Source organism: Protopterus annectens, chromosome 10.part0, assembly GCF_019279795.1.
Source record: "Protopterus annectens isolate FY-2018-M chromosome 10.part0, PAN1.0, whole genome shotgun sequence".
Classification (NCBI taxonomy): domain Eukaryota; kingdom Metazoa; phylum Chordata; order Ceratodontiformes; family Protopteridae; genus Protopterus; species Protopterus annectens.
Window position 1 is genome coordinate 1,528,985,842 of NC_056744.1, and position 72,089 is coordinate 1,529,057,930.

Here is a 72,089-nt window from a genome sequence, read left to right on the forward strand (position 1 = left end):
CAGACTAGGGCATTACATACCATACCTCTCAACTTCTTAGCATATGAAATCTGGACAAAGCCTAAAATAATGGGGGGGCAAAGGCCCCAAAATAGGGACATATTTTAAATATTGCTCTAATAGACTTGGAAAGTTGCTAAAATAACATTTGCCTTAGCATGTATTTTTCTAAAGAAAATGAAGTCTGAAATTCAAATGTATGACATTATTTACTTATTTCAATTCACAGTGATTTGCCAGAAAACCACAAATGTTGAAGAATAGGCCAAAAATATGAATCAAAATCAGGACATTCTGCAAAAATCTGGACAGTTGTGAGGTACACATACCCCTCAATGTTTTAGTGCAAGAGATCCAGAAAAAGCCTGAAATAATGGGGCTACAACGGCCCAAAAAAGGGATACATTTTAAATATTACTCTTTTTAACTTAAAAAGTTGCTAGAATAACAGTATTTGTGTTAGCATACATTTTCTGAAGGATATGAAGTCTGAAACTCATATATATATATATATATATATATATATATATATATATATATGTCATTATTTACTGAATTCAGTCCTCCATGATTTGCCAGAAAACCACAAATTTTATGAGAAACAGACCAAAACTATGAGGCAAAATCTGGACAGTTGAGAGGTAAACAAACCCCCCACACACACACGCGCACACACACACACACACACACACACACACACACACACACACAACACACAACACACACACACACACACACACACACACACACACACACACACACACACACACACACACACACACACACACACACACACACACACACACACACACACACACACACACATATATACATGCACACATACTTTATATCTCATACAAACAGAATGGAAAGCCTGAATTACATACACATACATACATATGCACACACACTTTCTCTCTCATACAGAAACAAACTGAACCACTAGTTTAAACTATATATATATATATATATATATATATATATATATATATATATATATATACCACACACACACACACACACACTCAATTACCTTCTCTATCAATAGAATGGCTATTTTAAATTCCACGCTCAAATGCGGAATATGTTTACATCTGTGTTGGTGTGTGTGTGATGCACACATGATTCTCCTTAAAGAAAAGATGATACCACTGCAGAGTGAGTATTTTTTTTCTTTTTAAATTGTTGAAGCAAGCTGCAAAACTGGGAGGGTGCTCGCCCCCTTGCCCTATGATTCCATCACCCTTGCTTGGGCATGCTGGCATATGAATTTTTGTTCTGTTTCAGGAGTATTTGAAGAGAGTGCCATTGTATGCAGTCATGGGAATAATTTAATCTTACTTGCACTGCTATGTGCACTAGGCTTTACTAGAGGTGTGTGTGGGGTGTGAGAAACAATGCTTTTAGATGTTTTGATGGATCAAGAGTTAATGCACATTTTTGAATGCAATGGTTTTAATTAAATTTGGCAGTTGATGATGTGACAGGAATATGTATACAAATAAGTTGAAAAAGATCCCTAGAATTGTGGTGTTACGTCACACTTTCAGTTAGCATTTAGCCATAATGTATGTTCTCAGCCTGCAAAGCGGGATGGCCTTGAAAAATAAAAGAAAGACCTCAAACCTTTCCTAGATATCAGAAAAAATACTCTGGGCTGCCCTGTACAAAAATAATATGATACACTGTATAGAATCAGTCCACCCCCCCCCCACACACACACACACATTCATTTTCTCCAAAAATGGGTAATATGGTTAATACAGTTATTATTATTATTATTATTATTATTAATCTGCAATCAAACACACATGCATATTATTCCCCTCTGTATTTAGCCTGACCTTACACAAAAAGATTACTAAACAGTTAATGTTTTAAGCACAAAGTATTTTTAGGCTTGCTTAGGCTTTCAGTGCAATAGCCTGGGCCTCCCCAATGAGGCTGTCTTCAGTATGTGAGAAGTGCTGTTGTAGCTCATGAGAGTAATTACCAGGTTACCTCAGCAAAAGAGTAAGGCAGAATCTGTAAAACGTGAAGCAGGAGCATCCTGGCTATCCCAGTGGCCTATAGGGATGAAGCCCTGACTACAGCCTAGGTAACCTCAGTTCAATTAGCAGCTCAGGCAGATGATGGCACTGGCAGGGAGGATAGGCATGTCTATTCTAAGGGGGAAAGACCTTGCTAGCACAGGCAGACTGTTCTTCAAGCCCAGGTGGAAGCCAGGACATGGAGTAATTACTAGGGTGGACAAGTGGGAGAGTCAAGGATGGGTGGATGCCATTGTTCTCAACTGGCCACTTTTTATGCTTCATTCAAGCCTCCAAGAAGAAGTCATAGTGGAGAAGGTAGGTCCTACAAAAAAAAAAAATAGGCCCGATATACACGACAGTGTATATGATGCTGCTGCATTCAAGTTCTGCTCTACCACCCAAACCAATAGTTCCACATACCCTTCTTACCCTGCTCGTGGCAGTCTCTGCTGAAAGAATACCAGACTGACACTTGTAATACTTCAGTTTCTCTTTCCTTTGTCAAGGCATTCCCATCAAAAGGTGGGAGTAGAGCCAGGAGTAGGGGATGGGAGATAAGCTAAGCAGTGATAGTCAGTTGGGGCACACAAAAGGACAAAAGAAAGGTGCAGCAGGAGCTTACACATGCTAATTAGTCTCAAAGTAAAGCACTGTATCTGTTTTGCAATGTCATATTGTCAACACACAATAAAGAGTAGCAAACTGTTGCTGCAACTTGACCATGTATAGTTTCTGTTCTCATGGTTGCCAGGCAATTAAAATTATGTAACAACCAGTTGAATGCCTAACTGTGGAGTTAAGTCTAAGCAATTTACTAGTATTTCTTAAATATATGAATTTGCATGAAATGGGCTTAGAAAAAAAATCAGTCAAGCTAGTTACTTAAAGGTATGTTTAAAACATTTTTCACTGTACACCTAAGTAACATATTCCCTCCCAAAATGAATGCAGTTTTGAAAAAATCATACAATTTTGAAAGGGCAATAACAAATGTTGGTTTTACACTAAACTGATGTTACTACACATAGAGACTTGTAAAATCATGAGTCCACACATCAGGCTGACAGCTTGGTAATGTTTTTCAGATTCACATCCAAATGTGCTATTACTCAGATATTCAAACAATGTAGTCACAGCAAGGAAAATAACTGCCATGACGATGCTGGCTTTACTGGTTCAGAACAGAACTTTAGAAGCTAGAAGCAGAGGTCCATATGTACAGGAGAACATGTAGGTAAGTCTGAAGTTAAGTAAACAAAATACAGATACAGGAGTTATAAAAATCTGGAACAAACAGAGACATTTATTTTTCAGAAAGAAAGATGTAGAGATACTGAACAAGGAGGAAACCACATGGACAGGAAGAAACATGAAAACATGAAATAAGGAGGGCATTTCCAGTTTCCAATGAATAATTTCTGCAACCTCTGGCATGTTCCCCTGTAACTTCCTTTTTTTTTTATTTGGTTTAAAAACTATAAATAAAGAAATCAATTATAAAACAAACAACTATTTTCATAGGTCCACAACTGATCGATACATCAAAGTTACAAATCAACAACAAATAATATGTTTCAAGCAAGTCTTTAAGTTTAAGCCAATAACTATATGAATGCACAATCTAACCCAAGAATTCCATAAATCTGTGACAAATATTTATTCCTCATTGCATCATTATTTATATTAATCAAGAATTCCAATAATCTGGGGAACAATTTCTTATCGAGGCCAAATATCTTATTTTTCTCTGTGTTCACAAAGTCTCTAAATATTTATAAAATTAACCAATTCTCAGAATCCTGACTGCATCTGGACCTTAAAATTTCAACAGCATATACATCAACATCTTTCAAGAAATGATGCTTACCTTGTAATTTCAAAACCAGCATCCTTCCGAAGTCATGAGTTTCCAGTTACTTGTATATGCAATTGGAAACATAGAAAATATTAAGTCTTTAATACAATGGTTACAAAATGTGAACGTTTGGAAAGAGGAAGTGATGCCATTTAAATAGGGAATTCGAGAAGAGGGTGCAATACTAGTTACACAAAAATATTTTAATAACCAGATAAAACTATTAGTTACCATTTGTCTGTGACTGGCTGTGATATAGTTATTATTTACTAATAATATTTGTTTATTATTTACTAATATTTCTTGATATATGTTTCTACCTTGAATCATAAGATGAATCCATCCACAACACTATAACTTTTATAATTGCTGAAACAGCATACAATTGAATATCAGTGAATCCTTTTGCACCATTATCCAAACCATTTCTGTGCCACTCAAAGGAAACTCTCAGTTTATTATGATCCCCAAAAATGTAAGTAGAATATTATTTATCTTCTTCATCAATTTTTGTTTGGTGGAGATAGTACTAAAGATAGTAAGACAAAGAATATTTAAGGGAGAATTAGCATCTTAATAAGCACCAGTTGTACTTCCATGGCAAAGAAGAATTTGTTTCAATTTTTGACTAAACTTAACATTTTATCAGCAACCTGTTGAAAGTTTGTTTGTATCACTTCCTTACTCCTAGACATAATGGTTACACCAAAGTATTTCATTTGAATGTCATTCTAATTGAAGTTAGAATATTTTTGTATGAATTTTTATTTTTTTAATTAAGTAATACTGTACTTATTTTATTATGATTACATTTTAAGTTTGAGTTTAAAGGGATTAGAAAGCAAAGAGCCTATTGTAACATAAGCACAATAGTTGTTGTAATACTTAGAAATTAATGCAATTAGCTCAGGTGAGAAATTATACATGTTGAGTGTTTTAAACAGGTACAACCAATTAACTGAGTCAAGAGACTTATCTAAACTGAGACTAATGATAGAAAGTTATTTTTTGTTTTCATTTCTATAGTCTATTAATGTATGTATTCTTATTATAGTATGCTGTACTTGTCTTTTTAAAATAAACCCATTGTTAATTAGTTTAGGTATAAGTAGATTAATTCTATTAGCTATAATGGACATGAACATCTTATAGTCCATATTTAAAAGTTAAACGGGTCTGTATGATGAACACTTTGTAGGATCCTTATCTTGTTTTAAAAGAGGTGATATATGGGAATATTTCCATGATGGCAGACTTCAGCAGTTGTTTTTATTTTTCTATTGACCTTATCTAATATTTTAACTGCGTCATCCAGTAGCATTTTATATAGTTCTGGTATAGGACCATCTAAGCACAGCACCTTAGTATGTGTTAACTTTTTCATTTGATCTTTTATTTCTGTTAAAGTGAATGGTCTATCATTTTTATTTGTTTACTTTTTAATTTATTATTAAAAAATTTCCCTCAGAAAAGTTTCAACTATATTATCATTAGCTAGGTTATTTGTATTATTATTTATATTTTCATAAAATATTTTAAAGCCCTTGAATACCTTTAATATCTATTCTACTTTTTAAATTATTTATATGTGCTATAATATTCTTTGATATGATTTAGTTTATTCATTTTTTTTATCTAAGTTTATGCAAGCTTAAAGGGTTTACTGAAAATGCTCAAAGTTTATGATTTTTCAGGTTTTTTGAAATTTTATGATTTAGAATTTCAACATATTTCGTATTTAAGTTTTTAAGTTAAGACTGACTAATAATGTCATTTGATTTTCGATTTAACTTTAGTGCATCTATTTCGGTCTGTAGTGTATTCCGTTCTTTGTCCCGTTCTCTTATTTTACTAATATACCAACTTGTAATGCTTCCATTTATATAAGCGTTTAGTAAATCCCACAGCACAATGTCAGTTACTTTACCAATCACATTTATTTCTAGAAAATGTCTGATCTCTTTAACATACTAATCCTTGAAGCCTTTTATTTTAATAATGTACTCTGGCAATCTCCTGTGATATATTAGATTGTCATCTTTTAAAATAGTATTAAAGATTGTAGCATTATGGTCGAGTGATGGACATAAAACTATTAAAACTTTTCTGATATGTGATAGATTGTTTGAGACAAAATTTGTATCAATATTTGTTTGTGTTCCATATCTGTATGAATAATGGATAAATTGAAGTGAGTTTATTTTCCTTAGCTCATACATATCCTTTAAATTCATTAGATTTACAAAATTTGTTAAGTGTTTGATTAAAGGTGTGATTCTCAGCTTTCTATCTGCAGTGGAATCTTTGTCTGATAAAAATACAAATAAAATCACCAACTATTATGACTTCACCTTTCATGTAATAGGCTATAGTGTCTAAGTCATTTTTTGCATCTTTAGCTCCAACTCCTGAAACCAGTGTTTACCAGTGTATGTAGTTTTCTCATCTACTCGGTGAAAAAAATGGCTAACCATTTTTATCAGCATAGGTATATTTTACTGTAGGTATTACTAGTGAGTTCTTCTATAAAATGAGGGTGCCTCTTCTTTTAGCTTGAAAGCTAGAATCTGCTAAAACCAAATAATTCTTTAAACATTTATTTACATATTTATTAAGTAAATGTGTTTAGTGTAGAAATACTCTTTGAGCTTTATGTAATTGCAATTATTTGAACAGACTCACTCTCTTTACTGCATTATTCAATTCATTAATATTAATAGATATGCATTTAAAATAAGATTTATATAAGAAAAAATACAGGTATAATGAAATTGCATTTATGTACAGAACTTATTGTATACTTTATATAGAACAATATAAAATATTCAGCTATGGACAAATCTTTTGAAACAAATAAAAAAATCCGTAATGATATAACCCTAAAACATTCTACCATGGAATAACATATTCCTATTTTGTATAAAAAGATTAACAAATGTACCTCTCAAACTCTGCATTAGATTGACAAAGCTTAGCTCATGCTTCTGATTCATATTAATGTGTCTCAGTTTTAGTATGTATCATCTTAAAAAAAGACCATCAGTGAGTTATGAATAACAAAAGTTAAACAGGTGTTAAGAATCTTCATTATTAGTTGACCAGTTGCTATTTTCATATTTATTAATTTATAGGTCAGATGATTTTATATTTTTCTGTTTTATTTATTAGGTGTAAAGTTTTTCATAGGATCATAACTTCATAAATTAGTATCAGGCTAATTATCCTTGTGGGACATTCGAAGCCCAGCAAATTTCCCCATGTTTGAATCAAACACTGCACCTCGTGCCTATAAGGTGAACACCTTAACAGCTATGCCAACCTCTCACCCTTGTAGCCATGTTTATATTCTTTCACTATATACACATTTACTTATTCTGATCTCTTTGTATTTCTGTTTGTATACTATGTCTTGTATTATTACTATATTCCTAGTTTTCATATTTTAGCTATAATCCTAGTGTAGTGTGTCATAACACAGAACATTTATAATCTAGTACTACTGTTAAAATGAGTCTTGCTTTTTCCTTAAATGTTATGTCTAATAGTATCTGAACAAACATCTCAAAAAACTTCCCTTTTAAGATCCAAACTTTCCATAATAAATTGTTTTGAGATACTAAGTTTTGTTATCATTAAAATAGACAATAACAGAAAAAACACAATCCTACATTTTTTATCGGAAGTATCATTCTATAGGCTAGTATATAAACTATCCTTTTTGTATACCGCAGGCATTCAGAACTATTTAATAAACTGACAGTGGTTTAGAATGCAATTCACTGTTTTTGCTTACTATCTAACTTGTATTCATTAACATCTTAGCATATGATTCAAAATAGTATGAGTATTTACTTTTGGAAAGGAAGAAGTAACCTGGACAGTTCTTAGAATTTTAGAACTCCTGCAGCATCACAAAAGTGCTCAGGATTCTAATTAAACTGCTTCAAGCTGGTCCTCCTGACAAGGGCTTGGAAATGAACAGTTTATCAGCTACAGTTCACACAAAAACATTCATGAGTGAATCCAATCCAACTTTGCTTTATATATCAATCCATCAAACCCTTCAAAACCACTAAAAAAAAAAACATTTCAAAGTATAACTACTAAATAATATTGTATTTAAAGAAATCCATCACTTCTGAAACTTTTTTACACCAGTAGAGACAACAACCTACTACAAATGTACCACTTCAAAAGACATTCTTTAAGACTTTATCAGATAACGTTCCTTAACAAAAAAAAAAAACAACTTTCTGAATACTATTTAATATTGGTTGTCCTCAGACGCCATATTTTCCTTTTTCTCCCTACAAATATCCTTCTTTCTAGCATTCCCTAATTCTGTTTGTATACAACATGCATATAAACATTAGACAGAAAGAAAGACAGAAGTCCAACTCATCAGTTATGAAAACCATATAAAAATACTCACAAAAATAATGCATTATGAAACAGGCAAATAATTTTTACCTTCAGCAGTTTATAAGGTAAATAAACATTGCCTGACATGAACATCCTATTGCATTAAATGATGCAGAAGCAAACTGACACAACTCAAAACAATACAGGTTAGTTTCTAAAATATTACCAGCAGTTTGACTCAAATCCATCCCCACAAGTCTTAGGAGCAATAGGGACAATTAGTCATGATAAGAAACCTCAAAAGATAAATAAACATTGCCTGACATGAATATCCTGTTGCAGTGATAGAAATGCAAACAATTATTCAGGAAAAGAAATCTCACAGTAACCAAATCAAGGCAAACACCTGGAAGCAATTCTTCCGTCCTACTCCCCGCAAAGGTAACCACCATGAAAACTTCTCCAAAGCTAACTTTGGGCTCCTAAAAACAGAGATAGCTAACTTCACAGCACCCATGCAAATGGAGAATAGTTGCATGACCGCCAAATCATACACCAATGCACTGTATGAACACGTACACAAATGCATGGATCTCGCCATACCAAATAGAACCAAGACACTCTCTTCCAAAAAAAGGAAGCCAATCTGGTGGTCCCCTGCCATAAACAAACTCTACAACAGAAGGAGGAAAGTGATACTGAATAAGGTGAAGTCCCAAGACTGGAAAAACTTCCTTATCAGCCTTAACAAAAAGTTGAGATCCCTCATCAAACCCTCTAAAGCTAGCTATGAAAACAGAATTGCAGAAAATAGTAAAGACAACCACAAGGCCTTCTATAATTATGTAAAGAATCTCCATGGCAACACCCGTATTTTGCTCTTAGCTACTGCACAATGGTATGTCCTATACTGAGCCAACAGATACTGCCAATATACTGCCAGACAAATTCAATGCCAGCTTTAACCCTCTCCCCCCCCAAACGACCAATCACAATACCAGTAGATTGCCAGGCACCCAGTATTACTGCTGCACAGGTTAAAACAGCACTGTCCAAGGCCAAGAATACAGCTTTTATGGGACCTGACAATATCCCTGGCTGTGTTCTACATGAACTACAGACTGGCACCTCACCCGTGTGCCCTATTCACAGCCTCACTTCAGGCTTTGTCCCTACCAAATGGCGAACTGCTACAGTCATCCCTCTCTACAAAGGAGGAGTGACTACAGACCCCGGGAACTATCGACCCATTAGCCTGACAAGTCTGATATCCAAAACTTTGAAACGCATCATCATTGACATAATAAACAAGGATATAGGGAATCTCCAAACTCTGGATCCCACACAGTTTGGTTTTGTGAAGGGTAGATCATGCCTGTTCAACTTGGTCAACTTCTTTGAGTCAGTCACCAGAGCTGTGGATGAAGACAAGGTGGTTCATACAGCCTACCTTGATCTGGCCAAGGTCTTTGATACCATTCTCCACTCAGGAACCATAGAAAAACTCACTAAGCTAGGCATCAATCCCTATATTACTAGGTGGGTTGCACACTGGCGCACAGATAGAACCCACAGTGTGAAAGTAGCTGACTCCAAGTCAGACTGCTGACCAGTCATGAGTGGAGTTCCACAGGGATCAGTCCTGAGCCCTCTCCTGTTTGGTATCTACTTCTCAGAAGTCCAGGCCAACACAAAGGGACTCTGTCTGACAAAGTTCACAGACAATTGCAAGTTGGGAGCCATTATTAACTCCTCAAGTGATGTTGACATCCTACAGAAAGGCCTCACTGAGACCAATGACTGGTGTCAGAACCATGGCCTTAAGCTCAATGCCAATAAATGTGTCATCATTCCCTTTGGGAAAAACCCAGTTCCCATGAATTACCACATCGATGGTAGTCCACTGAACACAGAAGGGGTTATAAGAGACCTGGGAACACAGGTTAACAGCAACCTCTCTTTTGACCACCACATTGCCACTGTGGTCAGAACATGCTTCTGTGTGACACATCTCATTACTAAGGGTTTTGCATCCACGAAGAAATAGGTCACTGTCTCCCTCTACTCTTCCTTCATTAGGCCAGTCATTGAGTACAATGTCCTATTTAGCATGTACCTCACTAGACACCTGCAACAACTGGAGAGGTCACAAAAGTACCTCACAAACATGATCCTAGGCCTTAAACACTTGTTCTATATGGACAGACTCAAAAAGCTCCAACTATTCTGTCTTATATTGTCTACTTAGAGGTGATCTCTGCTTGGCTTACAAAGCCATGTCTGACCCAGCTCTGTTAGAAATGCTACATCTAAAGAAATCCCAATCCCTCTGCACCACATGCTCCAGAGACCTCAACCTCATTACCATAGCCAACAGAACGTGCTGGAGAGACAGGTTCATAACACAGAGACTGCCCATGCTATGGAATAGACTTCCCATACATGTCAAACAGAGCACCTGAAATCTTGATGAGTGGATAAGAAATAAAAAATTCACCCCGGGATCACTCCATTGGCTCTACTCGACAGAGGCACTGGGAACTAAGGTCGGGTGGCAAGATAACAGGGTAATCCTATGGATTAGGCTTGTAAAGGCTCCAGGGCCATTAGCCTAGTACATACCTATGAACATAGGAACTATGAACCTAGTATGGCCATTTGTTTTGTGTTAATATGAGCTCATGAATATGTAAAGCTATGTTTTATTCGTACATGAGGTTACAACAACTGACATATTTCCCCTGTAACCATACTTATTTAATTTTCATTAGGTCTGCTTTATACAAGTAAGACATTTTTTAAACATTGTTATTAACTTCACAAATTTTGAAAAAATGCCTTTGTTACATATACAGTCATATAAAAGAATACAAACTATTGCAAACATTTCTCATTAGTTTCATGCATTATATATACATGCTTTCTTTTTTTTTAATGATTATCATTCAGTCCAGCATTACATACATTTCACAGGTCCTGTCTCCCCTTAAATTTTACTCCTCCTCATCCTGAACATTATCTTTCATGGAATTTCCCATAAATTCCATTTATTCCTATGTCATTTGCTACTTCCCTTTTATAAACATTCTACTCCTTGCTTTAAGCTGCGTTCAGAATTTCATCCTTATTCTTTATGTAAGCAGCTGAATTCATCTATCAGACGCAGTTACTTTGCAACACAGATAAAGACTTTAATGCCAATTAGCAGGCTTTTGTCCCACTGAATCTGCCCATATCTCTCAACTGTACAGATTTTCCCAGAATGTCCAGATTTTTGCCTCATATTTTTGGACCATTTTTCATAAAATTGTGGGGGTTTTTTTGGCAAAGTATTGGCAAAAATTATAGTCAGAAAATAATGACCAACATTTGAGTTTCGCACTTAATACTCTTCAGAAAATTCATGCTAACTAAAAACCTGCTATACTATCAACTTTCTAAGTTTGTAAGAGCAATATTTAAAATTGTCCATATTTTTGGGCCTTTGTCCCCCCATAATTTATGGTTCTGTCCGCATTTCTTGCTCTAAGAGGTTGAGAAGTATGAATCTGCCTAATACCATTGACATTTAAAAGCACGTTATATTCTTTGCCCCTTCCCTCACCAGAACCGTCATTTGTTTGCTCTTTTCATAGCTTCATGTGTACTTACTAGGCTATTAATCTGCAGGGAGCTTAATAACCCTAGTCTTGCATTTCCATATCTTTTAACCCTTATATTTTGCATATGAATAACCTAGGGACAGGCTGAACAAGGATATGTTGGGGCAGTTACACTTCCTATATCCATAAGGTGCAGGGGTGCTAAACCTGGGGGTGAATTTGCTGTTACTCATCCATTCTTTCAAATTATGTTTCAATAGAGCAAAGTGCTTTGCTTTATGTGGGGTAGAAGATGGTTACATAAAGTGATATTCTCTGTGACACATACTTAACCCTCCAACGTCTCCTGTTTTATTTTGCAAAGTGATTGAGATCACATGAGCTAGTGTTTATGATACTTTTGGCTTGTGGATATGTAATAGGTCTGACAGAAGAGGGTTTAAAGCACTATATGTGTGACAGATGTCACCTTTCAGTAACCTGTATGACACTGAGAAGAGGGACAATGGTTTGAGATGGTCTACACAGTCTTTACAATTTGGGTCCTTGATATTTTTTTTTTTTAGTGACAAAGTACTGTGGTTATTCCAGTTGTATCAAGTGTTTGGACAGGTACATATTAAAAGGGACATTATACTCAATGAATGGCCTAATGAGTGCCGAGTACAGTGGAACGATTGCATCCCTGGACCTAGATGCAATATCTTAAGATGTAAGCTGTGCAATGAAAAAGGACTTCTTTACAACAGTGGAAACATGGTCATCAAATGACAGTTTATTGATGACATAGGTTCCCAGATCCCTAACTATGTGATCAATTTTTAGGTGTGTGTTATCAACGTAATAGTTAACAAAGGGAGTCATGTTGCTGAAAAATACACTTCTTAGCATTCAGATTTAGTCTATGGGTTTGACACTAACTATTTGCTTCAGACAGTCCATATAGGAGAACATTGGTGTCCTCTAAGAAGTTTATGATGGCCTTGAGTCTGAAGTCATCTGCAGACTTGGTCAGCCACAATCGTTTTAACATTATCTTTGAAATCTGATAAGTAAATGCCAAAGAAGAATGGTCAAAGGGCTAAACACTGGGACACACAGCTAGTGACGGGTTTTTTGGAGGAGGTACAACCAACTGCCCTCACTTTCTGGGTTCTGTTTGTGACCCAGTGTGCTATCCAACAAGTTACATAGCAATTAACATTTAGGTAGGAGAGCTTATTCCTTGATTCCTGAGTGTGGGATGGTGTCAAACTCCTTTGCAAGGTTACGTATGCGATGTCCATGGTTTTGTCCTTCTCCATTGTTTCAACAACTTTTTCAAAGAGGTCAACTAGGTTAAGTAGGCAAGACCTGCCCTTGATTTATAATTACCCAGGTCTGTTGAAGCCCCACCTTTATACAAGGGAATGACTGTTACTGTAATCCATTCATCTGGCATGAAGCCATGTTTTGAGTCTGATATTGAACAACATCTGTAAAGGAGTGAAACAAGTCATGTTTTAGGCTAACACATAAGTAACCTGGTATGTTTTCTTCCCCATAGATGTAATGTTCCTGAAATTAGGCAATACCTTAAGAACTTGTTCTTGGGAGATTTGAAGGTGGGGAGTAAATGTGGGTATGTAATCTGAGAATACTGGAGGGGAAAGGGAGGTGAACTTTCATCTTAAATTATCAGCTAGGAGATTGGCTATGTCCTCTAGGTCTGAGTATGTGATATTTACTATGAGTTCTGCACAAATCTAGGCATTGCTTCTGAGGATGCTAACATAATTATATTTGGCTTTGGTTGACTGATCAGGATCCAGAGTTCTGTGTTTAGTTTAGCAGGAGGGTTTTTGTAATCTTTAATGTTAGATTTATTTTTGCGTGAAATTATTTATTTATTTATTATAGAGGTTGTTTATATTTGGGTTCTACCCTTTTTTTTATTTGGTGTTGTATTTATTTCTGAGGGGGGTGTTCTATGCAGCTATTTGCATGTGCATATAATTTAGCATTGAAGGATTCCACATAAGCAGTGTGAGGTCATCAAGATGGGTGGAGTTTTTGAGTTTTGCCAGGTCATCACTCAGTTTTAGACTAGCCTTTGCATAATCTCTGAATAATGAGGTATTAGAAGATGCTTCACACTTCAGTCTTATGATGAATGTGGTTGATTGGTGGTCTTATTTGGCCAGGGAGGAAGTTACAGCTGTTGGAGTGCAAAGCTGCCCAAAGTTGGTAAGGACCAAGTCCAGAATTTTATTGCCCTAGTTGGAGTGCACACTAACTGGTCCAGGGAGTTTGCACTGATGAAGTTCAGAAATCTCTGGATGTGCATGTTTGAGGATGTATATTCTTTCACATTATGGAGTGGGTGGTTGAAATCACCTAGAGAATGCTATTCAACTTAATACACGGGGCTCTATACTAGTTAGGTAAAAGCTGTGGGGTGATGTGGGGGCATAGAGGGGGTCCTATAGTTAGCTATGATATGATAAGGAGTTTTCTTAATAGCAAGCAGGACATGGAAGAGTTCCAGGTCATTACCTTGTGTAACAATTCTGGAGATGAAGTCTTCTTTTAAGAATACAGAGACACCACTGCCTTTAATGGCTTTGTTTAATGCAGTAGGCATGAATGTGTGATAGGAGTTGAAACAATGCACTGATGAAGTGCTTTTAATGGTCTTCAACCAGGTTTCTGTAATGATACATATAAATCAATGTTTTCCACGGAAAGGAATGGTTCCTTATAATAACTGTTCCATCAGAGTTTGTTTTTGAAAGTGCTTGCAAGTGCTTTATACTACATTTTTTAATAAATTAATTCCCCTTTGTTAGAAAAAAACTTCAGACCTTCCCAGTACCCCTTTATATATATTGTCTTACACAGCTGTTGCAGGTTTTCTGGTGTGGTATGCTTTGGTGCGGTTCTGAATTGGAGATATTCCTGAACAGATATGTTTTGTGCTTGATAATATATATACACCTTTATTTACAATGCCATCTGCATGCATTTCAAAACCTGGTCTTTCTAATAATAAATGCAGTGCTTCATTGCCAGACTCATGGCTTCTACTGTTTGCTTGCTGCTAACATCATAGATGGTGCTACATTTATGGTAATTCTAATCCACTTACCTCAGAGCGATAAATCTTCCACTTGTGAACAGAACAGACCAGTCTCAAAACTCCTGTCTCAAACATAGGAATAATAGGACATTTAAGGCAACTAAGACATGCAATTTACATCTTGCCAGTACCCCTCTTCAGATGACCACTCTCCTCTCAAAGAGGGTGAGGCCAGTTAAGTTTCGAGTGAATTGTGAATACCAATACAATTATCCAGATCACATTTGAAGGACAATAGTGTAGCATACTGTTTAATGTGCAGATGAAGTCTGCTTCAGAGGTGGGGAAGACACTGTGTGGTGTACATATTTCTCCACCATGTTTTATTTATCAGTTAGTGAAGATGTAGCTCCCTGGTTTTGGTACTGGTGGGGATCATTTGATTTTAGAAGATATAAGAGATCCAGGATGACTGGGACCTTGATGTCATGTGCAGTAGCAAAAGGTCATAATCTGGAAGTAATAGGTAAAAAGTTACAAGGAGCAGCTTAACAGCTCTGGGTGCAGCTGCATATAACAGTTCATAGCAAATGTAAATTAGGCAGTGCAAGCACAGTAACACTGTAAACAGCTGAAAAAGCTGAAACATGTACCCTGGCCAATTGAAAATTACACTTTTCAAAGTTCTACAGCAATCAGAGGGCGAGAAATGGCTTGGTTCTCTCTTTCTCTCTGCACTTACTAGAATAAACCAGAAGCATTTCTTAGCTTAGATTACTAAAATGCACAAAAACTATACATTAATGACATTAAGCTCAATACAAAATGAAAAAACACTTATCCTGGATGTTGTGGGGCTTGGTATTCAATAAATCTAGTAGAAATAGAAAACAATCCAATAGGAACAGGTCAAAATCAAGAGTGTAAAAGACCAGCATGTAGCTGCTTATAGCAAATGAGTGTAATGAGATCTCTGAAAAGATTGTTTTTCTCCAGATGATGAATTATGTCAGCCAGAACAGGTTTCATTCAACCTTCCAGCACAGAATACTAACACCACACTGCCAGCCTTGTGGTCAGTGATGGGCACAGTGCTTACTAATACTAATAATTTATCTTAAGGCAGCTTTGCTGTAGCAGGTTATTGTCTTTTCCTTTGTAAAGTATCTGAAACTCAATGAACTCACTGCTCTCTAACATGGTCTCAAAGTTACCTTAGTAATTATACAAGAAGGGTCTTAATTAACAACCCCCCCATTCACTAACAAACCTGAAGCAGAAGTTCAGCATGTCCTTGTGGATCAGAAATTGGGTCACACTCCCCCCTTTTTAGTAAACAAGCTCTGTACCAATACCAGTAAGTGAAAGGCTGGTATTTATGCTGATGATATGGTAACACCTGAAGGCAGCAGTCACATTATTACAATACAGGTCGTGCTTTACAATGTTTTTGATTAAACCTGAGATTGTGTTCATTTATCACAAACTATTATTAACTCTGCTGACACCAGCTCATTTGTTTTGTGACCATGTAGTACCCCAAATCAACCAGAATTACTGACCTTGAACCTTTACATCAGTCTCTTGAGTAGTGACATATGTTTCTTATAACCTAGTTAGCCTCATCTTTGTCCATCTCTTTTCATAATGATCAAGTCACAGCAATGTCATCTCTGCGATTACCTTACTACTCATGCTGGAAGCCAGAGCATCTATAGCCAGAAATGTTTTGCTGTACAAGACAGATTGCACATTGCTTCTTTATGGTTTAAGAGGGTTCCAATCCAAAATAAGTACTTGCAGGTTGTAGTAAACAGGACTCAGAGCTCTGTGAGCCTTTCTAGTAATGCAAAGTTAGCCTGTGTTAGACTAAAGGTTAACAAATGGGTGGAAATTGCCTGAAGAGTTTACCTTTTTCTCTTGTCCTTAATATCTAACCTTTTCATGATAAACATAGCCATAGCTGTTCATAAAGACTGAAGAATTATTATCAAACTCTTGGAGTAAGGGGAAGTAACATTGTTACTAAAACTGTGAATACAGGATTTGAAGAGGCCGCTGGTGCTTTGTACAAAAATAATTGTTGCTAGATGAATGAAAGTGTATAGATACATGAATAGATAGATCCAAGCATCCATCCACAGTCCCTTTTTCCCATTTTGCACATGGAGTTGTGGTGTCACTTCAGAAATTACAATAATCTAGAGCGAAAGTTTACACCTCTGTGTGGCTAGTTCTGCCATGGTAGCTCTTCCACACCACACACTCTCACTCCCACCTCACACCTACATCCAATTTAGAATGTGTAGTTCACCTTCTCCATGTCTTTGGAATGAGGGAGGAAACTCCCACATACACAAAGATGACATGCAGAATCCAGACAGAAGGCACCCCATCAGATAATTGAACCAGGGAACTTCTTGCTGCGAGAAAACAATGCTATCCACTATGCCACTGGGCCGGTGTAAATATATGATTAGATTGATATAGATATGTATTTATGTGTTTGAGTGTTTATATATATATATATATATATATATAAATATATATACCTACTCTTTTTGATAATTGCTGTGAAACCTTTTACATCCACCTCAGCTGCCACCAGTTCAGGCAAATGGGACCGGAGTTTAACTTTTCATCCAAAGGATGAAACACTCAGGAGTGAAGCATCTACTTATGCCACACTGCAGTGTCAGTCTTGGAAAATTAATCCAACTACCTGGAGTGGGAATAGAATCCACAGCCTTTTGACCTTGCAGCACCAAAGGTGGGTGTGACATCTACTGAGTGACTGAAACTGCATACTCATTTTTTTTTTAAACAAACATATGTCATGTGATAATGAATCAGTAAATCAAAATAACTTCCTTTAAATATAAGGTAAAACATTTAACCATGCTGTGAACTCCCCAGATAAAACTGTAAGTATGTGCTCCAAATTTTGGCCATTTGTTTTATATTGTCAGAGTTAGTGTTCCACATTTTGGTGATGGAAGGTTGAAAGCTATTTTGAGTTGCAATAGATTGTACTCTATGATTTTGAGAGTGGCAAGATGAAATACATTCCTGATTATTTATTTTATTTATTAATTTAATTGCAAACAGACATCTGAGGTTTAGACATTCATATAAGTGATTGTAATTGTAAGTGCAGGGGGGGATTGTGGTGGTTGCACTGTGTTCCTGAAAGGAGCAAGCTGGTATACATTTTTGAGCAATTATTTATGCTTTTGTTCATTTGAATGCAAGCAGACATCTGATGCATAGGTGTTCATAAAAATGGCTGCAGCTGTGGTTTTGTTTGTGTTTGTGAGTGTGTTTATGTGTGTATGTGTGTGTGGATGTTATGTACAGAAGGATCTTGGAATGGGTTGCATTTTATGGCTTTAACAACAGCAATCTCAAATACATTATTGGACCATTCTTTATGCAGTTCATTGGTTCATCTCATCACAAGCAGATATCTGAAATGTAAACACTGATACAAGAGGCTTTTCCTGTGGTCACATGTGTATGGGTGTGAGTGCGTGTATTTGTGCCTGTGCATGTGTGTTTGTGGATGTATGCGGATATGCAGACAGGGTGTTGCAGTTGTTTACACTGTATGCTTTGGAAAGCAGCAATCTGAAATACATGTATGGGACATATATTTATATATTGTATCTATTTGTTTGCAAGTAAGAAAGCATCAGAGGTGAACACATTCATATATGTGGCTGATATTATGGCTGCATCTATGTATGCATGCATTTGTGTGTGGAGAGTGATTGCAGTGGGTTCATCTTTGTTTCTGACAATAGTAAACTGATATAAATATTGGGTAATTATTTATATATTGTGTTCATTTACAGCACAAGCAGACATCTGAGGAGTATGAATTCATACAAGTGGCTGTAAATGTGTTCACATGTGTATGTGTGCATGGGAGGTTCATTGGAGGTAGGAATAAAAATAATTTAGCCAATTATTAATATTTTATTACAATCTGATGTTTGAATTTTACACCATCAACACACTGGTTATAATACCTTGGTACAAAGATTCTCTGTGAATGAAAGTGGCTGATTCTACTGTGATTTTCTGAAGTTAAGCAGTCATAATTCTGATTTTGAAGTACTAAAATGTATTTGCATGAAACACAATAGAAGACTTTCTGTTATGATCATTGTTGTGAACCAGTATTGAAATACAACACTGTGCCCATTTTATCACAAAGACATCTGAGGTATATGCTTCCAACAAAGCTATTATAATTACTAAGCATGGGGACTCTCTATGCATGAATGTGATTGAGGCTGCTTCCATTTTCCTAAGTTAAATAGTCATTACTCTGGCTTTTTAAGACTGATCTATGTTTGCATAAAACAAGTTGGAATACTTTACTGTGGCTACTGTTTGTTATGACAAAATTATAATACATTACTGTGGCCATTATTTTATTAAGTGCAGTCAGACAGCTGAGGTTCGCACAATTAAGAAACTGGGTATAATTTCTATGCAAAGGTTATGTCTGGAAATTACAGTGATTGGCATGGCTGTCATTTCACTGAGATTTGCACAGTTAAGAAACTGGGTATAATTTCTGGGCACAGGTTCTGTTTGGAAATTGCAATGATTGGCCCAGCTGTAATTTGATCAAGTTAGACAGTAATGGGTGTTTTTGTAAAACTAATTGGAACACTTTGCCATCGTCTCTGTTTGGATGGAAGTGATTTGAAAAATTATTATAGTGGCCATTATTTTTATCACAATTAGGCATCTAAAGTATTTAAAGTCAAAAAATTGCCTGTAAGTTCTGGGTACAAGGGACTGTCTGATGATCAAAGTGACTGATTCACCTGCATGTTGCTTGAAAAAATCGTCAAAGTTCTGGCCTTTGCAGGACTAATGTGTATTTTTTCAAGTAATTGGAATACTTTACTGTGGTTACTGCTTCTATTAAAATAATTTGAAAGTCATTCCTGTGCCAATTATTTATTATCACAATCAGACATCTGAGTTATGTGCAGTTAAAAAGTGGCTATAATTGCTGAGTATGGGGAGTATCTGCAGAATAAACTGACTCACCTGGCTGTCATTTGCTCAAGGTAAGCAGTCATTATTCTGGCTTTGCTGGACTAATGTGTATATATAAGAAGCAGGATAGAATATGTTATTCTGCTTGCTATTTTGTGAAATAAAGTTGAAATGCTACACTATATCCATCATTTTTATCTTAGTCAAACATCTGAGGTATATATAATTAGCAAAGTGGCTATAATTGCTGGATACTGGGAATGCCCCTGTACAAAAAAATACTGAACCTGCTGTGGGGATCAAGTTAAACAGTCATTAATTTGTCTTTGCAGAACTAGTGAGTATTTGTGTGAAGCAAGCTGGAATACATCATTGTGCCCATTTTTAAACACTGACATCTGAGTTAACACAGTTAATAAAGTGATTGTTTGTGATGGATGCAGGGACTGATGAAAATGACTGTGAATGTTGGGGGTGTTGAACTCTATCTAGAAGTAACAAGTTGAGATAATTTATTTCAATTTCCATTACAGGTGAACATCAACATTGTACCTAGAATAAATAGAGTTTCAAGTATAGAAAACTTCTGGAAGAACCTCTTGTTGATCAGGAATGAATGCAGGAATGGTTAAGGAGAGGCAAATTCAAACCAAGAGATGAAAGGTTAATATTGGTGGCCCAAGATAGTGGGCTACATGCCTGGTTTATAAAGTCCATTGAACATGTGGGAGAAACAGACAAATATAGGTTTTGTAAACCTGAATTGGAAGCAGTCACACACCTCGTTGCTGTTTGCAACATACTAATGGCAGAAGGACTGTATGCTGACAGGCATAATAATGTAGCAAGACTGTTGCACTGGGGATTGTGCAAGCATTATGGCATTGAAGTGGCTGAAAAACACTGGAAATGACCCACAAAGTATTCTAGAAAATGATTGAGTTTATATCACATGGGATCAGCCATTACCAACAGTTCAAATGATAAATGCTAGAAAACTGGATATAGTGGTCCAAGAAAAGAAGACAAAAGTAGCATTGATCATTGAAATCACCACAAACAGTGACTACAGTGTGTTGTGTACAGAGAGAGACACAAAGTCATTTGTAGGCAGAAACGAGAGCAATGTGGAAGAAAGATACCCAGACAGTTCCAATAGTAGTAGGAGCAATGGGTCGTATAAAAAGAATCTACAATTGTATTTAGATATGTTACCAATCCATGTAACCTCATATGAATTGCAGAAGGAGTCATTACTGGACACATTGTGAGTGCTGCGAAGAGTACTTTTGGCTGACATCAAAGATTGAAACAAAACTAATTTCATGAAATGTAATTGTACTTTGACTTAGGAATGGGTCCATTCCATCATAGTATTGGAAACCCAAAATATTTGGAGAAATTAAAAAGAGATACCTAGAAATGGCTACATTTGTTGGTCTGTGCAGGATATGTCTGAGAGCAATGCATCACTGACACAATGGCACTGCTTATAGCAGTGTTATCTGACAATGGTTGGTATTCTGATTGACTTCTTGACTGTAGTCTCTTCTATCTGGAGTCCGCATGTCCATCTGTTTCTGTGTGCATTTTATTTAAATTGCCTGCCTTCTTCCAAATGCCACAGTGATTCCATAGCTGAGCTGTCATTTTTCTAATTTGTCTGTAGCTAAACAATGTAGTGTATGTGTATGTGTATGTGTGAAAATGTCATTTTTATCTGTGGATGCACACAGTAATGGAGGCACATAAATACCTCTTCTGGCTATTAATAAAAAAATAACAGTTAGCAAGTAATTACCTTTCAAACATGAAGCATAAAATTCATCACAGAATATTTAGATGCTCAGAGCTTTTGGGTGCCCCCAGAACCTTTAGCTATATAAGCGGACATTGATTCAGGCTTAGTAGGAGCTCCATCTTCAACCTCTACCTGAGCACCATTTAGTCTAAAACTAGTCCTGTTCAGAAATGCACATAGAAGGTCATTATAGCTTGTGTTGAGCTGATGACAATGTTTTCATTATTTCCTCATCTTTTTGGGAGACAGACCTCAGAGATGTATATAGAAGGTCATAATAATTTGTCTAGGGATAGTGCATATCTAGTATCAAGAAGGTGAAATACATTACTGTGATATATTTTTTACACGCAGTCAACCATTACACGTATATATGGGTGGCTATATTTTGTGGATATTTGCAAGGAAGGATGCTGTTTCTATATGTCTGACAGAAACAAGATAAGTTATATTGCTGTGGCCATTTGTACTTTCATTTTCATCTCAGTCTAACAACAAAGGGATACACAGAAGGTGACTGACTTTTAACAGTGTATGAGAGAGGAGACATGCTGTTTATATGTATGATAGCAACAGCTTGAAATATATGTCTGTGATAATATGTTCTTTCATTTTCATTCGTGTCTAACACCAGAGATTTACACAGAAAAGTAGTATCCTTTCTATGGGGTAGGGAAGCGGATACTATTGCCAGATATAATTTATAACCTTTAACTACCTCTTTAATAACATATCCCACCATACAGGCATCCAAGGAACTCCATGACAAAACTGAACTGGATTGCATAGCTAGGCTTGTAAAGACCCTGGTGGTCATTAGCCTAGTATAAAGCTATGAACTATGTGTCCTCAAATGATTTGTCTTCTCTTCTTGTAGGGAACTTCTATGTAGTCAGCTTTGAGCATTAACATTTGGGATAGCTTATTTCTTATATGAAAGAAAAAAATAAATTGAATTTCTTTCTTTACCCATGATTTTTGTTCAGGTTATCATTGGACCAAAAAATTGGATAAAAGTTCTAAAATACATCTCAAAAAATCAAGAACATGACTTCTGAGAGCATAGCTGCCCCCAGACCCTCAGCTTAATTCATTTTCTTCTTTTACACTTATTGTAGTGTGATCCTAGCTAGTTGAGGTGTGTAAAAATTAGAGGAAAAGCCTAAAGTGTAGCACAAACTGAAAAAAACAAGAAATAAGTAATCTAGGTGGCTTGTGTAGGGAGGTCAGGATGGAGGGAAATCAGGGCACTGGGGATGTGAAGGGACCAGTGTGTAGAAGGGGGCATCACAGAGTCCTTTATTTAGGGTTTCCTTTCATGGGTGACCCTAGCTGTTTGGTCAGTAGTAAATTATTTTTGACCTGCTGCAATACAGTTCTGCCATATGCCAGTTACTCCACATATTAATTTGCTTCCTGCAACCTCACATACTATGAAGTCAACAGCCACCACTGCTGGTACAATAATAAATTTCTGTTTACATCTGATGCCATATAATATTTAAATATTGTCACGATGATTATAAATGACATGGCACAAAGTACTTGCTACTAGCTTCCATGAGCTTTCTTTTAGACCTGAATAGTGGTTTGAATACAGACCACATGACATACATGCTTGTGTGAGAGGCTGCAGATGTAAAACTCAAGGAAGTACACCCCATATGATACATGATTATCTACCTCAGAATTTGACAAATTGGATAGAACAAATGCAGTTTTAATGGCATGATGGCACTTTCTCAAAGAACTTTTCTCTGTATTCCAAAAGCTGCTGAAACTTACTCATCAAAATGCTTCAGTTATAGAGTTCCAAAAGCCAAAGACATAATTGAAAAAGCATAAAGATAATCAAATTGTTAATTTATATTCACACTCTGCGGTTGGCTGATATTGTGGCCTTGTCAGTACATGGCATCAGTTACAGGTCATGTATATCCCCTTTTTGCAGAGAATGTATGACCTTCAAATGAGAATATAAAGTACTGAAGTGGGTGTGGTGAGGCATAGAGCATTCAGCCAGGCTTAACCCAGAGCAGTAGTGTGATTTCTTTATTCTTCCTATTCAAGTTTATGGGACTGAAAATGTGGCTCCTCACTGAGTAGGTTTCAGCAGTTTGGGATGTGAAAACTATTACATCTGGATCCAGTTTTAATTCAGCATTTAGCATTCAGATCTGCACTGGGAGGGGGTGATGTCCAGGTAAGAAATGATATGTTATGATGTCCAGTTAGGAAACGATATGGTATAGAACAGTAGCCTCATTGTTTTGTTTGGTTCAACAGTTTACCTCAGTGAAAGTGAGATTGTGACATTAAACAAACCTGAGGCATAACTCTTTATCTGGCTCAGAAAGCAAAGTTAACATAACTTCCTCTGATAGATGATATACAAGTACTTTGTTATTATACTGAGTACAACAGACAGTTATATTTAAAAAGTTGGGTTTCGGTTTGCACGGATACCTTGTGCATTTATTGTGAGCAGAATTCAGGGAGTTGCTAAACTGTTGTGTACCACAGTCCAAAACATCTTGGTCTGATGCTGTTGCCCATAGCTGTGCAATGCAGCTCCATGACCAGGTTCTTACTTCCTGTGGTACTCTGTGCAAATACACACCCAATGGAATCATGATATAAACATGAATAACATCAATTTTATCTTAGAGAATGGGTGATCCGTAGATCGCATCCTGAATGGAGAACAAACATTCTCCAGCAGGGTACTAATGTAGAAGTAAAGCCTGCTGCAAATGAGTCTGACATTTCCTGGCAGCATATCAAGCCTCCATGGAGCTCGGACAGAAAAAAAAATAATGACCACCATTATTTCATGCTCGTTAAACAGCTTTTCTGTTGTACAGTGAGTGTAAAAAAAAAAATTAAAAGAAAAAAAGTATCTGTGTTTGTGTTTATATCTGTTGGTGTCAGTGGCGGCTGGTGACTTCAAATCAAAGGGGGGCTGCAGGAGACAGCTGAATGGGTGGGGTCAATGGGAAGGGGTGTGGCCATCTAGAAAGGGGAGGAGCTATGCTCAAATCCACAAAAACTAACTTTAATTAAATACGCTGCCCTGGGTGGCAAACCATAATTATGAGAGTCCAATCAAGACAAAAATAAGTGTAGAAGAATAAAAATATTTCAATGCATTGGTTGCATGACAGCTTACTTAATATCTAGATGGAAACAAAAGGTTGTGAGGCATGAAAAAATAAATTACTTTTTAAATACATTACTGGAATGCCAGTCAAAATCAAGTATAAGAAAAACCAGAAGCATTCAACTCAAACCACTTCTCCTTGCACTGCAGTTCTAATTATAATTTATATTCAGCTTTATTAAAGTACCAAGTAACATGCTGAAAGTAGAAATCTCTGTGATGCCCCCACTTGTAAAAATGTTTCTTATCCAAAAAAGACCTGCTGCCTGACAACTACCTACTTGTTTCATGGGGAAAACATGATCAAAGTAAAAAATGAAAAGCAAACAAGAAACACGCTCAATATACATTGCTTAAAGGATTACTGTACAGGTTATGGACCACACATGATTGGCATTCTGTTTAGTTTACAGGTAAAGTCTGTAGAGATGACTGGAAGTCTCCAACAAGTGTAATGAGCTTTTTAAAATAATAGAATCCTGTCCTTGAATACCCAAGGCTTATACATTATCTAGTCAAGTATTCTCTGCATGGCAACAACAGAAAGGCTTTCAATGTTGGCAATTCTTTAACAGTATGCTTATTAAAGCTTACTTGCATCTTACGATCTCAGACAAGCTTACCTTATGGTCATTAAAGCATTGCTACTTAAATACAGAGCAACAGTCACTTTCTGAGTAATAAGCATAAATCTGAGTAATAAGCATAAATCAATAGTACAAAAATATGACAGAAACCAGACCGTTCTGCAAAATCAAGGACAGATGAAAAGCCACTGTAGTACTTGTGTCTACCTTGGATGGGGGGGGACACTGCACATTTACACTGCATAACTACTCCTTGCCTTGCTTGGACACATCCAGAGTCACTACATGGGGGAGTGGGATGCAACAAGTATGTCACAATTTGAAATGTCTCTGGCTGACTGAGCCCTGACACATTTGTCATACCTCTCAACCTCAGAGCAAGAAATCTGGACAAAGCCATACACAGAAGTGGGACAAAGGCCCAAAAATAAGGACAATTTTAAATATTGCTCTAATAAACTTAGAAAGATAATAGAATAGGTCTTGCATTAGTATGAATTTTCTGAAGGGTATAAGATCTGAAACTCAAATGTCTGTCATTATTTTCTAACTGGTCTGTAGTGATTTGTCACTAATTTGCCAAAAACACAATTTTATGAAAAATGGACCAAAAATGTGATACAAAAATATAAAATAGCCACACAATACAGCTGGGAACCTGTCAAAGAAGGGACACTTTAATATTAGTACTGCTAACTTGAGCAGCTGACAAAATAAAAGAATCTACATGCATTTCAAGTAATCTATAACTTTTTATTACAGTTATTTCAATTGTAAACCCTCCATGTTTTCTTCCAAAATTGCTATTTGAGGGATTATTAGGGGAAGAGCAACATTTTGAGCCAAAATCAGAGACAGTTGAGAGGTTGGCTATTCCTAATTATATAAATCAATCTGTTAATGTATTAAATCTGAACAAGGCCAAATATATTGGGGAACATATAAACAAACAGTACTAAAATTGCTCTTGTATAAATTGAGACAGTTGATAGAATAACAGTTCTTACTTTAGCATGCATTTTTCTGAAGGTTATGAAGTCTGAAAGTCAGTGTATCATTTAGTGACTTAATTCCTAAATGATTTGCCAGAATACTACAAATTTTATGAAGAATAAACCAAAAGCAAAAATCTGTTCATTCTTTGAAAATCTGGACAGTTGGGAGGTATAGTTCAGCTGGGCCTGTCTGAGTTTAATGCCCTTCCCCCCTGGCAAAATCATGGTTGAATGGAGCCTCTGCAGCCATTCCAATGAACCATTACTTGGCTATTTCACTCCATTTGCCATAAACACTAATGTGCATACTGCTTTACTTCTATGATGAGTTGGACTTCATTTGAAAGTTTTGTATTTTACAGCACAAACACTAAGTCATCTGCTAAACAAAGCAATGTAGTCTCACAATGAAAACTTAGCATTAAAATTTCTCTGCCCTTGAAACTCACATTCATTGAAACAGCATTGAAACCCACATTCAAAGAAAATACATTTGCCAGTGGCAGATTAATTTTGGGCTGTTTTCAAATCATAGACCCCTTACATATGAAACATACATGTGCTCTTTGATACACCTTCCTCATTGTACTAAATTATATTCCTTGTACAATACAGTACAGTTGTTAGAGGTCGTTTTAAATTTGTTTTGAACATTTTTCCAGTAAGCAATGAAACAAAACGCATGCACCCATAATGGCAAAACTGCCCAGTTCAGAACATTTATCACAAAAGTCTACTCAGACTTCCACAGTCCACCATTATCAGTAAATATGCACAATTCTACAGTCCACCATTATCAGTAAATATGCACAGTTCTACAGTCCATTATCAGTAAATATGCACAATTCTACAGTACATTATCAGTAAATATGCACAATCTCTGAAGAAGTAAAAGTCATCTAAATAATTCCACATTAAAGAAATATGTAACTAATGAAAAGGTTGCTGCTAGAAAACACCTTTATATTTCATGGTTTCATCGAAAAATAAAGTGCCTGTTGCCCCTCAGGAATAAATTGCCTATATTACATTAAAAAATGATAAGCTAGTAATATTGCAAGAGGAAATGGATGGCAAACTGATAACAGACTCATAGTTAGTATCTTCACCAAGGAGAACATTCTCAGTACATTGCTTGTATAATCTTGGAAAGTTGCTAGAATAAAATGCTGTTACCACCATACATTTTACTGCCAAGGTCCCTGTGCAAAACAGTCAGAGCAACATACCACTAAATCAGCTGCTTTGTAAAAGAGGAAGACTGAAACTTAAATGGCTATCATTTAGTGAATTCAGTTCTCACCATAGCTGTCAACCTCTTAGTACAAAACACCTGGACAAACCCAGTAATGAGGGAATACAGCCCTCAAACATATTCAGTGAAGTCAGTTCTTGCCATAGCTGTCAACCTTTGCACAAAAAACCTGGATGAAGCCAATAATGGGGGATTACAGTCCCAAAAATAGGGACAAATTTCAAATATTCATCTTATAAACTTAGAAAATTGCTAGAATAAAAGGTTGTGTTACTATGTATTTTCTGAAGAACATGAAGTCTGAAATTCAAATGCCTGTCAATTTCACTGCTGACAGAACAAAAACAATTTTCATCAGAGACCCAGGTTGAAATACTGCAGACACGTCTTTGTAAAATGACAGGGCACCAGAGCAAATCCACACAACCACAGGGAGGAGATGCAGACTCCACACAGAAGGCACCCCAGCCAAGAATCAAACCAGAAAACCTATAGCTGTGAGGCAACAATACTACCACTGCACCATCAAATATGCAAGGAGTTAAACATTCAGAAACCTGAAGTCTGAAATTCAAATGCCTGTCAATTTTATTTAACATTTGTTAATCAGGACAGTCTGACTTGGAACAAAAAAAATTTTTAGCAGATGCCCAGGAAGAAATAATGCAGACATGTCTTTGTAACATGGCAGGACACAAAAGCAAACCCACACAAACACAGGGAGAAGATACAGACCCCACAAAGAAGGCACCCCAGCCAAGAATCAAACCTGAGAACCTGCAGCTGTGAAGCAACAATGCTACCACTGCACCATCAAAACCAAGCATTGCAACATTTACAAACCACAGATATTATGCGGAACAGATCAGATCAAATATGAGGCAAAAATCTGCATTTTTTTTTTTTATGGGTGGGTGTAGGGAATTCAGGTCTTTAACACCTGCATACAAGGTACAGGGTTCAAGCGAGGTATTCCCTACCACACACACTTGTAGTAGCAAACCACAAAACTAAATATACTGCCGAACTGTCATTATGTGAGTCCAGTCAAGACAAAATGAAGTGTAGAAAAACAAGCAACAGACTTCACCAGTGAAAGCCAGCAGCCATACAAATTAACAATGCAGAACACAATTGTTATTAGGGCATTGTAGACCATGCTAGAGTACAAATATATTTCTCCTCCTAAGATTAAAATCACTATGAAAGCTCAACAGCACTTTAAGCACAAACAGTGTATTCCATGTGCTGACACTAAAGCATTAAATATAGTGCCCTATGAACAGAACTGTTAGGTTATGTAGAAACAGCGAACCTAAACAAGCAACAGACTTCACCAGTGAAAGCCAGCAGCCATACAAATTAACAATGCAGAACACAATTGTTATTAGGACATTGTAGACCATGCTAGAGTACACATATATTTCTCCTCCTAAGATTAAAATCACTATGAAAGCTCAACAGCACTTTATGCACAAACAGTGTATTCCATGTGCTGACACTAAAGCATTAAATATAGTGCCCTATGAACAGAACTGTTAGGTTATGTAGACCAACAACATCTCAAAGCATGCATTACATAAAAAGTTTTTAAAGACAAGATTACAATGTGGCAGTCCAAAAACAGGGTCTGGCACAAATCATGGAAAACAACCAAAATACAATGCCATTCAGAGTATGATAAATTTACATGCTCCATAGAAATTAAAGTTCATATAGCATAACATAAATAACCAGACTTGGCATTTGGACTCCAAATCCGACCTTAACTACTGTTATCCAAACATTTGCGGTTGAACTTAACAGCTGCCCATTTTATTTACTGTTCTTATAGATTCATAGCCACCAATATGAATGTAAGAAATCATGCAATGAGTATTCACTTTTATTTACGATCTAAAACTGAAAGAATTGTTGTTTCATTCTTATGAAATATGCCTCTTAGGTAAAGAAGGAGCATCTGCCAGCATACATACTCACAAATAAGAATAAAATTGCCTTACCTACACAAAAACCTTGGCATGCCTGACATCTGGCTTAATATATAAGATTCCTACTGGTATAAATCTGTATAATCTGGGAATGTAATCTCACCTGTTAATTGTTGCAGTATTCATTGGTCTCATTAGTGAATTTACAGAATTTGCAGTTCAAACAGGAAAAAATGCCATAAGTATTCTTAAAAGGAAGGTCATTATAGCACTGTAATCTCTTCAGTTTTTCTTATTATTGTATCTATATTTCCTTGCCGTTTAGCTTACCCTTAGTTTACCCTTCCTACTTACTTGGTATACTTCTTTTCTGCACCTTCACTCTGTTCTTTTTCTTCTAACTTCTTTCTTCTTTCTTCTTCTTTTACTACTTCTTTCTTCAGTTCTTCTTCTGTTCTTCACTTCAGCAAAATATAAAAAAAAAAATAAAAATCCAATGGCAAATTTAAATCAACATTAAATCCTTCCTGTGTGTGACTGACTCAGTCACTCACGATCGAATCAACCCACAACTGACTTACTGTTTGATTCTCTTTTCCCAGCACATAAAGCCCGGAAGACAGCGACAACCAATCAGCAGCATTTGCCCAGCAATTCCATGTCTATGCGGTTTGTGTCTCAACCGCATAGACGTTCTGGGCATCACAATGATGCCTTCTTTCGCCCCCGGCTGCAATCAAAACATTGCAGCAAGAAAAAAACGCTGTAAATTTAAAGTTTTAAGGACAGATTTAATTTTTTTTTTAAATTAAAATAAACTAAGTACTCAGCTGTCTAGCTGAGGGTCCAGCAGCCCGATGCCCGCCCCTGTGTATGTGCGCATGTGAGTGAAAGCTAGAGCAACTGAGCTGTTAATTTACACTCATTAGTCAGCACTTTTGCTGTTTAGCAAATTTAAAAAAACAGAACAGTGTGTGTGTGTGTGTGTGTGTGTGTGTGTGTGTGTGTGTGTGTGTGTTTGTGTGTGTGTGTGTGTGTGTGTGTGTGTGTGTGTGTGTGTGTGTGTGTGTGTATGTATGTATGTCTATGAATGTGTTTATGTTGCTGTCTGCATGTGCAAGTAAATGTGTGCATGAAGGTAGAAGAGACTGTGTGTGTGTGTATGTATGTATATGTGAAAGCAGAAGAGACTATGTATGTGTGTATGAGAGAGAGAGAGAGAGAGAGAGAGACAGAGAGAGAAGGAACAGTGATATTGATCAAGCTATTTGACACTTGCTAAGCAGCACTTTTGTTGTTTAGCAAGTGTAAAGTAAAAAAGAAAAGAAAATAAAGTGTCTTTATGTCTGTGAGAGTGTGTGCATTTATGAAAGCAGAAGAGACTGTGTGTGTGTGTGTGTGTGTGTGTGTGTGTGTGTGTGTGTGTGTGTGTGTGCGTGTGTGTGTGTGTGTGTGTGTGTGTGTGTGTGAGTGACAGTGAAGAATGAGGGATCCCTTATTCGGGCACATTTTTGTGCGGTGCAACTGTAGATTTCCAGCAGCAGCAGCAGCTTTAACAAGAAGAGGGACTGAGAATTGCAAAGTAGACTTTTCATTTTGATCAATTTTGGGAAGGAAGGAAAACAGAAACCACCATGCCACAGAAAACAAAATCCACTGTATAGGGTCTGTGTTCAGCTTCCCAATTAACAAACACAAGTCAGTAAGTAAGTGCTAATAATTGAGCAAACCAGCAGAACGTTGCAGCTTCTGTTGTCCTTTGTGGGTCTGATGCTCCTCATCTTGATGGAAGTTAGCATATTGGACGGGCATCAAACCCACATAAAGCATTCTTTCATCAGCTCTGCCTGATGTGATGGTATTCACTGGTTAGCTGACCACTATGTAATGGAATTATTGCCGTGTTCATGATTTATTCTGTGGCGTATTTACTAAATCCGCATTTGTATTCCTACGCATCCTTTTACAGATTACTAGTCTCCCCCTATATGCAAGAAGCTTGTGATGCCTGCATATGCCCACACAAACACACACACACACACACACACACACACACACACACACACACACACACACACACACACACACACACACACAAAACAACTTATCACTAGTCGCTACAACACCAATCAATCCTGCTGTACTTAAATTAAAATTCTGATGTACAAACAACAGATCAAAACTGCACTCTGGTTTAAAGTCCATCTGACATTTTGTAGTTATACTACTGGAACTAATACAGGGCAGGGGTGCAAGGAAGTTACAGCTTTGGGGTGGCAAAGTTATGTACATTTTTCAAACTTGTGAATAACTTTCATTTCCTGATTTTCATAAGAATGAAGTCAGCATGTATTTCTGAAAAAAAAGTCTGAAACTCAAATTTATGTCATCATTTAGATATATCAATCTCTAATAAATGGCAACAAACCAAAATTTTAGGAAAAAGGAACCAAAAAAAAAAAATCACAGTAAATGTCTGGAAGTTTTTAATGTGTTATATTTTGGATGTAAATGCTTCCTCCAACACCATTAACATATATAACAGTAAGTTTGAAACATTAGGCAAAGGAACATTTTACATCAAAAATATATATAAAAATATAGTACTTAAAAATAAGTAAGTAAAATACAACAATTTTACAGAAAACCCAGTCTCTAAGCACAGTAATGCCTGACAGGATGTGAGTTAATGTGTAATTAATGCACTTCCAGGGGGTTAGAGGCATACACCCTCTCAGACGTTATTGCTTGCATATACAGCTACTTACTCAATTTTTAATATATACCAGTACAAAAAAATGAAAAGTACATATATATATAGATACACATAGATAAATATATAAATGTGTGTATGCATAAATATATATATATATATATATATATATATATATATATATATATATATGTATATGTGTATGTATGTACATACACACACACACACACACACACACACACACACACACACACACACACACATATATATGGGTCTACTGCTTTTAGTCGAATTACATTTGGTCAAAAATGATTTCAGGCAGCCCACTTCACTGAAAGCTCATTTGATTGAAAGCTCATTTGGTCAAACTCCATTTGGTCAAAAATGGAATATAGCCCCTGCACCACTGCAGTGCAACCCTGGAGTGAGAATATAAAGTTGGGGAGTGTGAGGGTGTAGCCCTCCACATTTTGCAACAATTTTTTACTGATGTTACATGTTTCAGTGTAATTTTAATGGATACACACACATATATATATATATAATAGTGCATACACTGCAATTATGTGGGGGGGGCAATGCCCCCACACCCACCAATGTTACTTTATTTTCTCACTCCAGGGTTGCACTGCAGTGGGGCAGGGGCTATGTTCGATTTTCAACCAAATGGGTTTTCAGTGAAATACATTTTCTGTGAAGTGGGCTGCCTGACGACCAAATGTAATTCGACTAAAAGTAGTAGACCTATATATATATATATATATATATATATATATATATATATATATATATATATATATATATATATATATATATACTCACCATGATACGCATCAAAATATAGCATGGTTTATCATGGATTATCATATTAAAATGTAGCTTTTGCAGACTATATAGTTAACCTAGGCATTTTATTCCAAAACATAAGATTACACCTATTACACCTATTATATACTGTAACAAATAGTAGGCAGACAATATGATGTTTAAGGGTCAGATTGCAACATCTGAAGGCTTTGCTTCCTTCGGCCATTTCAAGTTTTGCAGACAATCCTTCTGAATAAAACTTCACTGATATTTCACAAATGATTCATCAGCATTTTCTGCTGAGAACAGTATTTCTTAAACATGTATATAATTTAGCATGTTATAAAATCATTGCAATTATTTGCTTACTTATTTTTTACATACCTTTGGAGTTTTCTGTTCTTGAAGAATGGCTTAGCTCAACTCACATTCACACCAAGGTTAGATAATGAGTGAAACTCCTAAAATCCTGCAAAAACTGCCCTGTGTTGTTCATTTTCACTTTCATGTTCTCAGAAGGTGTGTTACCAACTGCTAAGCTATGTAAACCACTTGGCCACTGTTACCTTAGGTGTTAGAAAATGCAAAACATTACACTACTCAACATAATCAACAATGTAAGTAGTGTGGCTTAGATATTGACTGCTTTGTTTTGTAAATATACATCAACATCTGATATGGAAACCAGCACTTTTGCTGCTGCTGTGTGCATTATATTTGTCTTGCCAGCTTTCTGGTGCCAGTAAAGTTACACAATTTAAAAACACTATGCAATTTGTTTGCTTATTTTAGAGACTATTTTAACTTGTTTTTCTTTCCTGTCTTCATGAAATCAGGAGGATTTTGTCCATGCTTTATCATATTTACCCTGCTGTGCTGAGATGTCTATACTGTAATTCAGTTTCAGCTGTTAGTTCAAAGGAAATCAAAATCTAAACCAACTGTATTTGAAATACTTAATATCGTAAAAGAGAGAAAAAAATAGAAGCGAGATCTTTAGAAAAGAAAAGGAGCAAATTACACAGAAATAATTAGAATTTGTAGGAAAAATACATGTAGAATAATGTTCAAGAGGAGGACAGAGGTTTAAGGGTAGTTGGGAATTGAAAAATGTATGTAATGTCCTGAAAGACAGTTCTTATAAAGAAAGAAATCTTGTGCAATGCATTATGTTTGGAAGTGGCAAAAACTGCTAACATTGTTTATTTTCTTTTCTATTAATATATGCCAAATGTGGTGGTCAAACAAAAATAAACTGTGCTATAGAAAACACTGCTTAGTCTCAAGTTGCAGCATTGCTGAGTTTATTGCAGCTCACTGAATCAGGCTTGAGCAAGTCTATACTTATTCACTGTCTGATTATCTGCTTTACCCAGCTCAAGGTCATGGGGTAGAAAGGAACCTATCCTGGCAGATAATGTAGGCAAGGCTGAGAAATTTATTCCAGGCAAGATGCCTACACTCACTTATGCATGATATTTGCACATACAGGCAGATGGAGGATAATCAGAAACATCTGTGGCATATATTTAGGATGTATGCGGAAACCAGATCACTCAGTGAAAAGCCAAAAAGACATAAGGGTGCTGAGCAAGCTCCACACAGTAGGCATTGCCATAGAGAAAAAAACTAGAAAAGCAAGTGCTGTGAGGCAGCAATGCTAAAAACTAGTACAGTGTGTGAAGTCCCCACTCTGGGCCAGTAATCAAGGAGCCTGAATCCTCACCACTGACACTGGAGAGGAATGTTCACTTGGAATAGAAATGGACACACTCAGTATTCCCAGATGCAGACCTCTCTGCATCAAGCACAGTTTCTCTTAAGAGTATACAGGGAGCACACTCCACCCAGGGTCTGGATTTCTCTATATCTATCTCTCCCCCAGGTCCCCAGTAAGGCTGTCTATCAGCACAGCTGTGTTTAACAGCCTCTCTGTGAAACCATTGCTTTGTGTTCCTGCCCCAAGTACCCGACACACACACACACACACACACACACACACACACACACACACACACACACACACACACACACACACACTCTTTGAGATTCGATCTTCTCACATACACAAACACCTGGGAAAGGCTGGCACAGATTACCCAATCTACCAACTTTACCAGATTTTCCAGTAATTTCACAGTCACCAGTCAGTTACTATAAGGCTCTTAAAAGGGTACCCAGTTATACTGACTGAAGTTAATATTAACATAAATGGCAGTGTTGACCAAACAGCCAGGTTTCAAGAGTAGGCACAGTCATCACCAAATAAATATATGCAAATACTCTCAAAACATAAATATTTTTCTAAAGGACCAGTCACAATGAAAAGTTTAAATATATTTAATAATAAATAATAAAATAACAAGAAAATACTAAATAACTATTTACAGTAAACACCAGAGTTTCAGCACGGGGAATACTAAAAATAACACCAATGGAAAGTCTCACACAGTTATAGAAAAACAACATTTAGTTAGTCTCACTATACATTCCGGATTGACTAAAAGAAGTACTGTTCCTACTTACTGAATAGAGCAAGGCAAGAAGGATGAGTGGTCCTGGTTGTCAGATCCAAGACAGAATACAGGATGCTGCTGAGACTTCAGTCCCCTGTAATATTAAAATATTATTTATGTACAGAATGAGATCACATACATCTGGTCATCTGACTCGGTTTCCCATGCTATCACCAACACTAGAAGCTGCCAGAGTTTAGCACCTATATGCTACAATACACACAGAGCATTGCTAAGATGTGTTGCAGCTGCTGGAAATCATAAAACCATAAAACCATTCCACTCTTCCTACAGGAGCTATAACCTATTCTCTAACACATACATTGTATCTCTGTATCCCTTCAAAACTGTGGGATAACATATTTATGGCTTAACCCCTAAAGTAATTTAATTTCAAGAATATCTTTCAAAGTCAGGTGGCTTAATCTCTTACATTTATGGCTTAACCCCTAAAGTAATTTAATTTCAAGAATATCTTTCAAAGTCAGGTGGCTTAATCTCTTCTCTCCTAGTAGATGCTTTTAATTCATTTACAATAATACATGTACAAGTATTTTTCTTCCAGCAGAGCACACTGTTGATACATTTTAACACAAGCAAACCTCACTAATACATTTTGAGCACAAGCATCTGTACAAATCAGTTTGATATACAAATGGCATATACTTATTTATAAAATTCCAGGTAGCTGTGCTGGCATATGTTACAAATCCACTGCCCTACTTCTCCTGGCATGCCTAGCAGTACCTCCTATTGTCACACAGTGCACCACCTCATCTTGTAGTAGTTCTTATCATTTTCAGTTCTTTCAGATAAACAGTCATTCACTTCACAGGACAATGACTACAAAAGTCATACTAGCTGCTTATTCTTATCATTCCACAGATGCAGAGATTACAGATCACTCTGCATTAACTGTCATACAGAAACAAGTGTTATCTCCAGCAATATATGAGCAACCATTTCCCCAAATACTACCCATATAAAAAAATAAGCCTGACAGTGAGGATGTCTACTTGAATGTCTGATTTTTTCAATTATTTAAAATTTCATAAAATATGTTACTTTATGGAAGAGAACATTGCCTACTGATACGTGATACATCAAATATAGTGTTAACTTTTCTTTGTAATGTGCCTCTCTCCCTGAAGTCCCCACCCCCCACTGCCATAGAACTACCAGTAACACTAAGTTGTGTAGTCATTCAATGCAAACATCTGAAAAGCAGAAGACCATCCAGTATCATTTAACCTGTAAAATAGGAGGCTATTGATCATCACCTGTAGTTTTGATTACTCAGCACCATGCATCCAACTTAGTATTGTACTGTCCTTTTTTGTACCAATCACTTTGCTCTTTAGTATTTATTCTAGACCTTCTAAGTCTCTTCTAGTCACATGCAGCTCTTTTGCTGCAGAATAGAGGGATGAAGTCCTGACTACATCACAGGTGGCTTGAGTTCACCTAGCAGCTTGGGTGACTGTAGAAGGTGGACAGTGAGAATGGGAGTGAGTGCCTGCTGCAGCTCGGGTGGCCACATGGGTGATAACCTAGTGGATACTTCCTAGCTGCCTGAGCTTGTGCTTTCATTCTGCATTCATATTAACTAGCTGAGAGAAACTAGAACATGAAGCACACTTCCCGTACAGAGGTAACATTTCTAGGTTCATAAAAGCTGTAAAATGGAGGGGGGCTTCTGCCAAAGGTAGATGACTACAAGCTGAGTTTTATAAATGCATGTATACACTCCTGAAGTGTTCTTGCGTTTTTCCATCTCAAACTCACTGCATAAGCAGTACTTGCTTACTGCTGGAATAGTTGCAATTCAAAAGGCATCATTCCCAAAGCAAAATAAATTCACATACATCTTAACTGATTGTTATTTGATTTCTGTGGCTATGGTATGGTTATTCAAGTCTCTTTAATGTGAGGGACCTTTTAATCAAAGAGTCAAACTAAACAAGTTAAAAATGAAAGCCATGGATGAAGTGATAGACAATCTACTGCACATTCACCAAGCAAAGGAATTTGCTCCCTACATCACTTTTTTCAACTAAATGACTTCCTAGGTTGCACAGCCTTGGAGAAAAATAACTGTCAATGAAACAGTCAGTTAAAGAAAAGAGCTTGCATTATTGTATAATAAGCATATGATGGTTCTTCAGTGTTCTAGTCTTTCAAGTTATTGCCTTTCTAACTGCATTACTTTTTTTTTCATTTCTTGGCTCCAACTGTCTGTCAGCTAACTGGACCTGGTCTCTCACTGCATGATCATTGTATGTGTCATCATCAAAGTAGCCTTCAGAGGATCTTACTTTTTACAACCAATGATCCCAATAAACTACAACAGCCCACCCTAACTCCCACCTCCATAAGCAAATGTGTTTTCCTGCCACAAACCTAACAGCACTATAAATATGTGAATTTAACAGCTGGATATAGGCTAAATGCAGTGTCCATCTTTGTTCATAAGAAGAGTCTTAACAAAGGTAAATGGCAAAATTATATATATATATATATATATATATATATATATATATATGTGTGTGTGTGTGTGTGTGTGTGTGTGTGTGTGTGTCTTTGTGTATATATATATATATATATATATATATATATATATATATATATATTTAGATAGATAGATATACTATCTAGATTGCTGCAAGAAATGTTTGCAGTTTATGAGAGCTTTTTAAACTTTTCTCTCCGCCAAAGCCTGGATGAAAACATAACTTTGAGTTTGATCACATAAGCTAAAAGTAGGTCCTAAATGTTAAGATCTGTCCACATTGTTGATTATTCACTTCTGAGATCTCATGATCATATACTTATTTAAAATTTGAAACTGGTTGAAATATCAGAATACAGCTTATGTTCTGGATAAAAAAATATAGAACTGATTAAGCAGCTCAGTGGAAAGAAAATGCAAAATATTAGATAATATGTTACATTCTGAGAAAAAAAAATGCTAGTGAAATTTATTCAGAGAAAAAAAAAGTTACAGAAACAGATATATATTTGCATAAGACAGAATGGATATTGACAAAGCTGTGAAGATGACAGAAAGAGAATGTATATGAACCTCATTATGACTTTTCAGGGTCACAGATGATATGGAGCCAGGTGATGTATTTGCACCTATACAGTATATCTGCACTGTAGTGTAACATCAATAAAATGTGAAGCCTTAGATAACTGTGACAGTGCATTGCAGGAATGGCTGAATAATGTGATATAAGTAAAGACAGTAACAATTTGACTAAAATGCGTGGATGTTTGAAAGAAAGGGGATGGTGGCTACCGAGAGGTTTTACACTCACAGGTTTGCTGAGCATAATGTACATAGAACTATGATAATCAGATTTCTGTTTAACCCCTGAACTCCTTGGATAAGTACTACCCATAGAAATCTTCTTAAGAAGTAAATAGTAGTTCCATTCTGAACTTAAGAAGTTAGTAAATAAGATGAGCATGTCAATGCCTTAAAGACAAAAAGCAAAAAGTCAAGAAAACACACCTCACCTACCTATCCTGGTGTATCAATTAAATATATATTAAAAGTCTCCCTAGAAAATTTTCCAAAAATGCTCAACAAAAACTAGGTGGTTGGCAAACAGATATTACAAAGTCTCTGACCCGTGGAATAACTGTAAAACATCTCAAAACTTATTTGTCAGCAATCCAAATGTTCCAGTCTTAGAATTAATTATTACAGGTTGCTCAAACCTGCCAGATATTTGCTATAAAATAAATTAAAATGTGCAAATCCATGGACAGAGTAAAATATCAGGGCTTCAGTACCCAAAGACCCAGTACGCTGATACTACCCCATCCCATATGTGGGGAATTAATATATAATATTGTCATCTCCCAGGTATTATTGGCTAGGCTTGTAAAGGATCTTGTGCCATTAACCTAATAGTCACCTATAAGTCTTTAAGAAGGTCATGTCTTGAACGTAATGTCTGCATAGAAAAAGTAGGCAATAGCTTTTGGAAGCATTAAAGGTGTATTCAGTATTATCTAACATCTTTGCCTGTTGTTCAAACCTCACTTTGTTTATTTCATCTTGTATTTTTAACAACTCTTTATCCCATTTTTTCATTTTATTATTACCCATCTTCACATTCTATCTTTAATATGTATTTTAAGGAATCCCATGGTATTACTTTACAAACCTGACCATTATCATTCAAAGATAAACATTTTTCAATTTGTTTCTTAAGGTAACTCTTAAACTTTTTTAATTTCATCATGTATACTGGGATTCTATAAATAATCTGAAATTCCCTTATATCCATTACTATATTGATACTAAGTGTATTATGATCAGATAAAGGACAAGGAATCATTTTAAATAATTCACTTTATTAAGTGAATTTATAGACGTATAAATCCTATCAATTCTAGTTTGTGTCTCGTGCAGAAGAATAATGAGTGAAGAACAATGATTTATCTTCTGCTTTTACTAGTAAATCAACTAAATTATTATTCCTAATTCAGCTATTTAGTGCCTTAGCTGATGCCAGTACTTTAGCTTTCTTCTATTCACTTGTATCTTCTATACTAGATATGCAGTTAAAATCCCCTGCTAAATTTAAACTACCCTTCCAATGACTTTGTAATAAGTTTAAGTGATCTTCAGCCACTCATGCACTTATTCCAGGGATCCAGTAAAAATTAGCTAGTGTATAGAGTTTGCCATTATATTCAATTATTACAAATGTATACATTCCTTTGGCATCATTAATGGACTGCTTGACCTTAATCCTTACAGTGGATTTTCTCCAAAGTATAGCAGTTCCTCTCCTTTTTTTGTTAAAAGAAGCAGATCGTAACCTAAATTATTTAAGTAGTGCATATCTTCATCTATCAAGTGAGTCTCTTGCAAGAATATAAGATAACCTCTATTTCGTTTTAGATATGTCATTAATGATTTCCTTTTGTTGCCGTTATTTAATCCATTTACATTAATAGATATTAGATTTAAACCATCCATACTGTGTATTTAAAAAAGATTTCTTTTGAAAGATAATATGACACATTTATCCATCACATTAATTTAATTATATATAAGATTATAATATATTCCTGCAACACTAACTTAACATTCCAGATTCTTTTAATTCTTCCTTTTTACAAACTAAACTACTAAAATTCAAAAATAACAAAAACAAAGACAAGTCTACAACTATAACTGCATATATTGCTAATAAAACACAACCTACCATGGATACCAAAGTTCTTAGTCTGCCTATCAAATAGTCAGACTACTATACTTTTGCTGTTCTTAGCAGCACCTAAAATTCATCAAAAAGATAGCCAAAAGCTACTGTGACTTACAAATAATTAATATAATTTTATATATAGGTCAAACTAATAAGAGACTATGCATTTAGTTATATATTTTGCCATTTAAATCTATTTCCCATTACTACATGCAAGTTTAATATTTAATAATCCTCTTCTATTAATCATAGATATTAAATAATCCAACAAAAGTATACTATATATCTATTTATATAATAGTAGTATAAATTAGCCATTTAATATTCTGAAATTATTCACTCATTCAGCATTATTATAACTAGATCTCTAAATAAATAAGTATAACAAGAGTGAGACCTGAAGAGACACAGGCTTCTGTAAATTTACAGGTCAGAGGTAATCTTATCATACTAAACTATAATACAAAAGAGAGATCAATGTACATATATATCTATCATGTCAAAAGACACACACATATTTTATAGCTGTAACAGAAGGCTCTGAACTGTTTTTTTTAAGTATAAGTGTCTATATTTCAAATTTCTGTAACACTCTTAACATGTCAAATATCGAAATATTTAAAAATCTGTTTGATTGTTAAAATATGTCATAAAAATATGTACATTATTGAGACCGAAGAGAATTTCTTGCTATTTCTAAGGAGTCAAAAAATAAAATTTCAGTCTATATTGCATTCAAAAGTTACAGTGTTCAGTTTAAATCCCATTCTTCTTTCTTGGATTCAAACATATTGAAAAATCGACTTTACTTTCCATCAAAATGGATGTACTGATTCGGCAATAAAACACTCACTTTTCAGCTTTGACTTATGAGATGAGTTATTTCAGGTAGTCTTAGTGAATCTAGTAATATTCAACATGTAAAAGGCTTAAAACTTACATGACCAAGCTCAAATTTCAGCTTTCAGATTATTTTGAATATTTTATATTTTTTCTATGTAAATTATGTGAGATTATCGTATATTCACTTTTCTGTCATATACATGTATATGCAACAGACATATTTCTTAAAAGCAGTTTGTTATTTAAATATATTTTCTATCTTATTTTCCTACTACTATTCCACCTTATTCTCCATATCTTGTATTTCCTAAATCTCCCATTAAGGAGTTATTTAATCAGCTCTCTGTTAGAGATTATAGTTGCTGTATCTTTTGTCTTTTCCCGGTTAGGGGTCACCACAGAGGAACTCCGGTCCGCTAATGATTGGCAGTATATTTTTACGTGCCGAATTGCCAGCCCTGACGCACAACCTTCAACAAAGGTACACCCATTCACACATGTCTCTACACAGAAGACGCTCTAGCTGAGAATCGAACAGGACAACGTTTTACTGTGAGGTGACAACGCTACAGCAGCACCACCACCGCATAGTATGTGTACATTTTTCTTAATTTACTGATACTGCTCATTTATTAATCTTACATAGCAGATATTGCATTCATTGTTTATATGCTTATTACTCATAAGATGTTTACTCTAGTTAATTCTAATATTACAAGCAATCTGGACTATATATATAAAAGAATTCCTGCTTATTTAATTTGAATATGTATTTTTAGCCATTGTGAACTGCTATACAATGGGTTTCTGATCATATGGAATGAGTTGTCGGTCTAGAACTTTTTGACTACACAGAAACAATAGGGTGATGGATGTTTCAAAATGAAGCTGCATTAGATTCGGAATATGGAAGTGTCTTGCTATTTGGAAAGAGGTTGGAATGACCATATACATTTAAATTAGGCTTGCCTTTTTGAAAAGAATGGTGGTTATGGTTGAACAGAAAAAAATAGCAGCAGAATACACACACACACACACACACACACACACACACACACACACACACACACACACACACACACACACACACACACACACATATATATTCACTTTATAATCTCAATATACTGAAAGGTTGAATTTCAGTATCTCGAGACCATAAAGGTGAATCCACAAAACACAGACAGCCCAAAACCATGAAATATGAAATCCCGAACACACAGCATACACCACACCACACATACACCACACTACCCACAGTACAAAACAAAAAACACACAAAAACATAACACCGCACATCTACAAATTTACACTACAAATAAGCAGGGGGCAAGCCCCCTGCACCTCCCATGTGGGGGGTTTTGCCCCCAACACCCCCTACTTATAAATACTAACTCTGAGATTGCACAAAAGGAAAAAGAAAGTAAACTCACACCCAGGCATTCTACAGACAGTCTATAGCACACACAGACACACACACACACACACACACACACACACACACACACACACACACACACACACACAAACACCAAGACATCCAACACTTACACACTCATACTTTCATCTGCCTACCCTAACCCACACATACAACTAACAAACACACTCACATACACTCAAACTCCCACCCAAAATCCTTAAAAAACACTCACCCTAAATTTCACCTAAATCCACACACAACACTGGACACCATCCACAAAAAACACTGGACGTAATGTAGCATAAAGCCCTAAATGCAAATTCGAGATATTCAAATTCGTGATTATGCGTGTTCACTGTTTTAAAAATTTGCCTTTATGGTCTCGAGATACTGAAATTCGAGATTTCAGTATTTCGATATTATAAAGGGGAACCATGTGCATATATATATATATATATATATATATATATATATATATATATATATATATCTAGGTCTACTTCAGTAGACCGAGAGTACACAAGAACGACATTCACAACACCGAGACTAAATAACCGACACTTCACAGCACCATACATTCAAAATATCGAGCATCAGAACACTGACGTTTAAAATACTGACAACACAGGAGCGAGCCCCACACCAACGACCTGAAAATGTGAATTTAAATGCCATGCACATGTGGAAACATCAGACAAGTTCAAAAATACCTTTGCCAATCGCAGTGAAAAATCCAAACAGTGATTACCCGCAAACAAATATAGAAGTCTGTGTCCTTTATTTACATACTGTAATTACATGATCAACAAGTTTAAACAGTCTGATGGTAGACAGTGTAAAATGTCATCCATTATCACAAAAGTGAGTACCGTGCTTGTCTATTGCTGAAGTACACCATATATCCTGTTGCAAATCCTGTGAGTACATCATGTCAAATACAGTCACCTTACATTTTCATGTGAAACACACACACACATTACATCTTCAACAGGTGAGCTATGGCTTTCACAAAGTCCAGGTTTGAATATGACGTTCTCTGGGAGACTACAGTCTGGATTTTTTCATGCTGTACCACTAGCCACCTCTTCTTTGGAGAAGGAGGACATCCTGTCACCATCCGCACTCGTAGATCATCCACACAATTTTGTTCACGAATTAAAGCAAGTAGTAGTACATGTAAGTCTGTATTCCTGGCACCTAACAAGCACTTTAGTCTATGATGCCATGCCTCAACTGAGTTTTGAGTGAGTGGCAGGAAGAGGTAATTTAAATCGCTGACGTTCCAAAATGGAACTGGGAATAGTGGTGGAAAGCATATGCTGGCACATCTACGTGCATTAAACTTATGCTTCTTCCCGTAGACATACCAATCACAGAAATAACAGACAAGCTCCCTACCCTCCTCAGGGAACACCCCCTTTATAAGCTCAAAGTTACTACTGACTTCTGACTCTGGCAGGAAAGCGAGGGCTACTAGGGACTTAACATGCAATTGAAAGGATGGATTGATATTGTATACTGATGCTAATCCAAGGGACTGCACTTTACACCAGATGTTCTGGCCAAAATGAAAGAGACAGCCCTTTGAATGGGCTCTGGGTACATTGAGACATACACTTTTTAGTGCTGCTATCTCAAAGTCGCACAGAACAAACTTAACTGCTATCTCGAATCCCTGCTCTGATAGCAAATGAAATGTACAATGCCATAGGTAATTGTCCGACTTTAATGACTTTTTTGACATGAAAGCATATAGTAGGGGTACAGTTTTACTATATGTGCCACACTTTATTAGCCCATGTATGCTGTAGAGTTGTCTGATAGTCACACCTTTCTTAAAGAAGGTGCCATCCATAAGTCAAATGGTAGCTTGGCTGAGATCGTACAGGTTCTTCACAGTACTGAACACCACTACTGTGGTGTCTGTTGTTGCATCAGTTATCACCTTGCTTACAAACATTCCCTCTTTTAGTGGGTAATCATTAAAGTATATGGTGTGCAGTGTTAGTGCATTACTGCTATCTCTTACACTTGCTTTCCTTCTTACTCATCCGATTTGCTGTAATAGCGCCTTTCTGTTGGGAATACTATCTACACTGTCTAAGGATGTTGTTTGTAAAGCATCCTCTACCAGAAGACAAAGGGTATTCCAACTGTATTTCACTCTGAGCTTCAAGTCATGACATACTGTATATCTGTCTACTTCTCCAGGATCACCTGGGTGATGGTGAGCTACCGATTTCATTAACCTATCTCCCTCTGGTAGCAAAGTAGTTACAGCGCATCCCTTACAGCCATGTGTTATTTTAGCTTACAAGCCCAGTATCTTTTACTCCCTCTACACCTCTCTAGATGGTACAAATATCCTTCCATTACTAGTAGGTGCTTGCCTTTTTGTGACATTACTGTTGAGTACATCTCCTCAATGGTTCCTGGAGCTTCAGATGTGGATTCAGCCATGCTTATTTGGTGTGGGACACTATTTACAAATTCTAATGCTGTATTTATACTTCCAGGTTATGTGTAATGGTTAGTACGTGCTTGATATGTACTATGATGTCCTAATAATGGGATGATTTTAATTTTTAGCATTTCCTAAGCATAGCAATGGGGGCAGCTATATTAACATGAGTATGGGCTGATTTTCAGTAGTTGTCGGATAATTGGAGTGTCAGTGTTATCAATGTGCAGTGCTATGAAGAGTCGGTTATTTAGTCTTGGTGTTGTGAATGTCGTTCTTGTTTACTGTTGGTCTACTGAAGTAGACTCATAGATATAGATATATATATATATATAGATATATATATGTATACACACACACACACACACACACACACACACACACACACACACACACACACACACACACACACACGGGTCAACTTCAGATACTTCAGATCACTGAAATCCCATTTCACTGACTTTCATTTCATTCAGAACAAATCCACTAAATTTCACAACACTGACAACTCATTTCACTGAATCTCATTTCACTGACAGCTTACAATGCTAAATTTCAAAAGACAAAATGGGAAACCAAAGACAAATAGACCCACAAAACTAATGACTACCTCTTTCCACAACTTAAAAACTTCTACAATATAAAACCAAACTTAGTGGGGGGCTATGACCCCCACACACCCCAACCTGGGGGGGCTGTGCCCACCCCAACTATATATATATATATATATATATATATATATATATATATATATATATATATATATATATACTAACTCCAGGATTGCACTACAATGGGGAAAAGGGCATATACCTTTTACTTGCCTCACAGTACTCTACATGCTGCCACTACTGCTGTGAAGTCTATAGCTTACAATTCAGTGAAGTGAAACTCAATTGAATGAATGTTCAGTATGTGAAATGAAAGTCAGTGAAATGGGATTTACTGACTTTCATTTCACGGACACCAAATCACCTAATTTTCAAAATACTAAAAATTAATTTCACTGAATTTCATTTCACTGAATTGTAAGCTATAGACTTCCCAGCAGTAGTGGCAGTGTTTATAGTACTGTGAGGCAAGTAAAAGGTATATGCCCCTTTCTCCAATGTAGTGCGATCTTGGAGTTAGTATATATAGTTCGGGGAGTGTTGGGGGTGTGGGCGGCATAGCCCCCCACTTAGTTTGTTTTATATTTTCTGGTTTCTGTTAAGAGGATAAGTAAGTAGTTTTTAAGTTGTGGAAAGAGGTAGTCATTAGTTTTGTGAGTCTGTCTATGGTTTCCCATTTTGTCTTTTGAAATTTAGCATTGTAAGCTGTCGGCGAAATGAGATTCAGTGAAATGAGTTGTCAGTGTTGTGAAATTTAGGTGATTTGGTAATGAGGGAAAAAGACTGGAAGAATCACATTTCATTATTGCAAGAATGTAATGATAGTCCTGTTAAAATGATTGTTTTATAGCTAAGAAGTTATTCTAGAATGTTTTAGAAGAAAGACTCAATGAGAATGGAGACAGCAGTATTTAATAAAAGGAAATAACTATGTCTTTTTTCTGTAGATCATGTATATAGAAGAACAAAAAAAAACAAAAACAATATCAGATGATGAGCCTTTAAAATTTATCAGGGAAGTATAATTGTAGAAGTAACTTACAGTAGCAATCAATGTTCAGTAGAGCACTATTGCAGTTGCCTAATCTATTTGAGTTACATCCTGCTAAGGATATGACCAATCACCTTCCATGCTCAAACTACCAGGAATTCCAGCAAAGCTCCATATAAAAGGCAGCTGGAGCACATAAAAGCATCCAAACTCTCACCCCAAGAAGGAAGGCAAATAGCCCTAAAAGGAGAAATGCTAGGAGATGTAAAACCAGAGTAACTATATCCACAAGGGTATATACAACCACACCTAGCACAATAAAACAACTACTGGAAGGGGGCTGGGAGGAATCATGGTTACTGCAACAGGGATTTATCATAACATTTACTGTTGTGGTTAAGTTTACATATACAACTGTACAGTTTCCAATAGATCACCATTGCAGTAGTGAAAGCTATTGGCTAGCCTACCTTAGCTTAGTAACAAAAGGGGAGGAGGAAGAATTTAAGAATTCAGGAGATCCTGGAGAATGGACCTAGCAAAGCCTGCTATGGCCTGTAAAAGGAATCCAGTGTGTAGTGCTTTGTAAAGATCAATAGAGAGGACTAAGTTGCTGTCTCTGTAATATTCTTATAGGCCCACCCTTTTCCAGAAAGTCACTGAAGAAACCAAAGCACTGAGGTAATAGACCCTAACCCTGTATGGGAGTGGCATGTTATAATGGGAATGGAAAAAACAAATTGCATGAGACAACTATCTAGAAACTGACACTGGTTTTCCTTTCCTCTTAACTTCATAGGAGACAAACAGCAGGTTTCATGAAGTTCTGAGTTTTCTCTGGGTAATGTCTGTGCTGTGTGTGGAAATCGGGACTGTGAAGCTTTTTTTCTTCCTTGTTTTGTGGCTCTGAAAAAAGGCAGGGAGTTTTATAGATTGGGTCAGTGTAAACTCTGAGACCACTTTAGGCATAAAAGAAGGATTATTTCTCAAAGAAAACATGTTCTTGTGGAAAATGATGTAGGGTTGACACACAACAAGAGGTTCTAACTCAGAAAATCTTTTAGCAGAAGTCATAGCAATGAGTATAACAGTCTTATATAGTAAGAACCTCAAATTAGCCTGATGAGCTGGTTTAACTGGAAAAAAAGTAAGCTTTTCAAGTGCAAAAATAAGATCCCAAGGAAGAACCGCCTGTTTTGTAGATGGATGTATATGCAAAATCCCATTTAAAATTGCTGGACTTGAAAATAAGTAGAAAGGAGTGAATCTGAGGTCAGACAATCTAAAATAGCTGATATAACTCACACAAATGAACAAGAACTAGGCCTTAAAGGGGTTTTGGTTCTTGGAATGGGACCAAGTAGAAAATGTTTTCCACTCACACAGAACTGATTTCCTGATAGCATTTTTTGTTAGCCTCATCCAATATCTACTGTCTGTTCTCTGGAAAAAAATATGTTTAAAAGGTATCAAAATTCTGTCATCTAGGCAGACAATTAAAGAGATTTCAGATTTGAGTATACCAAACAATCCCTATCTTGTGTGAGTAAATCCATTTTGTGGGAAGTGTATGATAATTGCTTTTTTCCAGTTTCAAAGAAGTGAGAACCACTGTTGCCTGACCAAAAAGGAGTCACTATAACAATCTATGGGGACTCCTTCTGGATTTTCAAAAGAACCCTGATACCAGTGGGAAGGGTAGAAAAGCATAGACAAACATTCTTGTCCATGGAAATGAGAAGGCATCTGTCTTCCAGGCTTGTTTGTAAGGAATCCTAGTGCAGAATTTCTTTAGTTCTTTAGTAGTTTATTCTGAAAGGAGACAAATAGATAAACTTGAAGTGTTCCCTACAGTTGGATCAATTATTGGAAGATTCCAATGTGAAGTTTCCATTTGTGAGGGTCTGTCCTGTTTTGGCTTAGCTTGTCTAATACAGCGTTTTGTTTTGATGGAATGAATGAATACTGAAGAATCAAATTGACCTGAGTTGTTACATCCCAGACTATCATAGCAAGTCTGCAAAGAGGGTAAGATTTGGCACCCCCATTTGCTTATGCATCACATCATTAAGGTGCTCTCTGTAAAAGCTTGCAGAGTTCCCAAAAAACAGGGATGATGTGGGGCTTTCAAAGCACTTATTACTGTCATCATCGCTTTGACATTTATGTGCTTTTTTTGTCATGTTTTTCCACAGGCCTTGCAAAGCATACCTTTGGATACCAATCCCCATGCCAGGTCTGAAATATCTGGTGTGACAGACAAAAAAAGGGGGGGTGACCTAGATTCTAAGAGAACTGATCTACCCAACATTGAACCTACCTTCTTACAACCCCCAATACAAGGATCTGAAAAGATTAAGGCTGTAGATGTTAAGTCCAAACTGATGAGAGGTACCACTGAATTTTTTTCATGTGAAGTCTGCCCAAAGGAATCATAAGAATCACAGAAGCCATGTACCTCAGAATCTTGAAAAATTCCCCTGGCAGACACCAAGTTTGGATTGGAAAAACTGAGAAAGAATATTTAAGACATCTGTACTTTGTTTAGAAGAAAGGCTTTTCCGAGTGCCAAATCTAACAAACAAATCAGAAAAACTATTCTTGGAGAAGGGATGAGAGAAGATTTCTGTAATTTCACTTGGAAACACAGATTGAGTAGACAATGTTGAACACTACATAAGGACTTTTGACAAATGAAAAAGGCATCTGCAAATATAACACAATCATCAAAATATGGAAAAATGTGAATACCTTTGAGTCTGCAGTAAGCAATTACTGGAGCTATGTTATTGTCTTTCGACTTTTCCCGATTAGGGGTCACCACAGCGGAACTCCAGTCTGCTAATGATTGGCAGTAGATTTTCATGGTGCCGAGTTGCCAGCTCGATGCCCAACCTTCAACAAAGGCACACCCATTCATGCATGTCTTTTGGAACGCCACTCGACCCATGGGGAGGACATGCAGACTCCACACAGAAGGCACCCCCCCCCGCACACTAGCTGAGAATCAAATGGGAGGCAACAATGCTATCGCTGGGAGCTATACATTTTGTAAATGCCCTTAAAGCCGTACATAATCTAAAGGGTGAGACAGAGAACTGATAATCTTAACCAGATACAGAAAATGTTATGAAATATCTGAAATGTTTTCCATTGGGAATGTGATGGTAAGCATCTTTTATGTCTAGCATTACACGGAAAGCTAGTAAAGAGATAATAAATATCAGGGTCTGAAGGGGTATTTTGAACTTTGGGACTCTGACAAAAAGACAGAGAATGGAGAGGTCTGGCACAGGCCTTAAGTCCCTTCTTTCTTTGGCACCAGAAACATTCTTGAATTAGAATCCTTTGAAATCTGACAGGCATTGATTTTGTGACTTTCTCAGATAGCATTTGTTCTGAAACTGGAGGAAGCTGAGATATATAGTTTACTGAGCAAGGAGGAGTATATCCCTACTGAATGACTTTCAGAACTCATTTGTCAGAAATTATCTGGGGTCTCAAAGGAAATTGTGGACTCGTATAGAGGGAGAGATTGTCAGAGTGGAGGTGGAGCCTGAAGAGGAAAATAGTCATTCTGGCTTTTTGGACTGCCCTTGATTTTGAGAGGCATTATCTTTCTGCTTGGATCTTCCTTGCTTTTGCTTTTTAAAAATCCTGCTTGTTTGCACCTTGCTCTTTTAATTACTTTTTGAAAAAGGAATCTGAGATGTAAGAAAAATATGTATTTATCTTAAAAAGGAAGGTTGGAAGATTTGGTTCACACCATGACTCAAATCTCTTAAGCACCCCAGCTGGATGAGGGCCAAACAGAACTTTCTTGCCCAAGGTAGAATTTAAAAATTCATTTTTTACATCTTTAGGAAGATTTTGTGAATGTAACCAAGTAAGTCTTCTCATGACTGACCCAGAAGCAGCAACCATAGAGACATTATCAGCATTATAAATTGTGTTTAATTACATGAAAATCATATACAAAAGGGGCATTCAAAGAAACTTCACCTCAGAAGAGGGAAATTTAACAGTTAATTCTTTTCCATGATTTTGAAAGACAAAAGTAAAAACTTTAATATGTGAACCCAGCAGTTTACAAACAGGTAGAAGAATAAACTTTCTTCTCAAATTTGTCAAAAGTGTTTCCATCCTTGTCAAAAGTAATGGGATTAGCATTAATAATTTGTCTAGTAGAAGCAGTTTTGGATATGAAAACCCTACAGGGTGTGCTTTACAATTACAGAACAAGTATTTATGAGACTGGGGTAATCTGTTTCCACAAGTATTAGCAATAATAAAATTCACTGGCAGAGAATGTCAGTTCCAACAAAATAAATTTCCTTACACATTAAAAATGTTAGCTTTCCTCAGAAAAATAAAATAGTGGAAGGTTTTCCCCGGAAGAGGGTTTAACTGCCCAGACTTGAAGGATCACTAGCAAACCATTAGTTCCATGAAGCCCACAGAAGGAGCCCACTTCAGTGGCAAAAAAACTCTGGAGCCTTTGGCCCTCAAACTGCCTTTTCTTTTGGAGCTCTGCTCCTGACAAAAGAGTGTAAAAAGTGCCCTGCAGTATTAAAAAGCTGGATAGTTGATCACATCCTTGGCAGGATGTAACTCAAATAGCTTAGGTGACTGCAAATAATTTAAGCTGCCACAACCGGGATCTAATGTTGAACAGCATTTGTTACTAGATTGTCTGATTAGCTACAAGGCTTGTTTGAGCAGTGTTATACAAAATTTGTTGAAAAACAGAGTAGTAAGAGATATATTTGTGAGAAACTAAGCAAAGTAAAGACGAGTATGAATTTATAAAATGTATTTATTATTGATAATATTAAAGTTAGATTTAAGAAAAGCCCGTATTAATTTGACAGCAGGTGAAGACAGTATTCCTTATGAATAGTATGCATCTTTAGGAAATAGTACATTTTCATATCTTGACTGCAAATTAATCCATTATTTGGATTGTTTTGGGGTTAAAAATGAATTCACAAAATGTAAGGGTTTTTGGGTTAAGGGGTGAAATTCCTTTTAATAAAGAATCGATTGAAGTTCTTAGTGCTAATTTTGGAGGAATTTGAAGGATAACTTAGAAATAATATCATAAAACATTAATGCCTATAAAGATAATGGGCAGAATCCATAAAACTCATGGAATCCTGTGCATTACATTGATATCAGCATGAAACTTGCGGATAACATTGAAATATGTTAATGTTCTACAAGAAACTCAGAATAGTTCAGTGCATAATGGAGTATCACAGTTACAATGGTGCACTATAAAAATGCATAAGTAATCCATAATTAATAACAAATGGTTGTCAAATCACATTGTACAGAACCAAAGCTACTAGCAAAAAAAAAAAATAAGAAAAGAAAACGTTAAAAATTCCACTATCCCACTGTAAGCTGGAAGGCATTTGTAATATAAATTTGCAGAAGTAGCCACATAAACATCTCAGACAACTATGGATACTTCCATATGTCATCCACTGACTTCAAATATGTGCTTCAAAGTGTGATGGGTTCCTACTCTGGGCTAGCAAGCAAGAAGACTCAATCCTCACCACTGAATCTGGTGAGGGACAGTCAGTAATAGCAACAATGGATTCACACAGTATTTTGAGATGCAGTTCCCTGTACCAAGCACAGTTTCCCTTAAGAGCACACAGGGAGCATGCTTCAGACCTGGGGCTGGACTCTGTTTGTCCAGACACACAAAACTCTACACTGACCACTTTGGAGCTCTGTGTCCTTGTTCCCAGTAGCTGACACACATTCTTGGATATCTGAGTTTCACACACACATACACAGCTGGGAAAAGCCAGCACAGATTTATTAGCTGTGCCCCTTTCTACCCAAACTCTGAGGTAATCACTCTGCCACTAGTCAGCTACTCTACTGTGTAAAAGTAATACTAATGCAAATGGTTGAGTGTGAACAAAGTAGCAAGGCTTTCAGGAACAACCACAGTATCACTAAAACAAGCATAAGTACTCTCAAGATGTTAAAAGTATTCTGTAAATGGCCAGCCACAATGAAAGGTATTAAAGTATTTAATGATAAATAATAAAATAGAAAGCAGGAACATACTGAATACAGCAAACAAAGTTTCAACCACAGAGATAAAAAAAAAATAATACAGTTGGATAGTTTCTCACAGATGCAGAAAACAATACTAAACTATTCTCGCTAAATGTTCCTGACTACTAACTAAAGGAAGGCAAGCTGATGTGTGATGATTGTCTTACCACATCTAAATCCAGATGATGTCTCTCTGTCCGTGTGGATGTGTGAGATATATATCCTCTTAGAAATCTTTCTTGTCAGATTGTAAAGTGCTGCTGTTAGGGTTCCAAAGAACCACCAGTCTCCATACTGAGAAAGAAACAACCAAATGCAAAAAAACTGAACAAATGGACTCCAGGAAGCAACCAGAAAAAGAAAAAATGATCAAGCAGCACGAGTTTACCTAGGTTTCGTCTTTAATCCGACTTCATCAGAACACAACTGATACAAAAAGCAGCAAACTTTATATACACACCTACAAATGACATAATCAACTATCAATTTATCAATTAAATAATTGTATAATAGTGATTATAACTTCAAAAATAGGCCAGCATACAAAATTAAAACACAGATCTCACTAAAATCATAGTTACTAACCTGAATAAAAAACCTTAATACTAAATAAACAGTATTAAATCATATACTGCTATTATTAAAGAAATTTCATCAGGTACTGCTATTATTAAAGAAATCCAATCCAATACTGTTACCAATACTTATGAAAGGGTGTGTGAACATGATATTAGGGAGCACTACAGACAGGCAAGGGGTCCACATTTCAAACGGGATTTTGACTTGATGGACAATTTAACTTTTGAAGAGCATAATCTGCTTGACGAGTTGGTGAGTGATAGATCTATAAGGTTCATGAAACTTGATAAAGGGAATGGTTTAGTGCTTATTGATAGGGGTGATTACTTAAATAGTATTACGACAATGTTGGCAACGGATACTTATGAGGAATTGAGCCTCAATGAACTTAATATTGCCCATCGCAGGGTGGGTCTATATATTGATGACTTGCTCTGGCAGGGACATATTAATGAGGTTGAGCACAGATACTTGATTAATGACCACCCTTTGGTTAGTGGGATTTTTGGAATACCTAAGATCCACAAAGGTTTAAACAATTTGGCATTTAGGCCAATTGTGGATGGTAAGCGTAGCAAAACCTGCTTCATTAGTAAATTTCTTGACTTTGAATTGCAAAAGGGATTAAAGGTATTTGATTACATCACTAAAGACTCATGGACATTTTTGGAGAAATTAAAGAGTGTGCATCTAAATAGTGGTTCTATTATGATAACAGTTGATGTGGTGAATTTGTTTTCAGTCATTCCGACTACAATAGGCCTTGAATGGTTGGAAGTTCAGTTGTTGAAAACACGTTTGTTTGATCAAGACAGAATTAATTTGTTGGTGGGTTTAATGGAAGTTGTCCTCACTAACAATTTCATCCAGTTTGAGGGAAGTTATTATAAGCAGATAACTGGGGTTGCGATGGGTGCGGCATGTGCTCCCGTGTATGCCAATTATGTAATGGCATACTGGGAGCAAGAATTTCTTTTTTCTAGTGCTTTCATGCCCCACATCAGCTTTTATACCCGTTTCCTGGATGATTTGTTTATTATCTGGGATGGTGGAATTGATAAGGTTAGAGAATTCATGGATTATGTCAACAATTCTGTTGAAGTTTTAAACTTTACCCACAACATGAGTAATGCTGAAATTGATTACGTGGATGTTCACTTAATGATTAGCCCAGATGATTTTGAATTGACATCCACTATTCATAGGAAATGGTCAGGGCAGCGAGAATGACTAGTTTGGATGTTGACTTTTTTAAGGAGCTTGAGTTCATCAAGCTCATGTTTATTAGGCGTGGCTATCCAGTAGCATTGTGTAATTGTGTTGCTGAAGAAGTTAGATCAAAGAGGGCCAATGGTATTTATTGGGCCCTATTACAAGGGAAATCTGGTATTGGACATGAGTATGGTGATGTAATTAGTGCGCCTATGGGGGACGCTAATTTGGAACGTGAGGAATCTTGTTTAGGGGTTAGTAATGACCATCCTTTATATTTTATTACAACCTATTCTTTTGATGCCCCTTACATTGTTGATATTGTTATCAACAATTGGAAGTTATTAAACTTGGACCAATTGGTTAGTGGGAAGTTGGGGAGACCCCCCAAATGTGTTTTTAGGAAGAGTCGATCCTTTAAGCAACTACTAGAAAGGAGTGACACTTTAGATGTTGGTACACATAGGACTAAGGGTAACTTTAGGTGTGGCAGGTGTAGTACTTGTCATTTGATTAATGTGACTGGTGCTGAATTTAAGGTGGCTGGTGTCACGGTTAGACCAGGAGCTCATTGGGATTGTCATAGTACGAATGTCGTATATGTGGCATTATGTAAGCAGTGTCCGGCCTTTTACATTGGGAAGACCTGTAGGGCATTAAGGGAGCGGATTATTGAGCACCAGTCAGATATCAGATTGAAGAAGAAGACAAATGCACTTTACAGGCATATAGACACCAACAATGGGCATTATTTTAAGTTTAGTGTCATTCAGCAGATTATGGTAGATAGGCATGGAAGGACACTGGATGTGTATTTAGATATAGCTGAAATGAAATGGCAGTTGATACTTAATGCTTTGGAACATCCAGGCATTAACGACTGCATTAGTATCATGCCCATTTTAAAATTGAAAAATATTTTGGGTTGAATAACATTCACCCTGTTTTATTGTTATTCTTATTTTCATTTTTATTTTTTATTCATTTTCATTTTTTATTTTTTCACATTTACTTTCATTACTTTTTTATTAATCTCTTATTATTGTTTTTTTATGGTTAACAGGTATTGTTTTGAGTGTATTTAAATTTCTTTAATAATAGCAGTACCTGATGAAATTTCTTTAATAATAGCAGTATATGATTTAATACTGTTTATTTAGTATTAAGGTTTTTTATTCAGGTTAGTAACTATGTTTTTAGTGAGATCTGTGTTTTAATTTTGTATGCTGGCCTATATTTGAAGTTATAATCACTATTATATAATTATTTAATTGATAAATTGATAGTTGATGATGTCATTTGTAGGTGTGTATATAAAGTTTGCTGCTTTTTGTATCAGTTGTGTTCTGATGAAGTCGGATTAAAGACGAAACCTAGGTAAACTCGTGCTGCTTGATCATTTTCCTTTTTCTGGTTGCTTCCTGGAGTCCATTTGTTCGTTTTTTTTGCATAGGGTTCCAAAGAAACCAGATGCTGGATAGAGGAAGACATCACCTTTGGTCAACTGACTCTAGTACAATACACACAGACAGCATTGATAAGATCAGTGGCAGAATCGGAAAACTATAACACAATTTCAAACTTTCCACCATTCTGTGGTTCTCTGATAAGCATACATATGTGATTAGTTACAACAATGCAACATAATGTACATGCAGAAATTCTTTCTGTCCAACAGGACCTACTGTTGATGCATTTTTAACAGAAGCAATTTTACAAATATATTTTTAACTCAAACATCTGTACAAATCAGTGTGATAGTCAAATAACATAACATTCTTTACAAAACTCCAGCTAGCTATGTTGGCATAAGTACACATGTACTGCACTATTCTCCCTGGCACAGAGGGCACTACCTCATAACATCACATCTCTCCCTCACTCTGAAAACTCAAGCTAGTTTTTCAAGTGACCCTATAAAAACATCACTTGAGACAAACAGACCTGTAGGGGAACACATTAGCCTATACCCTATCTTGAGAGCCCATCTGCATTGACATTGCTAACCCCACTGCGGTGATCACTGTCATGTTATATGCTTGCAACCCTAGGCTCCACCTTAATAACTTGGCATTTTGCTGACTGGCATAATGTAGCTATGTTAAGGGATTGTAGTCTGTAACCACAGTAATTTTCCTTCCATACAGATAGGGCTGAACTTTCTGCAATGCCCATACTATGGCTAGACATTAATTTTCTACAACTGCATAATGTTCCTCCTTGGGTTGGGGTCTATGGCTGTGCTATACAACTGGGTGCTTTTCTCCATCTGAGGAAACCTGGTTGAGTGCAGCCACCACCCCATGATTCTAAGCATCCATCTGCATAACCAATTCTTTGCTGTAATCTGGACTGGCTAATACAGGGGACTCCTCCCAAAGCCCCTTTAAGCTTTTGGAATGCCTACTCACAGGCTGGGTTTCACACTACCTTAGCTGGCTTGTTTTTCTCATCAGGTCTGTGATCACTAGATCCCGCTCAAACTCCTCCTGCCATCCACTGCAGATACTCAGCACCAGGGCCTCCCTATCATAGTAAGGCTTCATCATATTAACATGGCACTTTCTGTGCTCCTGCCTCCTATCTAGCAGGTTTACCATGTAATTAACATCACTGACTGTCCTTACCACTTCAAAGGGTCCCTCCCAAGCTGCCTGCAGCTTATTGTGTCTGCCAGGAATGTGCACCATAACCTGCTGCCCTACAGCATACTCTTGAACTTGAATATTCCTGGCACACCATACCTTTTTTGGCTGTTGGGGTCCTGGAATGTTCTCCTGTGCCAAGCCCATGAGCTCCCTAAGCCGTGTCCTGAAGTTTAGGACATATGTCACAGCAGACTCCTTGTGTTATTCACACTCACCCTCCCTCTCATCACGAATCAAATATAAAGGACCCCTCACCCAATGCCCATACAGCAACTGAAAGGGTGGAAATCTGTGGATTCCTGGAGTACCTCTGTGTATGCAAACAGCAAATGTGGCAAATATTTGTCCCACTCTCTTTCTTAATCTGGTCTGGTCTGCAAATGCCCTTAGCATGGTCTTTAGTGTTGAGTTTAACCTCTTCACAAGACCATTAGTCTAGGGGTGGAAGATGGTGTTGTTTAGGTGCTTCACCCTAAAATGCTTCCACAGACAAGCCAGCACATATGACATGAAACTGACACCTCTGTTAGTCTGCATTTCTCTCTGGAAACCTACCCTGCTGAAAATCTCTAACAAAGCATTTGTCATATTCACTGCCTCAATGGAGGACAGAGCCACTGACTCAGTGTTTCTAGTAGCATAATCTACTACCATCAAGATATACGTCTTCCCTGTGGAACATGAGGTATGCAGAGTCCCCACAATATCCATAACTACCCTCTCAAATGGCTTTTCAATCACGGACAAAAACCTCAAAGGAGTCTTTACCTTGTCTCCTGCCTTGTCTACCTTTTGTCACAGTTCACAGGTCCTGCAGTACCCTGTTACATCCCGTGCAAACCCAGGCCAATAATAGTTTTGCATAATACATCTCTTGGTATGCTTTATGCCCATATGACCTGCAAAAGGAATGTCATGGGCTATGGCTAAAAGCGCCAGACAGTAGGCTCTGGGCATTACCAGCTGATATATTACCTCACCCTCTAGCCCTCCCTCAGGGGTCCACTCTCTATACAATAACCCTTTGTTCCAGTATAAAGACTCCCCTTTCCTTGAGAATCAGGTACCCCTTAGCTACCTCCATCAAGCCTCGTAATGTACAGTCCGAAAGCTGAGCCTGTCTCAATTCTACCTTTGTCACCCTTTCCAGCTGCCTTTCCACTGGAAGCCCAGTCTCTTCTGACAGGGGTGCCTCACGTTCAGACTGAGTACTACCACTCACCTCTGCCCTTACAGACACCCTGTCCACATGAACATCAGTACCCATCAGCATCTGTGGCTCACTTTCAGGATCGCTGCTACAGGGTAGTTCTCTCCCTGAAATAGCCCCCTCACCTGCCCCAACAAGTGTGTGGTCTGTCTGGGTCCCCCCCAGGCTACCTGACCAACATATCTGTCTCCCAGCTTGACTGCATGTAACTGCATGCACACAAGGTACTGCATTATCAAAATCATTCCTTATCAAGACATCTGCAGGGATATCCTCAAACAAGCCTACCTGCTTGCTAGGGCAATGTAGGCAATGGACATTTTTTTTGGGTGAGATTAGGTCCCTTGTTTTTAGAATAGAAGGAAAAGTAAACATAGGGAAAGAGGAGGTGAGGAGGTGAAGGTCATCATAGCAGGTATACACACAGAACAAATAGTATAACACAAGACAGACTAAGGTCAGAAAAAAAACCCAGTAAGAACAGGTACGTTGTACAGAAATCACACTGCACAACATGGGTATGGAAAGTTGACAAACGGAGTGGGGATGCATGCCAGCCATGGTGAAATGCAGAAATGCAGAAAAACATATCTACCTGTGTAGAAGTAATACTTGGATGTGTATGAACAATGGCAGATGTGTGTTCAGGGGTAATAAAGTAGGTTCATAGCACACATTGGATACATATACATGTATCAAATTAATCCATCAACAGGAAACATGTAAGCCAAGCAACATCACATATGAGCAAACACAGCTCTAACAATGGTAGATAACTCTACCAGGGGACAGAAGCAAACTTACAACCATACATGTGCAAGGCAAACAACCAATAACAGTGCCAAACAGAAGTACTACAGAAGACCAGCAAACACTGTGACACCACTCAAACAAGATTGCAATAGAACATGCATATGTTAAACACATGTACCATGTCAAAGACAACACACAGATGTAGATATATATGTATGTCTGTCAGTGGCATTCATGGAATGTACATTAAATCAAAGTTGATACACACACATACACCAATGACATGTAATAACATTTTCAAAAATGTGACAATACAACAAAATGAATATAGCAGGTTGTGCACATGGATATGAAAAAAACTACAGTGGGTAACCACAAGTATAATGAGAACAAGGATGCATTGCAAGCATTAGCCAGCAACATGTGTGCACATGTCCTGCACTCTACAATGCCCATACATGTGTCACATGTTCACTGTGTCAAATTAATACATGGCAATTGGTCAGTAGTTTTAGCAAAGGCAAGCATACATGCAAAAAATAAAAGTGAAATATGAAGGTGGGAGGGAGGTTGACAGCCTTGGCCCACATCAGGGTAAAGCAGGACAAGCTAAGTTGACAAAATCCAAATGCATGTGTACAGCATACAGGGTGCTGTAGAAGCCACACAGAAATACATTTTACCTCAAGGGAAATGTATATCAAATGGCCACATCAATTGCTGACGCCCACAGAACTGGACATTTATAAAACATACATGCACTGTAATGTGCAATCATGTCACATCAACATGCATAGGCAAGCAAGCTAAAAATGCCATGCATAGACTCATATACTGTCTTGCAAATGTTAAAACAAAGTGTATGTCAACCACCCTCTTCATTATGGAGCAGAGGACACTCATATGAGCATAATTACAGCACATTAGCAATAACTCACTGAATGTTCACATGTCAAGGGTACATTTGCATGTCAGTATGTATCTAGCTATGGGCACATACACAATCTTTGAATGTGTACAACTATTTCTGGAAGGTGTACACTGATGTCAGTATTTAATGGGTGTGGAAATGCTACATACAACAAACATGGCATAATGTACTGTTAAATAATGCATTATCTGTAACGTTGTGTATAGATTAATGTTACATTGCTGTTTGATGCAGTCAGAACAGGAGGACTGCACATAGACAGGATATACCTATATATGATTGCACATGGCATTGGTATTGCCAACCCATGACATAGAGCACCACATCATGACAGTGGAACATGATGACAATTGTCATCAGAAAGCATATGGAATGACATGTCTGTATGCTGCACATACCTGTTATGGCAAAAAAGAAATCCAAGGCATATCTCACTGTTAGTAATGGGGTGTGGACAACATATGTTATCTGTCAGTCACCCCATTAACACACATTTACAAGTTACCTCTTGCAACACTACCTGCAGGTTAAGTGCCACAATGCATGGACAGTTGATTGTGTGTGGAAAGTGTAATGTGTTAATTTGTGCCATGCACACATTGAAACCAAAGTAAAAGTCACAAGACAATAACACATAAGAATGGCAGATACATGATATTCCTGCATAAGAGTGCATATACATTCCAGTCAATGAAATGGAAATTACAGTGTTGACAGCATAACACAAGAGCAGCACCCAGACAATTCTTAAAGACCAGAGGGACCAGGCTGATGGGGATCAGACTCCCAAATGATCTCACAAGCTATTGCCCTGAATGAATTTCACATAGCCCATGCTGTATCCTCAAAGAAGGTCCCCATCCTGTCCCTCATCTGTGTTTGGAACCCATTGGTCATGACTTCCTGGATCTCTTCCCAAAAGTAGTCTTTATCCCGGTCGTATTGACATCTTCTCCAGGGTGCAGCCAGGATGGCTCGGGCAGGGGTGGGTCCAGATTCCTTACCATCATCATCATAATCATTGTCACTGACATCCTCAGAAAACCTTGCCAGTGGCCTGGCATGTGCACTTTGTCTTCTTCAGATTAAAGAATGTCCAGGGGTACCATGTTCTGTAAGGATTATTTGGAAATACAACAGAAAAGAAAAGCAAATGTCTATCACACAGAACAGTCCCATGAATATCATAGCACAACACAATATGATTATGATGACAATTTACACAGGGACTGAGATACATCCATTGTGGACAGAGTTACCTATGGATGTTCACATCGCACTCCTAAAAAGGATGACAGTATTCTTTTCTGAACAATTCTATATGCTTAGACACACACACACACACACACACACACACACACACACACACACACACACACACACACACTGGTCATTTGCTTTATAAAATTGTACGAAGGCTCAAATGAACATATTATACTGTCTGTATTCAGTGACTTATATGAGCAGCCACAACATGTCATTGTTAAAATGAGGAGAAAGTGATCTGACTATGTTGTGGATAACAGGCAAGCCATATGACAAACATCTGAGACAGGCATCATGACATTTGGCTGAACACACATCAGTATAATGACTATAACACTAAAAACAATGTGATATGTTCAATCAACAAAACTGTTGACATATAAGAATCTAATATATCTGTTGCAAACAGTATTGTATGTCTACAGCTGTGTGCATTATCTACCAAAACAATTAGCACATTCAAGGGGCTGGAAACAGATACAATACCATTGCTAACCTGCAGAGTTTGCTGAATATGAACAGCTGCAATTAAATAGGTATTGACTCATCTACCAAAACAATTAGCACATTCAAGGGGGTTGGAAACAGATATAGTACCAATGTTAACCTGCAGAGTGTGCTGAATATGAACAGGTGCAGTCAAACAAGTATTCAAGTATCAGTCAGCCTAAACTATGTGTTAATATTGACTCAAGTGTCAGTCAACCTAGATTATAACAGCATTTCTTTAAAAAAAAAATTGAACCGAAAAGCATGCCACACAATACCAAAAAGGGACACAACAGTACATGCATCAAATCAATCATCACAACCAAAAAGAGACATTTAAAACAGCCATATTGTAAGGTGTGTGACAGATATACCAAACCAACTGTTATTTAGGTTGTGGCATATATTAAAATAAAATGTGTGCTGAAACAATGACTCAGTGATACATAAAATATCATCCTTGTTAGATTTTATTGACAGTTGTAAGCAAAGATACCTTGCAATCATTTCACTTACCTTACTGATACATGATGGGTATTTCTGCATTCTAATCAATAAACATACTCTTGTGATAAATACAGATCTGTAAACAGGAGAAGATGCATTTCAGTTCTCAAAATACATAAAATAATCAACATACCTCTCTTCTTCCACTGATCCTCAAGTCTGTGCATCCACTTGATGCACAGACCTCTGTTCCAACTGCGATCCTCATTGCCTGAAATAAAAAATAGATTGTATGAAAAATGCATTCTGTGAATAACACTGATATACATTTCTCACCATAGTTTATAGACATTTCTTTCTCAAGAATATTAGATAATCACCATACACAGTTGATATTTTTACATTCAGGTGTTAACATCTTTGAACATAGATTGGAGAACATGAGCTTCAAACCTGCAAACATAATCTACATCCAAAACTGGACCATGAGAGCTACCAGCTACCTAACACATCTTAACTGAGAAAACATGTTTTGCAGGCAGTCAAAAAAGTTTATGTTTTGACATCATCTTGATAGGGAATAGTCTACTAATAATGATCCTGGCTTAGGACTGCAAAGTATGAACATATGCTGCTTATGTATCTAAACATTTGGAAAAATACATTCATGTTATCACTGTGTTCAGATGGTCGCCGACAGCGCAGAAGACCAGCAGCGAAGACGAGCTCCAGAAGATCGAAGACGAAGAAGACCGACGCGAATCGCGAGACTACACAGATCGATGAAAGTGGCAGAACATCGACACGCCGAAGACCCACACGACGACGATGACACCATAAAAGTGCGAGGCCGGCAGTGTGGAAAAGGCAGTCTGTAGGGATAATTAGTGATGAGGTGGGCGTAGGGGTAAGCGGAGTGATAGGGGTGGGGTTAAGGTGGTAGGGGTGGAGGGAGGCGATAGGGAGCCATAGGTAGGGGTGGGGTTAGTTATAGGAGGGGAGTAGGGGTAGGTTTGGTGAGTTAGGGAGCTAGGGAGCGATAGGAGTTAGGGTTAGAGTAGGTAGGGTTAGGAAGGAGTTGAAAATAGCGGTAGGTAGTGTTAGAAAGATAGGTTAGGGTAGTGTGGGGGTTGTGTGGGCTTGTAAGTTTTTGGTGTTGTGTTGTGTGTGTGATGGTTTGTGGAATGGGGACGTGTGTTTTTTTTTAAGTGTATGTGGTGTGTGCAGTGGTGGGGGTTGTGTTGTTTGTACCGCCGGTTATTTCGCTCGGTTATTTATGTGGTGTTTCGTGGTTTGTGGATATATGTGGTGTCGGTGTGATGGATGTGGGGTGTTGGTATGTGTGGTTTTATGTCAGGTAGAACCGTTCAGATACATTAACAGTAATGGAGAGTATACATTTCTCAGACAGTGTGGCAGTGTCACATAGCATACAGCTTTTGTTAACAAAACCATATATATTTCTGTTCATTATGGACACAGCCAAGTATGTGTGAGAACCATTATTTCTTGTTAAATTGCACATAGCTAGGAAAATATATACATCTTCCCTGTTCTTCATTTCACCTGTAAGTCTACTCATCCCAGTCCCTCAAAATCGGAAGATGATGTTGTTCTACTATTGACTTTAATATTTTATGAGAAAACAAACCTTCATACCATTTTTATAAAGTATACATTATTGACCAATAACATATATATATATATATATATATATATATATATATATATATATATATATATGACATATAACAGGATTATAACAGGATTTAACAAGATGTACTGTACCAGCAGTTAAATAGTCGATGTTAATGGGATGTTACTAATTATGGATGTATTTGTAGAAATTCGAAGAATAACCAGATACTTGCACCTACGCTCAAGATATACATTAATATCAACAGGTATAATATGCTTCTATAAATAAACGCTGTGGGTATATTAAAGCAAGATAACAGTTTTAGACATATGTGCCCCTTCGCAGACTTGAACACACAGTAATGTAAATATACTGGCTTGCTTCTTTACAAGCTGAGCTAATGGTCAGCATGCAGTCTTCTTACACAAACAGGTACTGCTCTCCAAACACTATTGTTCAACAGCTGATGTTATCAGAGGGTCTATCATGCACAACATAAACCTTTATTCAACGTTTTGCAATATGGTTCTTCCAAAAAATGCAACTGGTGAACTTAACCAAGGTAACAGGTACATATATAGGTTTCCCCTATGTGGTTTGGAACTCACAATACACTGAAATTTAAATATACTAAGTAGCTGCTTTACAAGCTGATCTAATAATCAGCACACTACTTTTAAACAACCAGGTACTGCTCTACAAACTCTTATTAGAAAGCTGATGTTATAAGAACATTACAGATTACAGCCATATTCATAGAAATTTGAAGACTATACCAGTGAGTCATTACCATGCTCAGCATAAACATTAATATAAAGTATTGAAATATGGTTCTTCCAAAAAATGTTAGGGGTAATTTTAACCAAGGTTAACTGGTACAGCTGTACGTTTCCCCCATGTGGATTATAACCCACAACACATCAAGCTTTAGAGATACTAGCTAGTTGCTTTATAGGCCAAGCTAGCATTCAACAAGGGTTTCATATTAGAAAACAAGGACTGCAGTTATTTATTAAAAATCCTGTGGAAAATGCAAACAATTTTTGGACCTTTCATAACAAAGAAAGAAAAGCTGGCAACACCTAACTAAAACGTGTAAGTGATAGGACAGACATTACTTTATAAATTAAATAAATGAGTCTCTGTAATTGTTTAGGAGGAATAATGTAATAAAGTTTGTGATGACCCTCCACTGGACCAGTAATCAAGAAGCCTCAATCCTCACCACTGGAACCTGTGGAGGGATGTTTACTGGGAGTATGACAAGGTATGCTTACAGTATTTCCAGATGCAGCTCTCTGCATCAAGAGTAGTTTCCCTTAAGTGCACACAGAGACCACAGATAGTCCAGGGCTTGTTCCTCCCTCTTTCTCAAGATTCCCAATAAGACTCACCACTAGCACAGCTTTAGAGTTGAGATTTCAGCTGAGTGGCCAAGCCAAGACCTCCAGTACCTTCTCTGTCCAATCAGTGCTTCGTGTCCCTGCCCAAGTAGCTGACACACACTCTTTGAGGTTTGATTTACACACACAACTGGAAAAGATGGGCACAGGTTTATTAGCTATGCCCCCTTCTACCCAGACTATAAGGTAGTTATCACTGCCACCGGTCACTCCTTATCAGCTATTTTAAGGCTCTTAATAAAGGGTGACCAATTTTACTGTGTAATATTAATATTAATACAAATGGTAATTTGACCAAGAGCAAGGCTAATAGGAGTGGCCCACACAGTGTCACCAAATAAATACTCAAGTACTCTCAAAACTTAAATATCTCTACACAAATCAGCCACAATGAAATGTTTAAATATATTTAATAATAAATAATAAAAGAACAAGACAATACTGAATATATATTCACAGTGACATTAGAGTTCGAAACCACAGGAAATATTTAAAACAACATTGCAGGACAGTCTCAAATAAATAAAGAAAAATATCTAAACTAAGCTTCACTATATTCTTGATTAAATCTAAGAGAATTACTATAACCTAAGAACTTACTAATAGAGCAAGGCAGATCTGGTGAATGGTTCTTGATGTCAGGTCCAAAACAGAATGCAGAATGCTCTGGCTCACTAAACGACTTCTCAAATTAATATCTGAAATATTACTGCTGGGATAGCTCACAGAATGACATCATTTCATGTCATCTGACATCTAGTTAGGAGTTGAAACCCCTCTGCTGAAAGCTGGCAGTATTTAGCATCTCCCTTTAAGAATACATAGACCTCAGATCTTTGGCAGATGCTGGAAGTCATAAAAGAATTGCATTCCTTCATTCTTTCAGAGGAAGTAATTATTTCATTCCGAAGACAATACAAAAAGTTCCCTAGAACAGACATTGTGTTTCTAGTTGCATAGAAAACTTGAGAGATAGCCTCTTTATTGCATATCCTATAAAGTAATTTCATTTCAGCTATTTTTCTGAGGTTTACTGGACTGAAGTTAACCCTCCAGTTTCTTCTGTTAACATATACATTTAAGCAGTTACAATAGGGCATGTACATTTCTGTTCTCTCCAGTAGGACACACTGTGGATGCATTTCAAACACAAACACTTTATAAAATACCTTTTCAAAACACCTGTCTGTACAAACCAGTATGATATGCACATGGCATACAGTTCTAATACAGTTGGAACACAAACATCTTGTATAAATCATTTCAATATTCACCAATGACATATAATTATTTACAAAATTCCAGCTACTTCCTTTCATGACAAAGTTATGTACATGTTTTTATTCCAATGTGTAATGGTTCAGTTGGTGATACTGTGGGTGGTCAGTCATCTGCAGCCTAGGTATTGTAGGTATCTGTGAAGCATGAGGACAGTGCTATGTGAAATTATGTAGTTCAATATTGTGAAACATATGTACATCAACAAAGGGCATACTCATGGATATTATACACATTATTAAATAAATTAACAACATGGGAATCAAACTCATAGTTAAGATGACAGTATTTATCGAGTCTGCTTAATTATCTCTGTGAGCTAATTACCACAGCAGCTACTAACTGCTTCTAAAAACATGTGTGTGATATATATGGTACACAGAAATATCTGTAAAATCTGTAGCAATGCATAGGTATATGTAGAATATTTCTACATACTGTAGGGATATATCGGCTGCCTCCACACCTTGGTGACTGTCCTTCAAAGCTCCATCATGACCTGTGATACAGGTCATTATAGCGGTGACAAACCTGCTTGCAGTGTGGTAGATTACATCAATGCTCCCTCACAATTCGGTTCTACATGTCAATCATAGTAAAGTTCTGGAGTCTAGCTCTCATCCTCTGCTGCAATCCAGAGTACACAATCAACATCTGGATTGTCTCTTTGTTTGTCCAGTTGGGTGCACAGACATGTCTCAGCCTCCCTGAAGTAGCCATCATGATCCTCAAGTTGAAGATGTCTGGAAAATACAAAAACAGAGAAATGCTCACTGAGGTACCATTCAGTTCTTAGTAAGGAATGATCTGATCAGTAAAAGTATCAAAATCAATATATGAAAGCAGCCCTGATGTCATGTTATCGATCATTGGAAGATAACGAGCACTTACCACACATGGTACCGTTTATCGATACTAATTGGGTGTTTACACAGTACACCTAGGTGTTTCAGCACATAATAATTTACACAGATGTGCACAAATGAGATTCCAAACACTTTGATTTTAATTAACATCATTAATCATGTATGATGCAAATGGTATTTAAAGTTGGGTGCACACAAGGTGCACTTTGATTCTGTAATTTGGAGTGAGATGTTCATTGGTAATTAGCAGCATTTCTGTTGTGGTGATTAGTATATCTGTTAAAGTTAGTCATTTCAAAAGGTACATGTTTAAATTAAAATTTACTCAAAATTATATTTTTAACAGAAGTTGTTATAAGTTACTGGAGTGATGTTGTCTTGAACTTTATGCCTACAGGTGTTGTTCTCCTAAATAGTTTATTTCAGTCTCATATGCTGTTGTATGGACAAACGTCCATTACAGATGTTAACAGTATATGATGACTGATTTATAGATCATTCAAAATTGTTACTAGTAATTCCTTGCATTCTGAGGAGTGGCTACAAAAAGCTATGGACTCTGACACTATCCGTATCTAGAATGTGATGTTGATATTACAGATATTTCTTAATTCATGTCTTCTAACAAAAGTGTTATAAACATGTGCTGTTGCTGTTATGGATATGTCTTCAATGATCCTTCTTAACAAAGGTATTATCAGTACTGGATCAATATACTAAGGATCCATACTGTCTGTGGCCTGGCTATGGATCCTGAGGTTTATCCACATGTTCAGTAAGTTCTTCAGATTATTGGTTGTAGTATTTGAATGTAACATGTAAGTGTACTCATGTGGCATAATTCTGTTGTCTTTGGAACTCCATACAATATATATGTATTGTCAGGGGTTCTTATCCCACTCACAAACTGTAAATATATCACATGTTATGTTGATTTTATCAGTGGTATGTAGGAAGGCACTGTTGTTACTTGTAATATGTCACATTAGTATTTACCACACCCAGTACTATAAAGGCATTTTCAATGCACCAGAATGCATACTGTTTATGATAACATATGCTTTTCAAAGAATTAAATATATAAATGGGTTCAAACATGAATATTATCATGTGTGTATCAATGTCTTTCAGATGGCCAACCATGCTAGGGGTAACAACTTTTCCTCCCAGGAAAATGACATATTAATTGATGTTCTCCACCAACATGGAAGTACACCCCTAGGCCATTCAGGTAATACTGTTTGGAGAAATGAAAATCTAGATGGACCTCACCAACACGATTAATGCAATTGGAAAACACAGCAGATCCTGTGAGGCCTCTAGATGATGCTGCTTGGACATAATTTTTCCTGCAGCCAACAGAATAACACGGTATGAGAGATTGAGAGATGCCATCATTGCTGGATCACCACTGACTCCCTGGTGACATCACAATATTTCTGGCCTCAGTGCATCTAACAAGAGGGGAGCAACATATCCTTGGTGGTGGGATTGAAATTGAAGTTCCAGGATGAACATGTATGTGTTTATTTCCATTGCAGAGATGTGTATTGAGACAATCACTTCATATTGCTGTAGCATGCATATTCATGTCTTGCTGTGTTTGATTTACAGCAGCAGAGTTAAACTGTGAACACACATCCATACAAGGATTATATGTATTGGTGCAAGTGAGTTATAGACAGAGCAATCCAAACTACATTTATAATGCTCTTTGCATTAATATTCAGAGGTCCATCTACTTTGGGACTAAACCAGGGGTCGGCAGGTGAGTGTCCCTATACTGCTATTGTGATCAATACCTTGTTAGTGCCTCAATCGCATTTTATGGCACTGCTGTTTCTGTTATATTGTTATTTTCCTACCACATTACAAGTACATCCAGTAGATGGCCAAACTGTGCTTTTTCAAGTGCAGACCGACCAGGTATGTTACAACAAAATTGTCATACCAGCCCATCTGGTGTACATTTGCAATGTCCATCAAATGAGTATTTGCAGCCAGAATATTATTCTATTGTATATGTGATGTTGTCAGTATATTTTTTAGTAAATGCATGACTGTGCTGTCTTCCTATTTACTTTCCCACTGCAGGATTCACAGTATAACCCACAACCTCCCCACAGCAGGAGTCTGTCAGTGGTATGCCATTAAGTATGTTTCATACCTGTCTTTGCTGTTACTCCTGTAGTTGACTTCCATTAATACTATGTCCTTCTTACCATTCCTAGGTCAGTCTGCATCAATGGCCTCAAGTGCACATACAAGTAGTATGTCTATGTCATACATTCTTTATGTTTTAACTGTGTTTTTCTGGTTAATGTTGTAAATGATGTGATCGCTAATGCTGTTTTTTCCCCTACCCTAGTTGAAGCTTATCCCTGTTCAATGCCAACATCTTCCCATGAGTGTCTGCCAGGTGTGTGTGTGTGTGTGTGTGTGTGTGTGTGTGTGTGTGTGTGTGTGTGTGTGTGTGTGTGTGTGTGTGTGTGTGTGTGTGTGTGTGTGTGTATGTGTGTGTGTGTGTGTGTGTTTTTTCATGCATCACATATGTAATGTAAGTTGACCATGTAAACAGATTATATACTTATTTTGTGTTCGTTCTGTGAAACATACCTAAAGTGGACTGCAAGTGAAGCCATTATTTGTAATAATGCAATAAGATATATATGCGATATATCTTTGATGCTATCTATCATGTGATGTAGGCCCATTGTCCTGATCTGTGTCTTTGCATTTTGTAGCGCATCAACTATCTGTATCATCCAGCAGCCCATCCATCATGTTATTCATGAGGTGTCTCAGCATGGTATTATGGCCCTTGTCACAGAGGACATTGCATTGTTTGGAGAGTCCATCCATGAAGTTGACAGTGATGTTGCAACACATGTACCCTTAGATGTGGAGGTCTACTTATCTAGCCATTCACAGAATGTTGCCACAGTAGATGTTGAACAGGGTGAGACAGTTTACCAACTCACAACAGTTGAGATCACTGCTGCTGGCATTTCCACACAACAAACAGGAAGAGGGCAGAGCATTAGATGTAGGTGAGCAGATATTGTGGACGGCCAGGTATCAAAGGATGTCTGCCTCCTGCTGTAGGTAAATGGACAATCACAGCAATGGCATCGTTAAGATGTCTATACACTTCCACGTGCCACAGATCATGTGGCACACCAGCTACATGTCATGCATGAAGGGCAAGAGTGCAGACACAATGAAGATTATTCTTACACTGGATGCTCAGAATGAGAGTGCTAGCTGTGGCATGGTCGATGGAAACTATGGTCTCTACTGTACTACAGTAGTGTCACAGTACCAGCAACATTCTGCATTCCCTTACTGTGTTTAGCAACCACCTGTCTGCAGAACCATTACTGGCCATTGAGAATCACTGTCTGTGGTCCAATCTGCACAGAGTTAAACTGCTGACCCATTTGCTGAGGTCCTGCCAGTCACAATGCCTTCAACGTGCAGTCATGCTCCTTCATCTCAACATGGTGTTGTAGCCCCATCCATCTCCTTTGTGGAGCAAGCAGGGGAAGACATGTCTGCACATGGTTGGGGCAGAATTGACCATGGTGTCAGATGTCAGTGAGGTCACCCAAGACTGCTTTAGAGTGTGGCCAATAGTGTAGTACATACAGCTGGCTCTTGTTATTGCAATACCACTGTACTGTGATACATGTTTTCTGAAATTAAAAATTCTACATTATATCCTGCATGATTTCTCTTTTTTTCAAATTATTATATTGTACAGATATGAATGTGTAGCACTGATGTGTGTCCCCTATTGTTTACCATACAGTGATACAACAGTCTGAGTGCATATGCATACCTGTGTCAGTTTTTCCCTGAGTTCATGATCCCTTTTTTTACACCCTTGCATATGTTTATGTTTGAATGTTATGCTTGTGTTATATGTGATGCTCAGTGTGTACATCTAGTGGGTACTTGCCATTAGATACAATCTGTGTTGTTGTGGTGGGGCAACACCTGAACATCAATGTTCAATCTGTGTACTCATGTACATGTG